The following is a 72,089-nucleotide window of genomic DNA, read 5'->3' as shown; positions in this document are numbered from 1 at the left end:
TTGTTGTTGCGGTGCTGATCACTATTGTTCCTACAGTTTTCGTCTAGAATTTCCATTGGCTTAAACTCCAACATTTTGAACAGATAAATCACTATCATATCCTTTGTAGTTGCAACAAATGTTATCTCAATGCATTTCATAATATTAATAATAATATTTATTACCATTAATTATTCTTTTCTTGTTTTCCTATTAACCATCATGTACCTTTTTCATACTTTATTTTTTTCAAGTTTTTTTTATTATGAATGAGATTCCGAAGGGGTAGTGAGAAGTATAGATAACTTTCATCTATTTGACATTGAACTCTAACGCCACTGACTTTCATGGAAAAAGATAAAAATTATCATTTAGTATTTACACAATATTTTTTTAATGAAAAAGGATTATTATTTGTTATATTGTATCATCATAAGTAATATCATGCACAAATCAATCTTGATTATTAATAATAATTATATCTTTTTGGTTAAGTATTTTTGTGGTGAATCATACCTTTTATTCTCAAATTTGTTATGTCCACAAACTTAAACTCTTCTTTATTTTTTCTTAACCTTTGTAACAATACGTGCTTATTCAATATCAAATCTTGTTTTGCTTGATTCAATAAAGATATTTTTCATACATAGCATCGTCATTTTATGCAAAAGAGGAAATACCAACGACATCGCCTAAAATTGGTAAACCCTCAAGAACATAAAACTTAGTATTCTTTCTCTGTCTATTCATCAAAATGATTTTGACATTGTAAATTTTCATAGCCCCTCACCAGAGTATTGACACCTTTTTAATCCAAAGTACCAATTAAATAAGATTTTGAACAATCTCATCTAATATATAATCTTATTATCTTCACATTCAAGACAATTTCTTTAAAGATAATCACATGATCTTTTTTTATTCATAATTAAAATTGACTTCATTTTTTCATCCAAAATTATGTTATTATTACTGTTATTATTATTATTATTAAAGTTAAATCTAAAAATAACTATTTGTATGTGTATGAACTTCAAGTATTGTCCCAAGAAATTCCTCCGACGTACCTAAGGGTGAAACCAAGAATTTATTAAAGCGGAGGTTAAAGTATTTTTTATTTTCTATTAATACAATTTTTATAATTGAGGGGGGATTGGTAAATTTCTTTATTATTTTTCATATATATATATATATATATATTATATATATATATATATATATTAATAATTAAAAGAATGGCTGGGGCCAAAGATCCTCTTGGCCCCACAAAGGTCTGCCCATGGATGCACCCAATTCAAGTTGTAAACTTTCACATGGGACGCCCCCAATACGTACCCAAACTGTACTCGTCCCGTAACTATCTCAGGGACGTATTGAGTACTTGAAACAACATTAGGTTGCCATACATGTGCAACATAGGTTTGAACAATCCCAACTAATATATTAAATTTTATTATAACAATACATGTCAGCTTACAAAGAGCCTTTATATTTCCCAGAAAACTATACCAACATACTCAAATTTGTACATTGCAAACAAGTTCTGATTATATCTCAATTGAAAATTGTTAATAGAGTCAAGAATGCATTCATCATTTGCCATAGAGTATTCACATTAAGAACCTTGAAGTTCACAATTTGAACTTGATGCTATGTAGCTAAGATTTCAGTATTTTCCCCTCATCATTTCTCTATCGAAGTATATTACTGTGCCTATAAGCATCACGTTTCACCCTTTTATCATATATTAGCTAGCAGGTTAAGAGGTTAGCAATATGTTCACCCATTTTGTGAAAAACTTTTTATCCTCCATGCATAGGAAGGTTTTTTGGTAAGCTTTTGGACGATACAATGATATTTTCTTCATGTTTATTCCAACAAAGAAGAACAGCAGAGGATTAAGGTTTGGTTTTGTGAGATTAGTTGAAGAGAAGATGATATTAGAGCTTCTAATTTGATGAACAGTTATGTTTTGCTAGGAAGTCGGGTCTCATTACCATTTGTAAGATTCAACGTAAGATTCAAGTTTTGGAGGAAGATTCCTTCTGGTGAGGGGAGTGGAAAAAAATCTAAGAATATTTGCTAGTGAGAAATAATTTACATGTTCTTGTAATTGGTAGTTTAGTGAATCAAATAAATGTGTAACACCCCAATTTGGGGGCAAAATTTTAGAATTATTAAGTGGTGAATTTAATTGGTATTTTTGGAAGAAATTGGGGATTAAATTGTAAAATCGTAAAGTTGGCATACCATTTTAAGAAGTGCAGGAAGTTCAGTGACTAAACTCATGGTTTACCCTTTTTTATTTTGGGAGAATTATAAACCCCTATTTCCCTATAAATATGAATCTAGAATTTATTCTGTATAAAGGTTCCTAAACAATTTCCTGATATACAAGAATCATAATGTGATTTTAAAGAATCAACCTTAAATGTCGGATTAGATCAGTTAACAATCGATTCCCTTCAATAAGACCTCGTTCATGGAATTCGATCAAATTTTAATTAGTTCATGTTATCCATTCTGATAACTATCAAGTCTCTCTCAGAAATACTTAGGTATCCCAGTGTGTTCCACATGTACTACCTGACGATTTTCTATGTTTTTGAATGATCTTCACTGAAATTATTGATTTACTAGTTTATGAACCATGGCAACATGTTATATGTTTTTCTGTTTACGGTTTCACCGAAAAATATGAATTATTCATGATTTATGACATCATGGAAACTACTAGTTTTATGAACGATAATTACTTGAAATATGTTATCGGGTTTCCTATTTTCACTGGAAAATATGATCTTAATAAATCACATATTGAATATTTTTATGGGATAATACCTGATGTTCTGAATACAATTTATTTTGATATATGATTTACCACATATTTCTGATATGGTTTCTGGTTACGGTATTTTTATACATGATTTCTAAATATGAAACATTTTCATATTTTAATGGATTAATTACCATTACAGCAGGATCCTTTGTTGTGTGCAAGGGTAAACCTTACAGTTTCCCCCATGTTCCTTTGCTGTGTGCGAGGGTAAGCCTTACAATTTCCCCAGCTCCCTTTGTTGTGTGCAAGGGTAAACCTTACAGTTTCCCCCAGGTACCTTTGCAGTGTACAAGGGTAAGCATTACAGTTTCCCCCAGGTCCCTTTGCTGTGTTCAAGGGTAAGCCTTACAGTTTCCTCCAGGTTCCTTTGCTGTGTGCAAGGGTAAGCCTTACAGTTTCCCAGGTTCCTTTGCTGTGTGCAAGGGTAAGCCTTACAGTTTCCCAGGTTCCTTTGTTGTGTGCAAGGGTAAGCCTTAAAACCTTATCGTTTTTGCATGCTCCTCTGCTTTGTGCACAAGATAAATATGTTTTAAACTGCTACTGTTTTAAAATATATGTATATTTTCACTGGTTTGACGGTTACACACTAGATAACCTATTCTAATTTCCTGAACCTAGACATCCGAAATATTTATCTGAACTGAAAACTCATTTTCCGTTACCACCTGAAATATCAGTAGGATCTTCGCTCAGTATAAAAATCTATAGATGTCGGAACCAATAAGGAAAGATATGTTTATATGTATTTGCACGTTCTTCAGCATCATCTGGTACTTTTGTATTACTAAGCTTTCTGAAGCTCACTCTATTACTCAATATTGGAGGTTAAAAGAATTGTACCAGTGCAGCTATTGACTTCAGTAAGGGAGTTCTTCCCGCGTTGTTGCAGAGGATGGTACATGTGATTAGGGGGCATGTAATTGTATTTTGTTTTATATATGAGTCTAAAAACTTGTTTAATTTCTGAACTCTGATAATTCATTTTAGGATTTTACATGTTTTATGAAAATTTTAAATTTTCTTCTATTTTTACAGTGGGTTACTCCAGTGGCCCTAATGTGACACTCCAGATCGGATCTGGTTATCCGTATCGGTTTGAGGGGGTTACAGTTAGAGGTATCAGAGCTATGGTTAAGTCAATTTTTTCAAGATAGACCGACCGGTCGAATTTCATAAAGATGTCTGATCAATACATGCCTTAGACTACAATTGTACTTCTCTGAGCTGGAACTCCAAGGTTGAGTCCCTGTCTGTAATGAGCACACCTAGGTTTTCATCCATTAGGACTCTATCATTTTATAAAGGAGTACCAGTAACGTCTGTCTAAATTCTATAAAGTATCACACGAGCCTTGTGAGATTTACTTATCTGAGAAATTCTGACCCGACTCCATAAATGAAATTGGGATATGCTACTGGTCTATGAGCCTATTCTCGTAACTAAGAATGAATTGATTACTCAAGGAAATTTTTGTTCGATATCTTCTATTGATATAAGGAAAAGTTCTGATAAGAATGTATACTCACCTGGTTAAGGATTAGTGGAGGATTCGTATGCCTGTAAAAGTTACATGAAGATATGAAAGAACTGTAGGAAATTTCATTTCTGTAATTCTGTGACATGAATGAATTTCGAGGACGAAATTCTTTTAAGGATGAGAGAATTGTAACACCCCAATTTAGGGGCTAATTTTTAGAATTATTAAGTGGTGAACTTAATTATTATTTTTAAGAAATTGGGGATTAAATTGTAAAATCGTAAAGTTGGCATACCATTTTAAGAAGTGGAGGAAGTTTAGTGACTAAACTCATGGTTTACCCATTTTTATTTTGGGAGGATTATAAACCCCTATTTCCCCGTAAATATGAATCTAGAATTTATTCTGTATAAAGGCTCCTAAACAATTTCCTGATATACATGAATCATAATGTGATTCTAAAGTATCAACCGTAAATATCAGATTAGATCGCTTAACAATCGATTCCCTTCTATTGGACCTCGTTCATGGAATTCGATCAAATTTTAATTAGTTCATGTTATCCATTCTGATAACTATCAAGTGTCTCTGAGAAATACTTAGGTATCCTAGTGTGTTCCACATGTACTACCTGACGATTTTATATGTTTTTAAATAAGTTTCACCGAAATTATTGATTTACTGGTTTATGAATCGTGGCAACATGTTATATGTTTTCTATTTACGGTTTACACCGAGAAATATGAATTATTCTTGATTTATGACATCATGGAAACTACTGGTTTTATGAATGATAGTTACTTGAAATATGTTATCCGGTTTCCTATTTTCACTGGAAAATATGACCTTAATAAATCACATATTGAATATTTTTATGGGACAATACCTGATGTTTTGAATACAATTTATTTTGATATCTGATTTACTACATATTTCTGATATGGTTTCTGGTTACGGTATTTTTTTACATGATTTCAAAATATGAAACATTTTCATATTTTAATGGATTAATTACCGTTACAGCAGGCTCCTTTGCTGTGTGCAAGGGTAAGCCTTACAGTTTCCCCAGCTCCCTTTGCTGTGTGCAAGGGTAAGCCTTACAGTTTTCCCCAGGTCCCTTTGCTGTGTTCAAGGGTAAGCCTTATAGTTTCCTCCAAGATCCTTTGTTGTGTGCAAGGGTAAGCCTTACAGTTTCCCCCAGGTTCCTTTGTTGTATGCAAGGGTAAGCCTTACAGTTAACCAAGTTCTTTTGTTGTGTGCAAGGATAAGCCTTACAGTTTCCCCAGGCTCTTTTGCTATGTGCAAGGATAAGACCTTATCGTTTTTGCATGCTCCTCTGCTTTGTGCACAAGATAAATATGTTTTAAACTGCTACTGTTTTAAAATATATGTATATTTTCACTGGTTTGACGGGAACACACTAGATAACCTATTCTGATTTCCTGAACCTAGACATCCGAAATATTTATCTGAACTGAAAACTCATTTTCCGTTACCACCTGAAATATCAGTAGAATCTTCGCTCAGCATAAAAATCTATAGATGTTGGAACCAATAAGGAAAGATATGTTTATATGTATTTGCACGCTATTCAGCATCATCTGGTAGTTTTGTAGTACTGAGCTTTCCGAAGCTCACTCTATTACTCAACATTGCAGGTTAAAAGAATTGTACCAGTGCAGCTATTGACTTCAGTAAGGGAGTTCTTTCGACGTTGTTGCAGAGGATGGTACATGTGATTAGGGGGCATGTAATTGTATTTTATTTTATATATGAGTCTGAAAACTTGTTTTATTTCTGAACACTGATAAGTCATTTTAGGATTTTACATGTTTTAAGAAAAGTTTTAAATTTTCTGCTATATTTACAGTGGGTTACTCCGGTGGCCCTAATGTGATACTCCAGATTGGATCGGGTTATCTGCATCGGTCTGAGGGGGTTACATTTAGTGGTGTCAGAGCTATGGTTAAGTCAAATTTTTGAAGATAGACCGGCCGGTCGAATTTAAAAAAGATGTCTGATCAGTACATGCCCCTAGACTACAATTGTACTTCTCTGAGCCGGAACTCCAAGGTTGAGTCCCTATCTGTAATGAGCAAACCTAGGTTTTCATCCGTTAGGACTCTATCGTTTTATAAAGGAATACCAGTAACATCTGTCTAAATTCTATAAAGTATCACACGAGCCATGTGAGATTTACTTATCTGAGAAATTTTGACCCGACTCCAGAAATGAAATTGGGATATGCTACTGGTCTATGAGCCTATTCTCGTAACCAAGAATGAATTGATTACTCAAGGAAATTTTTGTTCGATATCTTCTATTGAAATAAGGAAAAGTTCTGATAAGAATGTATACTCAACTGGTTAAGGATTAGTGGAGGATTCGTATACCTGTAAAAGTTACATGAAGATATGAAAAAACTGTAGGAAATTTCATTTCTGTAATTCTATGACATGAATGAATTTTGAGGACGAAATTCTTTTAAGGATGGGAGAATTGTAACACCCCAATTTGGGGGCTAAATTTTAGAATTATTAAGTGGTGGATTTAATTGGTATTTTTGGAAGAAATTGGGGATTAAATTGTAAAATCGTAAAGTTGGCATACCATTTTAAGAAGTGAAGGAAGTTTAGTGACTAAACACATGGTTACCCATTTTTATTTTGGGAGAATTATAAACCCCCATTTCCCCGTAAATATGATCTAGAATTTATTATGTATAAAGGTTCCTAAACAATTTCCTGATATACATGAATCATAATGTGATTCTAAAGTATCAACCTTAAATGTCGGATTAGATAGTTTAACAATCGGTTCCCTTCAATTGGACCTCGTTCATGGAATTCAATCAAAATTTAATTAGTTCATGTTATCCATTCTGATAACTATCAAGTGTCTCTGAGAAATACTTAGGTATCCTAGTGTGTTCCACATGTACTACCTGACGACTTTATATGTTTTTAAACGAGTTTCACTGAAATTATTGATTTACTGGTTTATGAGCCGTGGCAACATGTTATATGTTTTTCTGTTTACGGTTTCATCGAAAAATATGAATTATTCCTGATTTATGACATCATGGAAACTATTGGTTTTATGAACGATAGTTACTTGAAATATGTTATCGGGTTTCCTATTTTCACTGTAAAATATGATCTTAATAAATCACATATTGAATATTTTTATGGGACAATACCTGATGTTTTAAATACAATTTATTTTGATATCTGATTTACCACATATTTCTGATATGGTTTCTGGTTACGATATTTTTGTACATGATTTCTAAATATGAAACATTTTCATATTTTAATGGATTAATTACCGTTACAGCAGGCTCCTTTGCTGTGTGCAAGGGTAAGCCTTACAGTTTCCCCCAGGTTCATTTGTTGTGTGCAAGGGTAAGCCTTACAGTTTCCACAACTCCCTTTGTTGTGTGAAAGGGTAAACCTTACAGTTTTCCCCAAGTCCCTTTGCTGTGTACAAGGGTAAGCTTTACAGTTTCCCCCATGTCCCTTTACTGTGTTCAAGGGTAAGCCTTAAAAAGTTTCCTCCAGGTTCCTTTGATGTGTGCAAGGGTAAGCCTTACAGTTTCTCCCAGGTTCCTTTGCTGAGTGCAAGGGTAAGCCTTACAGTTTCCCAGGTTCCTTTGCTGTGTGCAAGGGTAAGCCTTACAGTTTCCCCAGGCTCTTTTGCTATGTGCAAGAATAAGACCTTATCGTTTTTGCATGCTCCTCTGCTTTGTGCACAAGATAAATATGTTTAAACTGCTATTGTTTTAAAATATATGTGTATTTTCACTGGTTTGACGGGAACACACTAGATAACCTATTCTGATTTCCTGAACCTAGACATCCGAAATATTTATCTGAAGTGAAAACTCATTTGCCGTTACCACCTGAAATATCAGTAGGATCTTCGCTTAGCATAAAAATCTATAGATGTCGGAACCAATAAGGAAAGATATGTTTATATGTAATTTCACGTTCTTCAGCATCATATGGTAGTTTTGTTTTACTGAGCTTTCCGAAGCTCACTCTATTACTCAACATTACAGGTTAAAAGAATTGTACCAGTGCTGCTATTGACTTCAGTAAGGGAGTTCTTCTGGCATTGTTGCAGAGGATGGTACATGTGATTAGGGGGCATGTAATTGTATTTTGTTTTATATATGAGTCTAAAAACTTGTTTTATTTCTGAACTCTGATAATTCATTTTAGGATTTTACATGTTTTTTGAAAATTTTAAATTTTCTTCTATTTTTACAGTGGGTTACTCCAGTGGCCCTAATGTGACACTCCAGATCGGATCTGGTTATCCGTATCGGTCTGAGGGGGTTACAGTTAGAGGTATCAGAGCTATGGTTAAGTCAATTTTTTCAAGATAGACCGACCGGTCGAATTTCATAAAGATGTCTGATCAATACATGCCTTAGACTACAATTGTACTTCTCTGAGCCGGAACTCCAAGGTTGAGTCCCTATCTGTAATGACCAAACCTAGGTTTTCATCCGTTAGGACTCTATCATTTTATAAAGGAATACCAGTAACGTCTGTCTAAATTCTATAAAGTATCACACGAGCCATGTGAGATTTACTTATCTGAGAAATTCTGACCCGACTCCAGAAATGAAATTGGGATATGCTACTGGTCTATGAGCCTATTCTCGTAACCAAAAATGAATTGATTACTTAAGGAAATTTTTGTTCGATATATTCTATTGAAATAAGGAAAAGTTCTGATAAGAATGTATACTCAACTGGTTAAGGATTAGTGGAGGATTCGTATACCTGTAAAAGTTACATGAAGATATGAAAGAACTGTAGGAAATTTCATTTCTGTAATTCTGTGACATGAATGAATTTCGAGGACGAAATTCTTTTAAGGATGGGAGAATTGTAACACCCTAATTTGGGGGCTAAATTTTAGAATTATTAAGTGGTGGATTTAATTGGTATTTTTGGAAGAAATTGGGGATTAAATTGTAAAATCATAAAGTTGGCATACCATTTTAAGAAGTGCAGGAAGTTTAGTGACTAAACACATGGTTTACCCATTTTTATTTTGGGAGAATTATAAACCCCCATTTCCCCGTAAATATGATCTAGAATTTATTATGTATAAAGGTTCCTAAACAATTTCCTGATATACATGAATCATAATGTGATTCTAAAGTATCAACCTTAAATGTCGGATTAGATATGTTAACAATCGGTTCCCTTTAATTGGACCTCGTTCATGGAATTTGATCAAATTTTAATTAGTTCATGTTATCCATTCTGATAACTATCAAGTGTCTCTGAGAAATACTTATGTATCCTAGTGTGTTCCACATGTACTACCTGACGATTTTCTGTTTACGGTTTCACCGAAAAATATGAATTATTCCTGATTTATGACATCAGGGAAACTACTGGTTTTATGAACGATAATTACGTGAAATATGTTATCGGGTTTCCTGTTTTCACTGGAAAATATGATCTTAATAAATCACATATTGAATATTTTTATGGGACAATACCTGATGTTCTGAATATAGTTTATTTTGATATCTGATTTACCACATATTTTTGAGATGGTTTCTGGTTACGGTATTTTTGTACATGATTTCTAAATATGAAACATTTTCATATTTTAATGGATTAATTATCGTTACAGTAGGCTCCTTTGCTTTGTGCAAGGGTAAGCCTTACAGTTTCCCCCGGGTTCCTTTGCTGTGTGCAATGGTAAGCCTTACAGTTTCCACATCTCCCTTTGCTGTGTGCAAGGGTAAACCTTACAGTTTCCCCAGGTCCCTATGTTGTGTGCAAGGGTAAGCTTTACAGTTTCCCCCATGTCTCTTTTCTATGTTCAAGGGTAAGCCTTACAGTTTCCTCCAGGTTCTTTTGCTGTGTGCAAGGTTAAGCCTTACAGTTTCTCCTAGGTTCCTTTGCTGTGTGCAAGGGTAAGTCTTACAGTTTCCCAGGTTCCTTTGCTGTGTGCAAGGGTAAGCCTTACAGTTTCCCCAGGCTTTTTTGCTATGTTCAAGGATAAGAGATTATCGTTTTTGCATGCTCCTTTGTTTTGTGCACAAGATAAATATGTTTTAAACTGCTACTGTTTTAAAATATATGTATATTTTCACTAGTTTGGCGGGAACACACTAGATAACCTATTATGATTTCCTGAACCTAGACATCCGAAATATTTATCTGAACTGAAAACTCATTTGTCGTTACCACCTAAAATATCAATAGGATCTTCGCTTGAACATAGCAAAGGGATATGGGGGAAACTATCTAGTGTCTCTGAGAAATACTTAGGGATCCTAGTGTGTTCCACATATACTACCTGACGATTTTATATGGTTTTAAATGAGTTTCACCGAAATTATTGATTTATTGGTTTATGAACCGTGGCAACATGTTATATGTTTTTCTGTTTACGGTTTACACCGAAAAATATGAATTATTCCTGATTTATGACATCATGGAAACTACTGGTTTTATGAACGATAGTTACTTGAAATATGTTATCAAGTTTCCTGTTTTCACTGGAAAATATGATCTTAATAAATCACATATTGAATATTTTTAAGGGACAATACCTGATGTTCTGAATACAGTTTATTTTGATATATGATTTACCACATATTTCTGATATGGTTTCTGGTTACGGTATTTTTGTACATGATTTCTAAATATAAAACATTTTCATATTTTAATGGATTAATTACCGTTACAGCAGGCTCCTTTGCTGTGTGCAAGGGTAAGCCTTACAGTTTCCCCCAGGTCCCTTTATTGTGTGCAAGGGTAAGCCTTACAGTTTCCCCCAGGTCCCTTTGCTGTGTGCAAGGGTAAGCCTTACAGTTTCCCCCAGGTCCCTTTGCTGTGTTCAAGGGTAAGCCTTACAGTTTCCTCCAGGTTCCTTTGCTGTGTGCAAGGGTAAGCCTTACAGTTTCCCCCAGGTTCCTTTGTTGTGTGCAAGGGTAAGCCTTACAGTTTCCCAGGTTCCTTTGCTGTGTGCAAGGGTAAGCCTTACAGTTTCCCCAGGCTCTTTTGCTATGTGCAAGGATAAGACCTTATCGTTTTTGCATGCTCCTATGCTTTGTGCAAAAGATAAATATGTTTTAAACTGCTACTGTTTTAAAATATATGTATATTTTCACTGGTTTGACGGGAACACACTAGATAACCTATTCTGATTTCCTGAACCTAGACATCCGGAATATTTATCTGAACTGAAAACTCATTTTCCTTTACCACCTGAAATATTAGTAGGATCTTCGCTCAGTATAAAAATCTATAGATGTCGGAACCAATAAGGAAAGATATGTTTATATGTATTTGCACGTTCTTCAGCATCATCTGATAGTTTTTTATTACTGAGCTTTCCGAAGCTCACTCTAGTACTCAACATTGCAGGTTAAAAGAATTGTACCAGTGCAGCTATTGACTTCAGTAAGGGAGTTCTTCCCGCGTTGTTGCAGAGGATGGTACATGTGATTAGGGGGCATGCAATTGTATTTTGTTTTATATATAATTCTGAAAACTTGTTTTATTTCTGAACACTGATAAGTCATTTTAGGATTTTACATGTTTTAAGAAAAGTTTTAAATTTTCTGCTATTTTTACAGTGGGTTACTCCGGTGGCCCTAATGTGACACTCCAGATCGGATCGGGTTATTCGCATCAGTCTGAGGGGGTTACAAAATGTGAAGCCAATATTTCCAGCCACACACTGGATAAAGAAATATCAGGTAAACATAGTATGAATTGCTAAAAAATATTAGATAAACATAGTATGAATAGCTCCAAAAATATCAGGTAAACATGGTTTCCATATATATAGTAAAGAAAAAAGAAAATCAACAAAAATCTTATCATTATTCCTCAGGCAAATTCACTTTCCTTTTTTAGCAGACATTTATATTATTCCATGAAAGGCTAAATTGAATACTATGTTGAAAAATAAAAATATATGAATTCTCTCAAAATAAGAAATGAGAAGAAAGATAATTAAACGACCTTTATTAAGAAAGGTTTCTCTTTTATTTTTCACACCTTTAGCTGGTGATACAATAGCTGTTTATAGCACTTATGTATATAATAACTTAAGCTCCCTCATTAATATTCATAACCCTTCAATTAATAAAGTGAGTTTATCAACTCAACGAAACTCATATGCTTAATTAATTAAACTTACTTGCATTTAATTCATTATTAAAAACTAGTTTTGTTTCAAACTTACTATATATACGATACGTACCCAAATTGTACTCGTCCTGTAGTCATCTCAGGGACGTATTGAGTACTTGAAACGATGTTGGGTTGCCATACCCGTGCAACATAGGTAAACTTGTCCATTACTAAATTCGTGTCAGTATCGAGTCGGTAGTCGAGTGATTTCTGGAATTTTCGATAAAAATATAATTTTTGGATTTTCAATTTATAAATATCATTACTAAATTGTTAAATGATTTTTGAAGTATTAAATATGATTTTTAGTAAAGTGAACAAAATAAATTATGAGTGACTAAATTGAATAATTTATAAATATTGATTTCGAGTGACTAAATTATAAAAGGATCAAAAGTCAAAATATATGAAGTTAGTTTTACCAAGGCTTGTATTTCTTCATATTCCCTCCATTTTTCAAACTCGAATCATTCTCCCTTTTTTCTTAATTCTTAGCTAGAATCATTCCTACAATATTTCACTTGTAAATCCTTTTGTCATTCTTTTCATTTCTTCATCCAAACACTAATATCTTTTCTCTCCAAATTCTCTCAAGAAACCCTCCATGGCCAAAATTCTCTTCACCATTATCATCAAAGTTTCTTGCTGATTTCTATCCATTTTCTTCTTGATTTTCTCTCCAAACGAAAGATGCTTCATCCTTCTCCTTCATTGCCGCCCATCTCCATTGTTTCTTGGAGTCACCATTGTTGATCTTCTTCTTTTTCATTTTTCCTTTCTACTTCATTTCCAGCAAGGTATTCTCTTATCCTTTTTTTTTCTTTTTTTGTGCTTTGACAATTAAAGATCCAATTGAAAGATGATCTTGATTGATCATTTGTTTTTAAGATGAGTTTCTTTATTAAAAATGATTTTCGGAGGTATTTTAAGTGTTATTTTTCTAGATCGGGTTTAAAGAGTTTTATGTGAAGATTTCAGGTGTTTATGATGAGATTATTATCATATTAAATTATTTTTTAAATAGCAAAAGATTTGGATTTCAAATTCTTTAAAACAAGCTTGATTTCGGTGTTTTTCAAAAATCTGGGAGTTGTGATGATTGATGCTGTTTTTGTGGAATTTTATTGTGTTTAGGTGCTGATTTTGAGTGTTCTTGATCATCTTTAATCAAGGTAAAGTAGTGCCAATGAGTTAGGAGGCTTAGGTTGCATCAACGACAAAATTTTCGATCTTTCATTCTGTTTTAAAAGCAGAATTTTCTGCTCTGTTTTGGAAGCCTTAATGAATCAATAATATGTTTTCTAAGTTCTTTGGTGAGTGTATGATAAGGTAAAAATAGTGTGCCAATGTTTGGTAGCGATTTAGCAAGCGTTTGGGGTCGAATCATGTGATTGCGACATAGAGGTGAATGGCTTTCCACTCACTTGTGATGAATGTGTTCAATGTTGAATGAAAGTTTAGTATGTGTGAATTCTACATATAAGGTCATAAATTGGTTTACTTGTTATTGTTAATCGATGATGCGAATTTACGCGTTTTGATTAAATATATGATCATAGTGAGCATGTATCTTATGACATGACTAAGAGGTATTGAAAGAATATGATTAATGCAAGCATGTGAATTATGATATGTTAATTATGAGTTATGATGCATTGGAAGCAAGTGATATTTGCAAGTATAAGTGTTAAAGCTTATTGATTATGAGTTATGAAGTGTTGGAAATATGGGATTATTGTAGGTGTATATGTGTATCATGACATGATGGCTATGAACTATGGTGCATTATAAGGACGTTGTTCATGGAAAGTGAATTGGAAATATTCATTTGATTTGGAATGTGATGTGGATTTTGTTATGAATCATGAATTATGGTATGTGTACTGATTATGTGTTACAAAAGGTGCATAGTGTTTTCTAAACTGTTTTTTTGAAAGTGTATATATATGAAAGTGTAAGTGGGATGAGTGAATCTTCTTCAGTATCCAAGGATGAGCGAGTAGGTTGCTGTCCAAATGTGGGTTGATCGTAACAACCATTTTCGACAAGTGTTTGAAAATGTATTTTGGAAAGTGTATATGTGATAAACTATGCATCATTGATAATTAATCTTGGAGAACATGGATTAATTGACAATTGTTGTTAATGGGACCTTTGGATATGAAAGGCATGCCTAGGAAAGAGTACTCTACGTGTTTTTCATTATGTGAGTGTGAATAAGGGTTATACGGGGTAAGGTTGGTGCGTTGAGCTATGCTCTAAGAAGATCACGGGTTAAGATTGGTTCATTGAGCTTAGTTCTGAAAGTCATGGTTTTGGACCTAAGTGAGTCCACAAATAAAAAAGTCGTATGAAGTTCGTTTATCCAATGAGCGAGTTGTATTTTGAACAAAGACCATTGCTCTTAAATTGGAAACATTTGCATGTGAAATGTGTGTGACTTGCCACAAGGTAATAGTGCATGAGTGTGTGTGATATGTAGTAATGTATGTGATGAATTAAAGCATCATATAATATGTTATTTGTGTGCATTTATGGTACATTATGTGTGCATCATTGATGATTGTTCAATTTGGTTAATACTTTATCATTAATTACTCTGTATTATCTACTTGATATTGCTAATTTGGGTCGTTTACATTAAATTATGTGCATGACTATATTTTTCAGAAAACAACACTTAAATAACGAATTCTACAAATTTTCTTTATTTTCTGGAATCAAGGCCGAACACATAGACATGAAACCAATCATGATGATTCCAACATGGCAAAATTACCTGTCTAGTCAACGAAAAATCCAAAACACGATCCAGTCAGTAAATTCGAAGTCGGAGACGAGTCGGACGAAAACACCCCAAGATTTAAGAGTTTCAATTGAGCTTGGATTTGAATTAAATATTTGAGAATTTATTTTCTATTTTTCAGCAATCTTTTAATTAGGATTCCAATTCCTATTATCTAGGAATTTCATCAAACTATTAATTAGCTTTTAGATTTTTCATGTTAACTAGGATTTTAATATTTTAATGTTCTTTTGGTTTTAGACTTTTATTTTAATTAGGATTAGCCCAAAGCTATAAATACCCATAGGGTAAATCTTTAAAACAATATTCAACTTTGGTTTTTGTTTGCTTTGGAATAAAGATTGTCTTTCTTCTTCATCTTTATTTTTCTTTCATTATTTTCTTTTTCAAGCTTTCTAAGCATGAATTCTATCATGCTTAGCTGAACCTCTTTTAGCCGATAGCTGAGCGACGACTCAATCCGTTTCGTGAGAATTGAGAACGTGCTTCACATCTTCAAAGTTCTTTCTTGATTTTCAGCAAGCAAGGTTAAGTAATCGACTTAACTTTTAAATTCTTTTCACTTTCAATTGAAAAAGTCGATGTTGGTTTGGAAGATTGTTTTGAATTAATGTTGGGGAGGAGAGTCGACTTGTATCAAATTCAAATCCCTAAGAACAAACTTAGCGGAGGTACGCTAAGGGAAATCAAGATCGGGTTTGATTCTTATTGAGACGCATAATCTGAGCATGAGTTTTTCTAGCATTAAAGAGGATATTGGTGTTAACATCGATAATCAAAGTTAAATCCAAACAAGGATTAATTTTGAAGAATTGATTCTGGTGATTAATTCACATGATAGAAAAGTAAGTTATAAGGATTGAGTCTTGTAGATTGTAATCGACAAGATTTGGAAGTAAAATCTATTTCAAGGATTAAGACGAGTCAAGTCAAAGCGAATCTATAGGCTATCTCCTATCATTATCTTTATCAATTATTAATTTTTATTGCTTTGTTATTTTTATTTAATTTTAGTTTATTCAATTAAATTCGATAAACCCCTTTTTTATTTTATTTTATTTTACATATTTTCTGGTTAGAGATCAACTCAGATTTATTTGGAAATTCATTAGTCCCTGTGGATCGACCATATTTCTCTATACTATTATATTCATCTTATTTTATTTATTTAATTGAGAATTAGGTTTATTTATTTGACTATTACGATGCTTTTCAATCATGGCATGATATATTGGTATGATCACCCAGATAAAAACATGTGAGGTTTCATGGCATTTAGGTAGCCTTTCCTTTAGCCTTGACACATGCATCATATTTGAATGTTTAGTCATTCACTGAGCTTATTAGATCACACTCGTTGTTTAACATTTTTTCGATCATTATTTTTTGATTTTGAAGCTTGAGAGGCAAGACACTTGGTGGTGACCAAAGCAAGGAAGCATTTGTAAAGTTATTTTGAATTTTGATTTGTTTTTAGGCAGTATGAGATTCTTAAATGGGGATGAATGTTGAAATGTATCTCCACTTATTTGCTACTACTCAATTGACCTATGATGACACTTTTAGATACATCAATTCTTTAGAATAAATGCTTGATTTTGATGTTTAAGGATGATTTTAATAAGTGTTCATAGTGCCTAATTTGCCTAGAATGTCCAAACGTTGCTATGTGCCTTAAGAAAGTGTTTGGTGTGCTTAGACAAATGACATTATGTGTACATAATATGTTAGGCTTATAGGTTTCATGAAATGAACCAAAATGCTTAATTTGAATAGGTGACTTGTGCTAAAGTGAGCTTATTATGAAATGTTTGACTTCTGATGTTGGATTCTTACATCTTGTGTTTATCGGTGTTATGATGCATGCTACATGTGCATTCTGATATGTATGAAGTGGTATGAGTGTGTCTAAGCAAGTATCTAGACTATAGGATCGATTGTATGGAAGTTTGGTGGCATGTTCTTGCATGTTCATATGAAATTTATGCATTTTCCAAAAAAGGATCGATCCTTTTAGAAAAAAGATTCATCTCTTGGAAAATGGATCCATCCCTTTTGGATGTTTAGCTATTGTTTTGAAAAGGATTGATCCCCACTGAAAAGGGATCGATATCTTGAGGTTTAAAACGTGAAAAATTGGTAAAATTGCATTCATTAAAGGTCCTAAGTGTTCCTAAGTCTTAGTTTGACCCCATAATGTTTGTGTATGTTCAAAATGGTCCATAAATTAAATTGTTAATTAATACTTGGTCTTAATTCAAAATTTGATGGGATTTGTTTTGCCACTCTATAGTACACTAGATTTCATAATTGGGGCGTTAATTGCATGTTTGTTGTACATCTGTAACTTTTGAATTATTTACATTTTGATCCCTAAATTTGCATGTTCAATTAGGTCCCTTTTTGATGACCGATTAAGCTGAAAATTTTCATGTCACTAATTAATTTTTAATAATGAATATTTTCAGTTTAAATTGATGTTTTAATTTCTTTTGAATGGTGATGATTGAAATGACCATTTTACCCTATAATGTTAGTGACGTTTATCTTGCAATGCATGACTGTGTAGGTGTCGTGAACTTGATTATGTGATAACTCGCTAATGTGTATTACATGATAAATGTTTAGTTTTAATCGTTTTTGCTTAGTTCGCATGATCAGAGTTTCTGTTATGTCCTACTTGTCTAGGAATCTAATGTACACTCAGGTATCTAGGTTATTCTTCGTGACCGGGTATGGGATGTTACATCTAGCTAGAGGTTCAAATATTTATAAAGGCTTCTATCAGGTTATAATATTATAATTTGTTGCTCAAATGGGTTGAGGTAATCTACGTGGAACATTATAGGGTGGGGGTTCAACTGAGAAGACCTGTTGGGTAAGAATTTGTTGTATGAATCATCGAACTGATATAGTTTTCTCAGCTGTTGGAAGAAGATATAAGAAAGTTTTAAGGTGTCAATGTCCTCGATTTCATTTTATTTTCATTTTTATACCATGGGAGGAAATGACATCCCATGGCAAGATTTAAGAAGATTTGAAGAGATGAGGTCCTTATGGGTGTTTTCGCTGTTGCAAAGGTTAGGTCAAGAATCCTTGTGTCTTATTTTTTTGGTCAAGTGCATATTCAAAATTGATTGCAGGGTTTGTTCATTCAAAGGATTATTAATCAAAAGCAAGAGTGTCAGACTTCATTGGGAAATTTTGAAGTGGAAGAGGTAATTAGGTTTCAAGGTTGGTGGCTTTGTCTGCTTTGATTATTATTTGGTCGAAACTATTGCAAATTGTTTAAATTGCATGTGTTGGAGGTATCTGCTTTCATGTAAGCAAGGTGTTGTTACCTTTAAGTATTTGTATTACTTTGGAGTCTTGCTATTTTGAAGCCACGAAGTATAAGGTTTTTTTTGGTTGCTCTCTGCTGGGTAAAAGTTGCTTTGCTCACGCTTGGTATGCGTCAATGGATCGAATTGTTTGTTGTGTTGTCAATAGCTGATGGCATGATATTTGTTGTTCCAACACTGTGATAATCCATATTCGTTGATGCAAGGAGCTTGTTGGAGTCTTGGTGAAAGCTGATGACTTTTTTTGTTCAGCAAAGTATGTTTTTATTATCATAATCACAAGTTAAGTCCAAAACAGAATTCCTCCCTACCCCAAATAGAGGAAAATAGTACATTTTACCGGCAATACAAAAAATAGGACCCACATTTTACCGGCAATACAAAAAATAGGACCCAATAGGATCGACACGAAACAAAATAGCACCCAATCGATTTGACCACTTCCATGCAATCCCTCGTAGTATAGATAAACCACCAAAGTTGCAAATCATTATCCTTACTAATAACTCTACTATCTACTGTGAATATAGGATAATACTACATGAGAACCCAACCCTTATTAACAAATATGATTATGAACTAGTAAAACTGACCACTCCCGGACTAACTATATTCCTTAACCTTACATCATCTTTGTAATTGAATACAATAATATTATTGTTTTAGATTCAAATATGGTGGCGGAGGCAAGGGGATCAATCGCTCGTGGGACTTGCGATAGTGATTTGATTTGTCAACAACATTGTCCATCTCGTTGTCTCGGCGGGTGTGCTTGTGGTGCTGATCACTATTGTTACTGTGTTTCTTCGCAACATTTCCAATTTCTTAAAATATAAACATTTTCAACTAATAATTCACTAATATCCTTTGTAATTGCAATAAATGTTATCGTTTAATACTATAGTTAATAATAACTCTTGGCATTAATTAGACTTTTCTTGTTTCCTTATTTACTGTGATGTACCCATTTTTTTCTTTTTTCTATCAAGTTATTTGTTTAATTATGGATGATATCTTAAAAAGGTAGAGAGATTAATGGTTTTTTTCAATTAATATCTTCTCATTTTTTACTGTTAATCTAAGTTGTCATTCATCCAACATTCTTAAAGTTGTGTAAAATTAAAGATTTTTTTAATTAATCAGGGGTAAGTACAAAGTTGTATTTGTTCAAAGATAAATCTCAATCATTTGACATTGAACGCTCACACCCCTAGCATTCATGGTGCTCGAGCTTGAGACCTCAAGAAATAACAATAATTTCTTTTCCACCAAGGTCGCTTTATTATACAAAATTATAGATTTTTATTTATTATATTTTTAAAACAATAAGATATGTTTTATGTATCAAAATGCATTTTATTGAAAATATTTTTTATTTTTATGTATCAAACATGTTTTTTATTTCAAAAATTGGGAATTTTTATATTTTTAAAAAAATTTAAAAAAAAAAGAAAATCAAAAATATTTTTGAAAATCAAATTGAACCTAATAATCTTATTAAAGGAAGTGTCAAGATTTATAATTAAATAAAAATGTTTTTTTTTCAAAAAAAAAAAACTTACTAAAGAAATATCATATTTGTTTTATTTAAATATTTTGAAACTTCCTTACCAAAATTTAAAATGCAATATATATTTTTATTCAACAAAGTATAAATAAATTTCTAGTTTAAATAATATAAGAACTCATTGAACAATATCCTTGATTAAAGGGAGTGTTATTTTTTTAGAGTTATTTTTTCAAAGGTATTATATTCAAGTAATTATATTTATATGGTGTGTATTATTAATAGTTAAGAAAAATTCACGATAGATAATACATTTTAATTACCTAAAGTATTAAAAACAATATAAATAATATCAACATGAACCATTTAAAAAATAATCAAATAAAAGGAATTAAAAATCCTAAAAAGGAGTTTGGTGTGCTTTGGTAGTTTGTTAGAAAACAGCATTTAAAGATTCGAAAACTAATTATGGCAATTATTTGAATTAAAGGTTTTCGTCTTTAAAAAAAATACATGAAAGACGACTTATTTTAAAATCACTGTTTAATAGTAAATGTATTTATATTAATAGCTTTAATAAATACAAATGCCCTGAACAAAACAAAAGATTTTAGTGGTTAAAATTAATATTATTATCTCTAGAGGTCCCGAATTTAAGCACCACCGATTGTAGGATTTATCTTTTTATGTTCAACACAATATCTAAATTTGTTTGCCAATAATTACTTATATTTTTTGTTAAATAGAAAGATAGTACATTTTAAGGTAAATATCAATATTCGAACCATATAAGATGAGATAATATGAACATCTCTAATCATTTGATCAATTAATGGATATCAAGTACTTATATGTTTGATATTTAAATGTGATAAATGTATCAAAGGCTCGCATCAAATGAAGATGGACTAACTCTTCCAATTGATCCGCACGTCCAAGCATTGGAAAAGATTATCAGAACAACAGTAGACTTGCAGCGACTTTTTGAATGAGATCTAGGTGTTATTTTGTCACAACCCAATTTAAATAAAAATAGAAAAAAAATCCATATTCGAACCCCTAACACCCAAAATGGCCGCCCACGCCCTTGCCATTTAGGCTAGGGTAATGTTGATGAATATAATAATGATTATATATTTTATTTGATTTAATCTAGGGATAAAAACCCAAATCCCCAAATTGAAAACAAAAATCCTCAAATCCCCAACCCAATCTGTAACCCCCAAACCGTACCCCGCTGGTCCTTCATAGAATACGCCATCGTCCGGCCTCCTTTGGAGCACGCCACTACCACCACCGTGACCACCGCATCGCTCTGACCAAAAACCCTTTGTTTCAAGTCGAGCATCATCTCCATTCGTCGTTAATTGACGTTCGACCAAATTACAAAAACCCTCAAAATCACATCGTTGTTCTCGTCGATTGCCAACGATCTAGATGCTCACTCGTATCACCGGCGCCATAGTCAAACTCGCCGTCTCCGTATGCTTGAAACCCAACTGGTGGGTCGCGCCATTGCTTTCTCCATCATCGTTAACCGTCGGGGTAAGTTTCGAATGAATTTCGGTGACTTGGGTTAAAGTTGTTGAGATTTTGGCTTGACATTGGTGTAATTGGAGTGTTTAGTAGAACTTGGGGTTAATCGACGAGTCAAAATGACCCCCATCGTTGTCGCAAGTGCAGGCAGTGAGCGTGGGGCTCCTCTGTCGATCCAAGAACCTTTTAGAATCGGTTCAGTCAGACCGAATTAGGTCGAGCTGAGTCAACTCACTGAGTCGGTTTGTCAAAAGTCAACAAGTTGACTTTGACTAACCGTTGACTTTGTCCAAAAATTCAAATTTTTTGAAAAGTCATATTTTATTTTTTTGACGTCCTAAGTACGAATTCGAAGTCTGTTTTGCCAAATTCGAACCTGAAAGCCTCCAAATTAACCATCAACCCTAAACATGCATATGTACTTAAGTGTTTTATTTAAGAATAGTTAAATTAAGGTTAAATACTAATCTAAGGTACTGTTATTTAAAGGTACACGAGACTTTCCCGATCGCTCGACAGCTCGACCCAGCTCCTCTTGATCTGTTTGACCTCATAAACCAATAGTCAGTCGTATGACCGATAAACCTTATGATTGCATATATTAAATATGTTGCTTCGATAGTAACCCAATTTTATTATGAATTAGGTTCGAGCACTGCTGCAGAGCATGGCGAGGCAGGTGCTCAGTAGACTCCCTGACTAATCATATTTTACGAGGTGTGTTCCTTATGTGTCATATAATTGTTTTACCTGTTTTAAAATATGATTATCTGAAATTATTGATTTACTAATTTACTTGACTAATGTTTATGAATTATAATTGTTTGATGTATGTTATATGGTTACTGGTTACACTGAAAATAAAATTATGTTGATTTTGTATTCATACGAATTATAGCTTACTGTGTGAACTATTTTATTGAGATATTGTTTTGGGTAGGATACTGGAGTATGGAGGTTCAGCTCTAATCAAGTTGGTAATACCTTACGGACCTAAGAAAACCCTTGGGTAGGCTCTGAGGCCTCGAGAACTTTATTGGGTAGGCTCTCAGGCCCCAAGACGCTCCCTCAGGTTGGCTCCTATACCTAATAGGTATAAGGTATGCCCTTATGGATGTAGTTCTAGGGGAACTATATTTTGGTGTACGGGAGTAGGGTATTTACGAGTTTTAAATTCAATTTATCTATGACTTTTTATGATACCTTACTGAAACTCTTTTGATTATTTTACTTACTATGTATTATTTGCACTATTGGGACACACAAAGCTCCCTAGCTCATCCTTTTCATATTGTTTTACCCTTTCAGATACTTTTGGTTAGGCACCCTGAACCAGGCACATGAAGGATTGACACACTCTTAGAGAACCTCTTGTTATAATGTTTCTATCTTCTGAACTGCTTTCATTTATGGTGGCATGTGCATTTATTTTGATATACTTATTTTTATGATTTTATTAATGCGATATGTACATTTAATGTATTATATATTACTCAGACACTAACGGTTTTATTTATTTACTCGTTTGGTTTTTATCAATATTAACTATGTGACCTTTTTGTTAAATATTGTTTATAATATGATTTTAAATTTTCAAAAATCTTTTGGAAATGTTAATGTAATCCATTTGACTTAGTAGTAATACATAGGCTAGGTCTAGGGGTTACATTTATTAGTATCAAAGCTTTTGGTTTTTAAATCCTGGACTGTGAATGAGTTCTTAATAAATAAAAACACTATTTTGAAATCGTTTTACAATTTCTTATAAGGCCATGTCACCTATTTTTACAAGTTTAATTGTGTTCGGTACTCCGAGTGCTTAATTTAACCCTAGGTTTAATTCTTGTGTAGTGAGCCTTAAGATCCTTCTTGATGAGTGCTAGATGAGGTCTTCGGCCTAGCCGTGAGTAAGGTTGAGCTACTAGGATCGCTGACCCGATCAATGATCCGATGACTGATACGTCGCTACCCCTAGTATAAATATGACGACGCATATCAGGGCAATGTCAGCCGCTGGTGCTGAGCCTACGAGAGTGGTGTTAGATAAGACTCTCGGTAGGCAGTTTCTATAGTTGATTCAAGGTGTGGTTAGAGCTAATGGTGTTGCACCTGAAGTCCCGATTATACAGACCCTGATTGTTAATGGGGCCAAGAATTTTAGAGGTCCAACTGGCAGAGCTCTTATTGAATCTAAAGACTGACTAAGTGATATAGAGAGACGTATGCATCAGTTGGGTTTGGATCAAACAAAGAGGTAGATAAGATCTATTTTGATGTTAGATGGGAATACCCACACTTGGTGGGAGTCAGTTGTGAGCAGCGTTCCCACTGATCATTTGAAGTGGAATTTCTTAAAAGAATGCTTCAGGAAGCATTTCCTTGGAGAGCGTTATTTGGCTGAGAGGCGATAGTAGTTCTAAGACTTGGTGTATGACATATCCGAGTATGAGATGGAATTTTTTAAGCTGCTGAAGTATGGTGCTAGGTTGGTTCCCACTGAGAGGGACAGATACCGTAAGTTTTCCTTAGGACTCAGATATGAGTTACGTAGGTAGGTTGTTACCCATAAGGATGAGATTTTTGATGTTTTTGTAGGTAGAGCGAAGGATGCTGAGGAGGTGAAGGCCTTGGCTTCGGTCAGAGATCGAGTGGATCGAAAGTAACCTAGGATGTCTTCTGGCCTGATCCAATTTTTGGCACGTCTTGAGAAGAAAACTCGTACTTCGGCACCCATAGGAGTAATATCGGTTCTAGGCCAACAGTACCTCAACCCTCAGCTATCAGTCGAGGTTGTTCATCGATTCTGCCCTAGGTACCCATTTTTGACTTTTGTGGAAATTGACATGGTTGAGAGTTTCATAAGAAGACGAGGGCCTACTACCATTGTGAATCTAGTGGTCATTTTCAAAGGACTGTCCACAACTAGTTTCAATATAGTGGACAATTAACCAGACTCCTGCACGTTCTAAGGCTTCAGTTCAGACCCCATCTAGAGGTCATAGCCAGGGAAAGACTCCCAAAATAGTGTCCAAGGAAGATAATAGAGCCCGATGCCAGTAGAGTAGAGGGCTAGCAGTATCAGAGGCTAGACAACCAACTCTGGTATATTCCACCAGACATCAGGATGACAAAGACGAGCCAGAGGTTACTGCAGGTATATTTACTATTTATTCTGACTCATACTTTGTATTATTAGACAATGGCTCCACCAACTCCTATGTTTTGAGTTCGGTATCCTGAGATCTTCATATTTCAATTGAGGACACTGAGAATGCAGTTACTGTTATAACTCTAGTAGGATAGTCAGTGGTGGTGAATAAGATATTTAGGCATTGTCCTTTGGAGGTTCAAGGTGAAATTTTCCTCACCGACCTTATAGAGCTTCCTTTAGAGGAGTTCGATCAAATCCTGGGAATAGAGTGGTTGAATGAGTATCAAATCAATCTATATTGCGCATACAATAGAGCTACTCTGAAGACTTTTTATGGTTGGATTATTGTGCTAGTTGGGGAGTATCGAGGTTATCTTTCTAATATAGTATCGTCTTTGGTTGTCGATCGAATGATCCAGAAGGGATTTGAGACTTTCATTACATGTATCTTAAAAATTAAAGGCTCCTTATCTAAGATTGAGGAGATTCAAACAATTAGTGAGTTTCCCAATGTCTTTCCTGAGGAGTTACCAGGGTTACCTCTGGATATGGAGGTAGAGTTCGAGATTGAGACTTATCCTATTTATGCACCTGTCTCTATGGCACCTTACAATATGGCCTCAAAGTAACTTAAGAAGTTGAAGGTCTAATTACAAGAATTACTTGATCGAGGTTTCATCAGACATAGCACCTCACCATTAAGAACTCCAGTCCTATTCGTGAAAAAAAAGATGGATCGCTTAGACTCTGTATTGATTATCGAAAGTTGAATAAGTTGACGGTTAACAATAAGTACCCAATACCAAGGATTGATGACTTATTCAATCAGTTACAATGAGCTACTATATTTTCTAAGATTGATATTCGCTTGGGGTACTATCAGTTGAAGGTTAAGGGGTTAGATGTTGCAAAGACTGCCACTAGATATGGCATTAAGAGTTCCTGGTGATGTATTTTGGTCTGTCAAATGCTACCGCTGCTTTCATGGATCTGATGAATTGAGTGTTCCGACCTTATTTAGATCAGTTTGTAGTGGTTTTATTGATGATATTTTGGTCTATTCCCGGACTGAGGTAGAGCATGATGAGAATTTGAAGATTGTTCTGCAGACTCTGAGAGAGCATCGTCTGTATGCTAAGCTGAGCAAGTGTGAATTTTGGTTCGGGAGTTGTCTTTTCTTGGGCATATAGTTTCATTGAAGGATATTTAAGTCGATCCGAGTAAAATTGAGGCTATTGTGAGTTGGAAGTGACCCAAGAATGTCTCTGAGATCCGTAGTTTCTTGGGCTTAGTCGAGTATTATCGATGTTTTGTCAAGGGCTTCTTGATCATTGCTACCCCGTTGGCAAAACTGTAGAGAAAGAATGTACCGTTTGACTAGGGTGATGCACAACATGAGAAATTTGAGAAATTGAAGGCATATTTAACTCAAACTCTAGTTTTGACTCAACCTGAGCCCGAGAATGATTTTACGGTGTATAGTGATGTTTCACACTCTGAACTTGGCTGTGTTCTGATACAGAAGAGGAAAGTAGTCGCTTATGCTTCCCGTCAGCTGAGGTCGCATAAGTGCAATTACCCGACCAATGATTTGGATTTGGAAGCTGTGATCTTTGTTTTAAAGATCTGGAGACACTATCTCTATGGGGATAAGTGTTACATTTTTAAAGATCATAAGAGTTTGAAGTATCTTCTGACCCAGAAGGAACTTAATCTGAGGCAGCGTCGTTGGCTTGAGCTTCTGAAGGATTATGATTACAAGATTGACTATCATTCATATAAAGCTAATGTTGTTGCAGATGCTTTGTGCCTGAAGGCCATAGCAGATCTGACATCCTTATTTGCCATGATGAAGTTATATGATGATGGCATTCTATTGGCAGAATTGCAGATTAAGCCGAACATGGTGAAGGAGATCAAGGCCAGGCAACCTCTTGATAGCTCCTTCCTCTCCATCTTTGAGCAAGTGGAGCAGGGGACTACATCAGATTGTGATTTTTTCTAGGATGGAGTTTTATGCTTAAACAGTCGATATTGTGTGAGTGATGATGCAGAGTTGAGACAGGCTATCCTCAGTGAGGCTCACAATAGTCCATATGTTATACACCCCAATGGAGATAAGACGTACCTGAATCTGAGAGAGAGGTTCCATTGGGCCAGTATGAAGAAGTACATCTCTGATTTTGTGGCAAGATGTTTGACTTGTCAACAAGTTAAGGCAGAGCACTATCCGTCGGGTTTATTACAGCTTATCAAGATTCCCGAATAGAAATGCAAGCGTATTACTATGGATTTTGTCACTGTTCTTCCTTTGACTCCTATGAAAAATGACTATGTCTGGGTGATTATCGATAAACTTACAAAGTTGGCTCATTTTATTCCTGTACAGGTAAATTATTCCTTAGACAAGCTGGCTAGATTATATATCTCAAAGATCTTCAGATTGCATGGTGTTCCACTATCTATTATTCCTTATTGAGATCCGATATTTACTTCGAGATTCAGGAAAGCACTACATGAGTCTCTAGATACGAGGTTAAATTTCACTACAACTTTCCACCCGCAGACTGACAGTCAATCTGAGCGAGTGATTCAGGTTCTTGAGGATATGTTGTGGGGTTGTGATAGATTTTCGAGGTAGTTGGGAGATTCTTTTGCCCTTGGCTGAGTTTACCTACAATAACAGCTATTAGGCTAACATTCGTATGGCATCGTACGAGACACTTTATGGGCATAGATGTCACACCCCGATTTATTGGACTCGATTACATGATAGAAATACTTTGGGACCTAAGTTAGTGCATGAGACTGACGACGCCGTCAGATTAATCTGTGACCGCCTGAAAGAGTAATTTGATAGAAAAAAAAGTCTTATGATGACCAGAGAAGGAAAGAAATTGAATTTAAGGTTGAAGATTAGGTTTTTTTAAGGTATCTCCATAAAAAAAAGTGTTGAGATTTGGGTGCAAAGGTAAATTGAGTCTAATATTTATTGGGCCATTCGTATCCTCAGAAGAGTAGGCCATGTTGCTTAGTTACCTCCCCAGCTCAGTCGTATTCATGATGTCTTCCATGTGTCCATACTGAGACTCTATCGTCTAGACCCTAACCATATCATTCAATTAGAGGATGTTGAGTTGAGGCCAGATCTATCCTATGAGGAGGAGCTTGTCCAAATTTTGGGTCGAGATGAGAGAGTATTGAAGAACATGAGTATCCCGATGATAAAGGTTCAGTGGATTAACTGTGGTCCTGTAGAAGCCACCTGGGAGACGGATGAATCCATAAGGACTTAGTTTCCACATATGTTTGCTTCAGGAAAATTTAGAAGACGAAAGTTCTTTTAGATAGGGAGAATACAACCCAATTTAAATAAAAATAGCAAAATTGGATTTGGCGCTGCAGGGATTTGAACCCCTGACCCCAGAATGGCCGCCCACACCCTAGCCATTTAGGCTATGGTATTGTTAATGAATACAATAAGCATTATATATTTTATTTTCTTTAAGCCTGTGATAAAAACTCAAATCCCCAAATTGAAAATAAAAATCACCAAATACCCAACTCAATCCCAAACCCCCAAACCATACCCCGCCACTCCTTTATTGAATACGCCATTATCCGACCACCTTTGGAGTACATTATCACCCCCACCGTGACTACTATAACGATCCGACCAAAACCCCTTTGGTTTTAAGTCGAGCATTATCATCGTTCGTTATTAGTCGATGTTTGATCGAATCGAGAAAAACCCCCAAAATTGCACATATGTTCTCATCGATTACCACCAATCTAGATGCTCACTCTTCTCACCACCACCATAGTTGAACTCACTGTTGTTTTGCACTTGAAACCCAACCGATGGGTCACACCATTACTGCCTCCATCACCGTTCGCCGTCGAGGTAAGTTCTGAATGAATTTCGATGACTTTGGTTAAAGTTGTTGAGATTTTGGCTTGAAATTCGTGTAATTGAACTGTTTAGCTGAAATGTGGTTAACTTTGACTAACCGTTGACATGCCCGTTGACTTTGATTTAGAGTTGATCGTTGACCATTGACTTTGACCAAAGAAGTCAAATTTTCTAATAAGTCATTTTATGTTTTTTGACGTCCTGAGTCTGAATCCGAAGTCCGTTTTGTCAAATTTGAACCTAAAAGCCTCCAAATTGACCGTCAAATTCGAACATGTATATGTACTTAAGTTTTTTATTTAAGAATAATTAAATTAAGGTTAAAGACTGATCTAAGGTACTGTTATTTGAAGGTACACGAGACTCTCCTAAACTCTCGACAGCTCAACCCAGCTCTCTCGATCCGTTCGACCTCGTGAGTCAGTAGTCACTCTTATGACCTGTAAACCTTATGATTGCATAGATTAAATATGTTACTCCTATAGTAACCCAATTTTATTATGAATTAGGTTCGAGCAATACTACAGAGCGAGACGAGGCAAGTTCTCAGTAGACTCCCTGATTGACCCTATTTTACGAGATGTGTTCCTTATGTGCCATATAATTGTTTTAACTGTTTTAAAATGTGATTATCCAAAATTATTGATTTACTGATTTAATGGACTATTGTTTATTTATCTGGTTACTAGTTTACATTGAAAATACGATTATGTTGATTTTGGATTCATAGGAATTACTGCTTACTATGTGAACTGTTTTATTGAGATATTGTTTTGGATAGTATACTGAAGTATGGAGGTTCATCTCTGATCAAGATGGTAATACCTTACGGACCTAAGGTGACCTTTGGGTAGGCTCCGAAAACTTTCTTGGGTAGGCTCTCAGGCCCTATGGTGCTCCCTTAGGCTGGCTCATATACCCAATGGTATAAGGTAGCCCTTATGGATGTAGTTCGGGGGAACTACATTTTGGTGTACGGGAGAAGGTATTTACAAGTTATAAATTTAACTTATATATGACTTTTACGATACCTTACTGAAACTCTTTTGATTGTTTTACTTACTATGTTTTATTTGCACTATTGGGATACACTGTGATAAAGGATGCGGCAGCAGATGTTGATGATGATTGATAGATAGTTGTCCTACGAACACTCCTAGCTATAATTGACTAGGCAAACTTGATAATCAGCTTTAACCAGCCCTACAAACCGGAGTGTGAAGATCTCTCTCATAAAGAACTTGAAAGATCATAATGAAAAGAATGCTTTGAAGGCACAAGGTAATCAGTACTTGTAAAAACAAACTCTCGTTGTATTATTAATCAAAGAAATATGTCTTTTCAAAGTTGAATGAAGCCTCCTTTATATATGTGAGGAGTCCTTGTTGTAACATGACTAATGAATAAAGATAATTTTTCGATTCTATCCTAATTCCTAATAAATAATAATAAACTAAATAATAATTCAATCTTAATTCTTAATAAAATAATAAATCTAATCCTAAAGATAATGCTCATCTTATATTAAATTATATACAAATAATCAATAAAAGTATTAAAAATTCGTATTTATGAAATCTCGTATAGGAATTTCTACATGCATTGTCTTCAATAAAATGGATGTATCTTGAGTTCACGATATCGGATTGATTCAATTCAAAATAATTGGAAAGATAAGAACAATCATATATTGATATACTGAATAAGATCATGATATCATTCGAAAAGTAGTCATAAGTATGATGTTCTGTTACTCTTCTTTTCCAAGGCTTGTTCGTATAGATCAATTGGAAGTGCTAGTCTATCTTCCTTTAAAGTGATCCTTGTGATGCATGTATCACATTGAGCTCCCTATCTCACACTTTTCAAATTGTTTTCCCCTTTTCAGATACTTTTGGATAAGTACCCCGATCCAGGTACTAAGAGGATCAACATACTTACATAACTTTTTGTTGTAATGTTTTTATCTTCCGAACTGCTTTCATTTACGATAACATGTGCCTTTATTTTTGAAATACTTATTTTTTATTTATTACTGCAATATGGACATTTGATGTATTGTATATTACTCAGTCACTATTGGTTTTATTTATTTACTCGTTTATTTTTATCAATATTAACTATAACCTTTTTGTTAAATATTGTTTATAATATGATTTTAAATTTTCGAAAATCTTTTGGAAATTTTAATGTAATCCGTTAGACCAAGTCGTAACGCATAGGCTAGGTCTAGAGGGTTACATATTTGGTCAACATATCTTCTAGATATATATCAGTTGTCTCTTATCTTTCTAACGATACTTGAATCGCATCAATATGATGTCGAAAACTCAAGATACATCCATTTTAGCGAAGACAACGCATGCAGAAATTTCTATAAGGGATTAATAAGATATTTTATAAACATTATGAATTTTCAATATTTTTATTGATTATTTGTATTATAATTTAATTTAGGATGATGCATTATCATTATTATAAGATTTATTTTTTTAGGAATTAAGATCGAGTTAAAACATTATGCTAGTTTACTATTATTTTTTAGGAATAAGGAAGAATCGAAACATTATCTTAGTTTATTATGTTACAACAAGGACTCCTCACCTTATATAAACGGGCTCCTCCCACCATTGCAAGTGTTGATTTCCCTGTGCCTTCGAAGCATATTTCATCATTAAGTTCTTTCAAGTTCTTCATGAGGGAGATCTTAACAAATCCGGTTTGCCTATTCATTGCGATTATGAATGTTGGTTAGAGTTGATTATCAAGCTTCCCTAGTTAATTACGATAAAGAGGGTTAATAGGATAACAATACATCTATCTTCATCACCACCATTATTATTATCATCATAAAATCGCTCACTACCACCATTATCCAAGTTCACCAACTTCATACCACAAAGAGAATTTCAATTCAAATACTTTCATATCTTTATTTATCTTTTATTCATCTTTTATATATTTATTATCTATTATTCATCATCTTTCTAATAATCATCATCTTGTTTGATTTTCTAGCAACTTCATTCAAGAACCCTAAATTGGCAACAAACTTTTTTCTCGTGTCAATCTCTTTCTTTGATCGAGTAGATCTTTAGGTTTGATTCTTCACAACGAGCAATGTTCATCCCCCTCCTGCCATCCTTGTCAAAATGATAAGTTTTTTCTTATAAAACCTAGAATCCAAAACTTCCCTTTAGAGGGAAAAAATGTGTGTTTTGCCTTTGAAGTGAGATAGGATTTTTTTCCTTTTAAAATTTCACCACAAGAAAAAATATTCAAAAATTAAAAGATATAATATTGAAAATTTAGATACTATTATTAATGTATTGAAGAAAAATTATAATTTAGAAAATAATTATAGCAATAAATATTACTTTTATTTTTGGGTCCAAAGGGTTTAGGGACCATATTGCTTTTTATTTTTTTGCAAAAATTTGAGGTTTTCATATACCATTAAATCAAAATCTATTGTTAGAATAATTTGAATGCAAGTTAAGTTAAAAATCTTGATCTCATGTTATACAACCAATTCCCAACATTTATTGGCATCTTTCATTTTATCTTTGTAGCACATGCTTTCCATATATAGTAAACAAATCAGAGAAATCAAAATAAATCTTATCATGCTTCTTCAGCCAGATTCACTTTCCATTTTTAGCAGACATTAACATTATTCCATGCAAGGCCAAATTCAATACTATATGTAAAATAGAAAGCTATATGCTATGCATTCAACCAACCTAGTTGACTAGCTATAGAGAGATGGGGAAGCTTTCATAGACTTCGATTATTTTTGTTGTCATCTTCTTCTTTGCAACTCGTTAGTTCTTTTTTTCCTATTGAACTCTTCTTTTTTTGGGTAAAGTATAGTAATGGTCACTAAATTTTTCTAAAGCTTTCATTTAGGTCCCCCAACTTTTAAAACTTGCAATGCAGTCCCCCAACATTTAGTCCGTTTCCAATATGGTCCTCGACATAACTGTTGGGGGACCATATTGCAAACAGACTAAATGTTGGGGGACTGTATTGCATGTTTTAAAAGTTGGGGGATATAAATGAAAGCTTTAGAAAAGTTCAGTGGCCATTACTATACTTTACCCCTTTTTTAATTAATGCGTTGAAAATAAAATTTTAATAGAGAAGTTGACCCAGCCAGGCCGTTAAAATATATTATTCAAATATAAAAAGTATTATATTAATAAAAAAATATAAAAAGTACGGAGTAATACATTCAATGCGTACCAATAGTGGAGTTGACGCAGTTTGTGTATTGTCCTTTACATGCTGATTATGAAGGTATATATATTACTAAATTGTTATTGTGGTGATAGTTGTGGTTGTGATTATAGTTAATGGTTGTTATAGTATGATTTAATTGTTAAAAACAATTATGTTTTTAGATTGGTCGATAAGTTCGGCCTATACTCGTTTGAAACAAGACTTTCCAGAGTCACCCGTGGCTTTCACTTACTCCTTGAGGCACCGAGCGAATTGCATGAAATTTTGGAGCTGGATGGTCCAGGCAATGTGCATGGAAGCCAACGTGTGGCTTTGTGACTGTGTCATTAATTTCGCATTCGATTGTATCCAAAAAGATGGAGAACACACACCTGTAACTCTTAAAAATTATTCGGATGCACAACATTCTAATCCTTATTCATTTGTGGACAATGTATACAACTATACATCATATATTCATTACAACGCTAATCTTCTTTCACCTTTTCAAGAAGACCGAAGAAGGGATTTGTCATTGCAGAATTTAACAAAGAACCAGCATAGTTAAGCAGCCGTATATCAACTTTATCAGAGAAAAACCAGGAACTTGTTCCCTTCACTTCTCTCGAATCCGCAAAGCTCGAGAAACTCAATCCCTCCTTCAAGATCCCAACCCTTTCCTGAATTGAATTAAAGTTCATCGTCACGAAATAAATAAGAAAAGCACAGAGAAGGTCTCGATGTGGTTCCATCGGATTAAGTCACCTTACCTGGAACTTCGGGTTACCAAGTCGGATCTTCCTGAACTTTTCCTCATCAGGACTCTTTACGACGTTTCTGACATAAATCAACAGCGTTTGGAATGCCCTTTTAACTCTGTCATTGCCATCCTGGACTCAAAATAAGCAGGGAGTCATGTTGCTTAAAGTAACATACACTCGATCCAGTACATGAAAGGGAAATGCACTTTAGGCCTGCAAATTTAGTGTCGTAATCTGGTTTATGGAGTTACATTTCAATTCACATGGTCACTCATGGAGCAAATTACAACACATATAGCCAATCGATTCTTTAGTTCGATTAGGTACGAAAACAACGAGTTAAGAAATTGGTTACCTTTTAAGCTAGCTTCAGAGATCTTAGACATTCTCTCAAGCGGTCATCCTTTTTAACAGATTAACAGGCAAGGAGTTCTGCAATTTTTAACAGGATCAAGCTCAATATGATTTCTTAGTCTTCCTTGGGTGTAGAGAGTGTTGGTTACCTGGACTGATTTACAGCTTTGTACAGAGGAGACAAGCTGTTAATATCAGGAGTTACAAGAGTTATTTGATTTAATTCCAGGGGTTAGGGGTTACATGATATAATTTCGGGAGTTATAACAGCTGAATAATGATACAATGAACCTGGACTATTTCTGAGTCAGGTTCATCTAGACGTTTCAGCTGTTACAAATAAGAGGTTTAATCCTGAAATTTTATGGACGATTTTAACCCTATTTCTAGCCTATAAATAGAGAGCTATATTCAGCTTCTCAACTCACTCCAAAACATTTTACAATTCACTTACAAAGTGTTTTTCTAAAGTTCTCTCCGTGAGTTCTCTCTGAGTGCTTTCCGATCAGAAGTACAATACCACCAGCAGTCCACTCCGGTTTCGGGTGTACGGAATTTGGAGCGACCGTGTTAACCTCGGGGGACGGTCCGCCTACTGCAGCGATTACACACATCGAGGCGAATTCGTTTCTAAGGCAGTGGTTCTTACCACGACACGGTTTACGAATCTGTTCTTCTTAATTACTGTTTATATTTTCAGTCAGTGCTAACGGTGTAGTTTTGCAGTTCATATATCCAACAGAGAGAACATTTGAAAGATATATAAACCTTTTCTTCTTCTTGTGCAATAGGTCGAGTTAGTTTCACAGCTTGGTTTTCTAGTGGCAATCCGAGTGCTCGCTTTCGTTCCAACTGGGAAGTTGCAAGAGAATCAATCAGAAGGTCTAAAATAAATTTAGGTTAACGAAATAACTAAATAAAATTTAATTGAAGAGATAATATCAAATACAAACTAAAAATTATATATGTTATAAAAGAATAAAATAATAGTCTAATTTGAAAAATATGAAGAAATTTTATTATTTTAAGTACTATTATTTCTCTCCCTAAGTGGAATCATTTCAAACCAAACATCAAAACAAGAGGTGTTATATTCCTCTAAAATAATCAACAACAACAACAACAACAAAACCCTGATTCCCATATGCAATGGGGTAAGGGGGAGGGTAGGGTAGTAGGCTGACCCCAACGCCAGGTAGAGGGCAGCTTCCGTGGAAGACCTCCGGCAGTCAGAAAATTAAAAATAAAGATAAGATGCAAATGCGTGTATAAATAAATAAATAAATACATAGATGAACAGTCTTCATATGCAGTCTTGATATGTGCGTCTGTAATGGGGAGTAATCCCTGTAAATAATTCCCTGCAAATAATTCCCTACATAGAAATCTCTGCATATAGACTGAAGATGTAAGACCCAGCTAAATTTAAAAAGAGGAAACATGAATAGAAATGATACACAGAAGTCAATAATAGCAAGCTACGAGAAGGAATAAATTCAAATGAGTTAATTCTTAAACTAAGGCAACACTACTCCGATACCCTAGTTCTAAGCCTTCATACATTTCAATGACAGAAACATGTATAAAGTAGAAGTCATGGAAAGTACTACAAAGACATTAAAAAGAAGACAGAGATGTTACACCCTATGGCTGTGAACCGCACTACTCAACTACCCTGGTCTTAAGTCTCCATACTTTCCTATCAGAGGTCATGTCCTCGGTAAGGGCTAATTCCTTCAAATCAGATCTCAAGCAGTCTTCCCACTTCCGTCTTGGTCGTCCTCATCCTTCTGACACCGTCGACTGTAATCGACTCTACCCTCCTGACCGCATCCGACGGTTGTCGCCTAAGGACATGCCCAACCACCGTGTCTTCCCTCCCTCAATTTTTCGGATACAGGCACCACCCTCAAGTACATCCTAATAACAGAGTTAGGTGTCATGTCCCACAGAGTCCTACCACAGCCATCGAACATTCTCATTTCTGCGGCCTCCATCCTCCTTACGTGATCCTTCTTGATTTCCCAACATTCTGATCCATACAGCAGCACTGGTCTTATTGCCATTCTATAAAATTTTCCCTTTAGTTTTAGAGGCACCTTCTTGTCACACAAACTCCAGTAGCAACCCTCCACTTAGCCATCCCGCCTTTATACGGTGTGTACGTCTTCATCTACACCCCCATCTTTATGTATAGACCCTAGGTACTTGAAACAATCATTTGAGGAGATAATGTGTCCTTCTATGTATACTTCTACATCTTCATCGTTTGGTTTCCACTGAAGTTGAACATACATAATTTGTCTTTTCAATATTGATCCTTAGACCTTTTTCTTCCAAAGCAGTCTTCCAGGTAGCAAGTCTATATTCAGCTCAGTTTTTGTTTCAGCAATTAGGACAATGTCGTCAGCGAAAAGCATACACCATGGAACACCGTCTGGTGTCGCACAATAGATGTCGTCCATTTTTTTGTGTAACCTTACTTCATTTTTTTAATCTAATACAATATTATGGCTTAGATTCAAATATGGTGGCGGAGGCAAGGGGACCAATCGCTCATTGGACTTGCGATAGTGATTTAACTTGTCAAACACATTGTCTATCTCGTTGTCGCGGGGGTGCTTGTGGTGCTGATCACTATTGTCACTGTGTCTTCCCAACATTTCCAATATCTTAAAATATAAACATTTTCAACTAACAAATCGTTATCATATCCTTTGTAATTGTAATTGCAATTACAATTGTAATAAATGTAGGTACTGAAATTATCCTTTGTAATTAAATGTACTATTAGTACTTATAAATTTCAATTAATTGTAATAAATGCATCACAAGCATTTGATCAATTAATGGATCTCAAGTACTTATACGTTTGATGTTTAAATGTGAAATGCATCACAAGGATAATTGTAATTGTAATTGTAATTGTAATTTTAATAAAATTATCGTTTAATAATAGGAAAAAAAACTCACGAGTAATGAAATGTAGGGAGATGATAGCGATTTCTTAGTTGTAACAATTGTACTTATACATTTCAATTAATTGTACTTATAATGAGATAGAAAATAAATCTCTATCATATCTTTGTAATTGTAATAAATGTTATCGTTTAATGCTATTATTAATAACTATTGGCATTAATTAGTCTTTTCTTGTTTCCTTATTTACCGTAATGTACCTTTTTTTCCTCTCTTTTTTTGTCTATCGAGTAATTTTTTTATTATGGATGAGATCTAGAAAAGGTAGAGAGATTAATGATTTTTTCAATTAATATTTTTACTTTTATTGTTAATCTAAGTTGTTTATTTGCATTCATCCAATAATCTTAATCTATGTAAAATTAAAGTTTTTTTTATTAATCTAGGGTAAGTACAATTTTGTATATGTTCAATGATAACTCTCAATCATTTGACATTGAACGTTCACACCACTAGCATTTATGGTGCTTTAGCTCGAGACGTCAAGAAATAACAATAATTTCTTTACATCCGAGGTCATTTGATTCATGCAAAATTTTAAATTTTTATTTATTATGTTTTTAAAACAATAACATATGATTTTATGTATCAAAATGCATTTTATTGAAAATATTTTTTACTTTTATATCAAAAACGTTTTTTTATTTCAAAAATTAGGAAATTTTTATATTTTTAAAATTAAAAAAAGCAAATCAAAAATATTTTTGAAAATCAAATAGAGCATAATAATCCTATTAAATTCAAGAAAACCTACTTACTAAAGAAATATCATATTGTTATATTTAAATATTTTAAAACGTCCTTAACAAAATTTAAAACGCAATATATTTTTTCAACGAAGTATAATAAATTCTAGTTTAAATAATATAAGAACTCATTAAATGATATCACTGATTAAAGGGTGTTATTTTTTTCAGAAGTATCATGTTCAAACCGCTATATTTCTAGTGCGTGTATTATTAATAGTTAAGAAAATTTAGAATAGATAATACATTTTAATTACCTAAATTATTAAAAATATATAATAATCAACATGAACCATTTAAAAATAATAATCAAATAAAGGAATTAAAAATTCTAAAAAGGAGTTTGGTGGCGTTGGTAGGGGTATGCAAAATTACCCGACCCGGTTGACCCGACCCGTCGACCCGCCGACCCGGATCTAAAAGAACCGGGTAATTCTTTAAAAAAATTACCCGGCCGGGTCGGGTACCCGGCCTGACATTTCCGGGTCGGGCCCGGGTCACAAAATCTAGTTTTTTAGTTTTTATTTTTTTTATTTTTTTATATATAATTATATAAATATAATGAATTATTTATATTATGGATTATTATATTTTGTATTTTGAACTTTTAAATTTTACGTTCGGATATTAGAGTATGTAATTCGAAGTTTTGAACATTTAAATTTGTGTATATTTTTTAAAATTAATAATTTGAAAATAAAAATTAAAAATCGGGTATCGGGTACCCGATTACCGGGTACTCGCAAATCCGGGTACCCGATTACCGGGTACCCGTAACATTCGAGTCAGGACACGGGCCGAGAAATCGTCGACCCAGAAATTCCGAGTACCCAAAAATCAGGTACCCGAAAATCTGGGTACCCGGATTTGCACACCCCTAGGCGTTGGTAGTTGTTAGAAAACAACATTTAAAGATTCGAAAACTAATTAAGGCAATTATTTGAATTAAAAGTAAAAAAAAACATAAAAGAGGACTTATTCTAAAATCTCTTTTTAATATTAAATGTATTTATATAATAGCTTTAATAAATACAAATGCAGTAAACGAACCAAATTATTTTAATGGTTAAAAGGAATATTATTATTATAAAAGTCCGGATTTAAGCACCACCGATTGTAGTATTTATTTTTTATGTTCAACACAATATCTAAAATATTTTTTTCAATAATTACTATATTTTTGTTAATAGAGATATACATTTTAAGGTAAATATCAATATTTGAACATATAAGATGAGATAATATGAAATCACTAATCATTTGTGTCGAAACGGTTCTTAACAAATTTAATTTTAATTAAAGAGATTTCAAAATCTCGTCTCGATTAATTTGAGGTTTCCTTTTAAAATCAATATAAAGTTCTAAGAGTGTCACCATCTTGATTAGAGTGTGATTGAGCACCCAAAAACAATTGTCATTTTAATAAAAAATAATTTTAATTTATTAAACAACATTTTAGATCTACGTTCCAAAATTAAGCAGATAAATTCAAGAATAAATGAGCTTAATTATAGGACATGAAATAAAAGACATAAATGTAAAGCATTAAAGGTTAATGACATAAAAGTAAAGCATAGAATAAAAGGAAACAGTGAAAAAAATGATAATCAAATAATCAAATACATATGTGTTGGGAGTCTAGGGATGACAACTAACCGAACTCGAGGGTTTCGATTCGACCGACTGATCGGGTCGAATTTTTTTTAAATAAAATTAGATTCGGTCGGTCGGGTTTTTTTTAATGCACTGTTCGGGTCGGGTCGGTTTTAGGGTGAAAAAACCCGACCCAAAAAATATATAATTTACCTATATTTAGGGATAAACAATATTACCCCTCTATATATAATTTTTTCAATTAAGTCATATTTTATTGAATAAAAATATTTTAAATTATTTCGGGTCGGGTTTCGGGTAGGGTTGAAACCTTAATTTCTTCAGGTCGGGTCGGGTCACGGGTGGAGGACCCTTTCTTCTCGGGTCGGGTTAGGTGACCCAAAAACCCGACCTTGCCCCTAGCTGGAGCCTGGGAATGTTTAATTCCCAAAATAAGGATGTCATCCAATTAATTCCTCATCTAGTGTATTTTCTAATACTCTTAAGTTTATAGTATATCTCGGCGTCTTTAGGCTAAAATTTTGCTTTATGGGATTACCCGGCGTCTTTAGTTAAATTTTTCTGATTACTGTGATTTTGGAGATTTTCCCGAAAAAATCACATTTTCCTTAAATATTTATGTGTCAGACACCCTTGAGATAATATCCGATCTAACACCCTTTGTATTATTTAATTTTTTTAATATTTTATTTTTTTCCTTAAATCATTATGTTAAAATCTATACGGAAGCGACAACATTCTTCTAGTACTCCAACATGAACCTTTAAATCTTCATTATCATATCCTCAAGAGTTATGTTTCTCTTGAAGGATACTTAACATAATGATTTGATATGAAAAACGTCGGTTCATCTTCCGAATTTCTCTATCATAATAAAAACAATAGCTGAAATTCGATTTATTCTTACACATAAACGTAAATAATTTAAAAATATAATTTTTTTATTATTACCGTATCAGCAAAAATATTCGACGTATGCTCTCACTTTCCAATTTTACAACCACAAAATTAATTGAAATAATTAGTACAATATTTTTTCAAATAATCATATATAATTATAAAAAATATTATATTAAAAAAATTACCTTACAATGAAAGATCGAAAGAATTTCTGAATCAAAGATAAGAGTATTACCGGGTGCTATTTAAGGAAATATTATCTCAAAGGGTGTCTAACACGTAAATATTTAAGGCAAATGTGATTTTTTGGAAAATCTCAAAAAATGCACTGTAATCATAAAGAATTTAACTAAAGAGCCGAGTAATCCATAGAAAAAAAACTAAAGATGCAGGTAATTCATGGAGAAAATTTAAGCCTAAACACACCGTGATATCTTGAGAATTTTAAGAGATACTGTATAAAATACATTAGATGATGAATTAATCGACTAACATCATTCCTGCAACATTATTTGGGCACTTTTGCCCAACAAGGGCTATAAGGGGACCGAATAAAATAGATGCATAAATCACATACCAATCAGAATTAAAGCATAACCAAGATAAGCCATGGGAAAACAAGAAGGACTGCATTGAAAATTTACTCTTTGACCATTAAAAACGCGGGCCCTTAATGGGCATTTTAGGGAAGTATAAAACACACTCTTTAAGAAACAAAATTCATTTGGTCACTTTAATTTATTTATCAAAATTTGTTTTTAAAATTCTTCTGAAGAAAACAAAAATGTTCGTGTTTTTACTTTCTTCGTCGGCTGCCATGAGAGGCAGCGTGGACCACCGTTTCCGACCGTGGAAATGAAGAGACTTCCTCTTTTTGATCCTCTCGAACCCCTAAACACCCTTCTTTGTTCAGTTTCATCAAAAACCCTCGAGAATGGAGTAGATCTAGGATTTTCCATCCGAAATACCACTCTCCGATCATGGGTCTCTCCACCGATCTGTTTTCTCTTTTTTATTCTAAGAAAACTACCCTAAAAAAACGCATGCAAGCACATAACGCAGTAAAACAATACCTTGAAGAATGAAATGATGAGTTGTATTTATCTTCAAAAAGAAATACAAAGCCTTTTTTTCTTTCTCTTTTGATTTTCCCTCTGTAATTTTGTTGCCCGAAAACCAAAAGGGTTCCCTTTCTTTGTATATTGCTGTGTATATGGTCGATAATGGAGGATTTCTCCTCATTTTGCTACTCTGTTCGATCTTTGTGAGGGAGACCATCTTTCCTCTATCGTGCTATGTTGGCTGCTGATGATGTATATATCCCCGAAAAATGCTTTTTCCTTGATTCTTGCTGTTTCGATTTACCGAGGGGACAAGATCCCTTTTTGTTTTCTTTTGTTGCTAGATATCTTTTCTTACCCGAAAAATGCTTCTTTTTTTCTGATTCTTGTTGTGGTCTCTGTTTTGCATGCGATGGAGGGGAAAGGTTGTGCCTTTCCCGTTGATTTCGATGGCGCGTGAGGCATTTGGAGGGGTACGCGTGCAACCACGCGCGAATCCGATCGGCTCGTATCCATTGGCTGCGGAGTTCAAGAGATGACGTGATTGGGCTTGAATCAGTTTGGGCCTCTGTCACCGTGCTATTGCTTTAGTTTTGTAATTTGCGCTTCATGTAGTTACCTTGGGCCTGTAAATAATATATATATATATATATATATTCATTTTTTTTATTATTTTATATATAAATATGTTTGATTTATATATATTTATATAATAAACACACGCATGATAATAATAATAACCAATAATTAAACTATATAACTAATGATATAACCATAATAATAGGCACAATTATGATTAATATATATATAATAATAATAATAATAATAATATATCCAAAAAACTAATAGTATTAACAACCGGTACTTAACTCTATATATAAACACATGCATACACATAACTAATAATAGTATAATATGCACGTACTATATATACGATTAACCTAATAAACTCTTTTTTTAAATTTTTTAATTTTTTTTTTTATTTTTATTTTTTAATTTTTAATTTTTTTTAAACTAACTAAGTACATATACATAAAAACATCAAATGAAACTTGAATGAAGCCCCGAACAAAATGAACATCTACAATTTGATTGAATGAAGCCTCGAACAAAATAAACATCTATAATTTGATCAATTAATGGATCTCAAGTACTTATACGTTTGATATTTAAATATAATAAATGCATCACAAGGCTTAAGTCAAATGAAGATTGACTAACCCTTTCAATTGATCCTCACGTCCAAGCATTGGAAAAGATGATCAAACAACAATAGACTTGCAATGACATTTTGAATGGGATCTAGGTGTTATTTGGTCAACATGTCTTCTGGAGATACTATCAGTTGTCTTTAATCTTTCTAACGATACTTGAATCGCATCAATCTGATGTTTGAACCTTAAGATACATCCATTTTAGTGAAGACATCGCATGCAGAAATTTGTATACGATTTTATAATAATACGAATTTCAATATTTTATTGATTATTTGTATAGTTTAATAGTAGATGCATTATCTTTTATAATAAGATTTATCATTTTTAGGAATTAAGATCGAGTTAAAACATTATTCTTAGTTTACTATTAGTTTTTCAGGAATTAGGATAGAATCGAAACATTATCTTTAGTTTATTATGTTACAACAAGGACTCCTCACCCTTTATAAACGGGTTCCTCCCACCATTGCAGGTGTTGATTTCCTTGTGCCTTCGAAGCAATTTTCATCATTAAGTTCTTTCAAGTTCTTCGCGAGGGAGATCTTAACACTCCAGTTTGCGTATTCATTGTGATTAGGAATGCTGGTTTGAGTCGATTATCGAGTTTACCTAGTTAATTGTGATTAGGAGGGTTCGTAGGACAACTATCCATTTATCTTCATCACCACCATTATCATCATCATCATCATCATCAAATCGCTCACTACCACCATTATCCAAGTTCACGGTAACTTCATACATACCAGGGAGAATTTTAATTCAAATACTTTCATATCCTTATTTATCTTTTATATATATATATATTATCTATTATTCATCATCTTTCTAATATTCATCATCTTGTTTGATTTTTCAACAACCCTAAATTAGCATCAAACCTTTTCTCATATCAATCTCTTTCTTTGATTGAGTCTAGATCTTTAGGTTTGATTCTTCACAACGAGCAACGTTCATCCTTTCCCTGCCATCCCCTGTCAAAATGATAAGTTTTTTTCTTATAAAACCTAGAATCCAAAACTACCATTTGGAGAAAAAAGGGGTGTGTTTTGCCTTTGAAGTGAGATATGATTTTTTTTTTAATTTTCACCACAAGAAAAATTATTCAAAAAAATTAAGAGATATAATATTCAAAATTTAGATACTATTATAATATTGAAGAAAAAAGTATAATTTAGAAAATAATTATAGCAAAAAATGTTGCTTTTATTTTTTGGTCATAACAAAGGGTTTAGGGGCCATATTGCCTTTTCTTTTTCTTTTTGGAAAAAGTTTGAGGTTTTCATATACCATTAAATCAAAATTATATTGTTAGAATAATTTGAACCGGTGTAATAAAAATCTAGATCTCATGTTTCTTATTTTTCAAATTTCCAAAATAATTTTAATGAAAATATTGAAAACATAACAAAATTTCCATTAAACCATGTTTTATACAACCAATTCCCAACATTTATTAGCATCTTTCATTTTATCACATGCTTTCCATATATATAGTAAACAAAATCAGAGAAATCAAAATAAATCTTATCATGCTTCTTCAGCCAGATTCACTTCCATTTTTAGCAGACACAACATTATTCCATGCGAGGCCAAATTCAATAATATATATACACAATAGAAAGCTATATCCTAAGTATTCAACCAACCTAGTTGACTTGCTATAGAGAGATGGGGAAGCTTTCATTCACTTTGATTATTTTTGTTGTCATCTTCTTCTTTGCAACTCGTTAGTTCTTGTTTTCCTATTAAACTCTTTTTTTTGTGTAACCTTACTTCGTTTTTGTAATCTAATACAATAATATTATGGTTGTAGATTCAAATATGGTGTCAGAGGCAAGGGGACCAATCTCATTGGACTTGCGATAGTGATTTGATTTGTCAACAACATTGTCCATCTCGTTGTCTCGGCGGGTGTGCTTGTGGTGTTGATCACTATTGTCACTGTGTTTCTTCCCCGACATTTCCAATATCTTAAAATATAAACATTTTCAAGTAATAAATCATAATCACCATTTTTGCCATATCCTATTATTATTTTTACCTATTATTATTATTATTTATTGTTATTATTTTACTATTACCTTATTATTATTACAATTATCATTTATTATGTTGTTATTATTATTTTATTAGTATTTTTATATTATATTATTATTATTTATTTATTTATTACTATTTCAATATAAATATATTTTTAAACTCAATATCCATTCAAATAAGCCCAAAAAATACCCAAATATACAAAATAGCCATTACATTCTAACTAAAACCCAAATTCGGTATCCCAATACAATTGAAATTTGGCTAAACCTAAAACCATAATTTTCACAAAGGGTTCCCGCCGCCAGCTATACCTAGAGCTGGGTATATGGGCTAAGTCCTGCGGGCTACCCGTATAACCCGAGGCCCGTGCGGGCTTCGGGCCTAAAAAAATAAAGCTCGTTTAAATTGTGGGCTTATTAGCCCGGACCGTTAAACTCGTGGGTTTAATGGGTATACCCGCGGGCTCCACGGGTAGCCCGCTTAATTTATTTTTTTTTCAATTTATTTTATGTTTTACGGAAGACAATTCACGTTTAGCCCAATTCACGTTTTATGTGCACTGAAATCTGAAGTCCAATTCACGTTTTAATTTGATGATATCCAATTTTGAAGTTCGAACGTATTAATTATACATATGGTAACATAATATGATAACATAAGCAAAAAGGTTTCCATATTTTTATATATGTATTTACCATTTATAATTAATACCATCAATATATATATAAATAAGCCATAAATGTTTATTATACTCCAATAATTAATCATAAGAAAAACTATATACATATACGTTAAAAAAAAAAAACAAATCAAAGTATTAAACCATGTATAAATATAATAATTAAATTAAAAAGATAAAGTAACATAATATGCAAATAATATATAAAACTTGAGGCAGTGATAAAAAACATACATAAAATTAGAGTGTAAAATTAAAATAATAAACTATATTTGATGATTATATTGCATTAATTCAAAAGTGGGTGGAACCCTTACACAATTAACACATTAAAACCCGCACCGTCAAAACCCGCGGGCTAAACGGGCGGGTAGTTCGTATACCCAGCTCTAGCTATGCCCATGCTCCACACCAGCAATCGGCTGCCAGCAAGCACTTTTTAATTCAGTTTTGATTTTGTAAAAGGGTTGGATATAAAACCCAAAGAAACAGAATATAAAACTCTCTCTCTCTCGCCGATTCTTGTCTGGAAAAAAAAGAGAGGCATTTGTAACAGAGATTTTTTTCTCTATTTTTTTACCCCTGGAAGAACACAACAGATTGTAATTTCCTTCCCCCCATTCTTTTCGAAATCAATACAACAACAAAAAGAACATTTCAAAGGTATCAACTTTCATATTTCATTCCAGCAATCGTATCTTTATTTCGAGCCATAGAGCAAAATAGGAAGAGAAAGAGGGCAAAACTCGTACCCTTTCTTAGTTGTCATCGCTGGAGTCAAAATGTCGGTTTAAGAAGTTGAGGATCCAAGTCCTCTTAGACGTCGACAGTGGCTTGTGTTGGGTTTGAGGGCTCTTTTTTTGGGTTTAGATGGAAAAAGAAGTTAGGGGAAGAGAAGGAGAGAGTTGCTAGCATTTTGGGGTTTGCTTGGGTCTCCTCGACTGCTTCAAGTGGTGGTTAAGGAGTAAACTGTCGCTAAGGTCCAGTGGCGAGCGTGGCGGCCATGGCTTCTTTGGGGTAGCGAAGGCAGCTGCAAACTGTCTTGGGTATGATTCGCGTTATTCATGGTCTAGGTAAAATTTTAATTTTAACCGCTAACCCGTTAATTTTCTAACTTCTAACATCTGACTTTTATAAATATTCGAATCATTTTACGACCTCGTGATGACCCGCCCTGGGGTTGATTCACGTTATTTATGATTCGCGTTATTTATGTTTTACTCTGTTGATTTATTTGTCGTTATTTATTTTTTCATTTAAATTTGGTTATTTTAATTTTCGTGTTTAAATTAGTAACAATTGCATTTTAATCCTTTAATTTCCAGCTCTTATTATTACTATTTGGACTTTATATTTGTTTTATTTTAATTTGGTCACTATATTTATTCTTTGATTTTGACTATGTATTTTTTGATTATTTTAATTTTGTCATTTTGTGTTTATTAATTGCCTTTAATTTATTTGACTTGCCTTTTTAGTTTAGTTTAATTTAGTCCTTGATAGTCTATTTAGATCTTTAGATAAAATCCTTAGATTTAGACTTTTAACATTTTGGTCCTAGTTTAGGTTACCATTTCCTTAATTTATGCTTTAAATTTAGATTCCTTTTGATTTAGTCGCTAGAGCTTCTAATTTAGATTTGAATAAATAATTGATTAAAATTAATTAGGATCAATATTAGAGCCTTCATCTTAGGCCTAATTTCACATTTATCTTTAAATTAGGTGAATTCTTAATTTGGTCCACGCTTTTGCTCGAGGATCCAATTTAATTATTCGAATCGCATAATTGATTAAAATTAATTAGGATTAATATTAGAGCCTCCATCTTAGGCCTAATTATAAATTTAGCTTTAAATTAGGTGAATTCTTAATTTGGTCTTCGTTTTTGCTCGATGTTCGTTTTAACTATTCGACTCAATAATTCATTAAAAATGATTTAAGTTAATATTAGAGCCTACATTTTTAGGTTTAATCCTTATGTTTTTTAAATTTAATAATTTGACACTTTAAGTTAGAGGGAATCCTTAACTAATTTATTTAGTATAACTAGGTTCCATAATTGATTGGTTGACTGCATTTTGATTTTTAAATAAGACAATGTTTATTTATTAGTGGTTAGTAGCATATCTCTCACTTTTGCTTGGGAGTGGCCGCTATTGATTCTCGAAGTAAATCAACATCCTTTTCAAAACCCCACATCATGATTTCTAAATTATTAAGGCAATGTTCATTTATTGCGATTGATAACGAAGCTTCTGCTTTTGCTTGGGGTGGTCGTATTTAGTCTTGGTAAATCGACATCCTTTTTAAAATATACATACATTGTGGATTTTAAATTAAATAAAATTTTGAACTCAAAACTTCTAATTTTTAAAATTTAGGTTAATCGACTAGGTACCAATTTTTGGCGTTGTGGGGGTGCTAATCATTCCCCATGCGTAACTGGCTTCTGACCCGATTTTTGATTTCGCAGACCAAAACTTGGTATTTTTAGTAAAATAAAATGTTTTATTAAAATTACTTGATTCACCTTAAAAATGATTGGTGGCGACTCCCATCTTTTCATAAAATACTATTTATTTTCCAAAAGTTGTATCAGTTTTCTTGTTGAAAATTAGTTACGACAACTTGGTGACTCCGCTGAGGAATTTTCTTTTTAAAACAAAAAAAGAGTTGAACCACAAAATCGATTACCCTATATTTTAAAACTCTGAAATTCTGAGTTCGAGTTTATTTAATTCATGATTCACTATGTTCTTAGAAAACCGAAAAAAGATCTTCTCTCTGGTTAACATTTTCACTTGTTTGAATATATATAAGACTGTTGCATATCATAACTCTATACCTGAGCTTTGTTCCGTATCACCTAAGTATTGGGAAACACCATACCACCAAAGAATATTGTTTTTCATTGTGCAGGTCTGGTAGAGTACCTCTGGAAAGCATTCTTTATGTCTTTCAGGATATTGTTTTCCTTGATAGTCATCTAGTTATGTGATCCCCTAGACCAAATTCGATCCGAAAAGTCCGTAATGGGCCAGGATTGAAGTCCTTACTTACCTTACCTTAATAGGTTGTAAGGACAGTTTAAGAACCTTTTTAGAATCGATCTTCATGTAGATAATATAGTAAGTTTACCCTTCTAGAGGCATGCGAATACCCTAATAGAATTAGAATACATGCGGTTAGGACTTTAAATTTTTCTTGTATGTTTTATTCATTGTTAAGCGTTTATTTACCAATTAAATTTTAATTATCTTTCTTAATTATTATTTTAACTTTACTAACTTGTTTACATTGTTTGTGTCTTGATTTGCATGTTTTTATTTTCTTTGCATAAACATCACATGACAATAGAAGACACTGATGCTCGAATTGGCTGATTACAATAGAAGGTTTTTGAAACGATAATGTCTTCCGAAGGGTTTGATAGAGTCTCAGAGGTTATCCCATGGTCCGAGTGGAAGCATCTTCAGGGTGGAGATAGTTTAATTGCCGGTGAAGGATCCAACCTCACTGATAAGGTTTCTTTAAGTGTCAAGTAAAATAACTGATCAGAGCTGGTAAAAATTTGGGAATGATGGGATGAGAGTGAGAATAAGCTATTCCAATTAGCCTATGGGGATATAATCGAACTGCTAAAGGTCCCAATTGATGTCGTAATTATCCGAGATATGGTGGAGTGTTGGAATGTTTCTTACCGTTGTTTTACTTTTGGCAAAGTATATATGACTCCAACAATCGAAGAATATACCACTCTTCTGAATATACCTAACCTTGAGAAGTGCAAGGTATATGTCAAGGCAGTCAGGCCTAAAGGGTTTGTTACAAAAGTCATGTTGCTCACAGGAAAGACCAAGAAGTGGGTAGCCAAGCACACTCAAAATGAGGGCATTTCTTGGGTGGTTTTGAAAAGTGTAATCCATGAGTAACCACCATCAAAGGGAAAGAGAGATTTATTCACTTTGGCAGTTTATGGGTTGGTTACTTTCCCCAAAGTTCTTCGTCAGATTGACGTAGCTGTGATAGATATGTTTGAAGTCTTAGAGAAGAAGGTAAACCATTCTACAGCTTCATGGCTGAGATGTTTTGATCCTTAAATGAATGTAGACAATCTAGTAGGGGTTGTTCTTGGGATGTGTACCTTTACTTACAGTTTAGTGGTTAAGCCACTCTTGGGTAGTGAAGAACAGATGCGCGTGAAGCTTCATGGCAAATTATTCTCCAATGAAGGATTTTTTTAGCATTATGAATTTCCCGAGCAACGAATGAAAAAGGATTGGATCGAGGCCCTGAGGAATTTAACTGATTATGAGGTTGTCTTGAGGGTTTATTAGCTACCGAAAAAAGATGTAATATATAGATGTGGGGATTTCAACTTTGTCATATTACATGGAGTCTGGGGTACAATTGGGTATGCTCCTCTGATGGTGCTGAGACAGTTCAGTACTCGACAGTTCATCCCTACCACCCGTGGTCTGAATACTTCTGAATTTGCCTTCTTTACGCCAAATTATCGATACCAATCCTCCAAGATTTGTGTTGCTTGGAAAACCCCTCATCGAATAAACTTTAAATTGATCAAACCCTCGTTCACTACAGAGTATGATTCATGGAGAAGTAGCCGAGTGAAAGATAACATCCCAGAGCCTAGCCAGAAGAATCATGCAACTTTGCCTGAGCAGTTAATAAATGTCCCAACTGAAGAGGAGTTGCTCAGAGAAGAGCTAAGTAAAATGAGTACTGAGAGGGGCAATGAGCGGAGGAAGTTTGAAGATGAAAGATGCATGATGAAACTTAAAGTGAAAAAACATGAGGGGCTATAAAGTAATTAACGAAGGAAAAGCAAAATGTTCAAGAAAGCTTTGAGGCTATGGACAGTGATTATTGAGAGCTAAACAAGAATTTGAAAGCCTGAGCCTTACACCACACAGCTAAGAATTTGAAAATCAAACTAGATAGAGCTGAAAGGCATGCCAAGAGAAGTAACGAAGAAAAAAAGCGAGCAAGCACCCGAATCAAAGAGTTTACTGAGCAATGTGATGGAGCTAGACATGAGTAAGGTTAAAGGAAAGCGCAAGTAGAAGAGCTTGAAGCACAAGTCACTCATTTAGAGGAGGCTTTCTGAGGGCAATATAATGAGAATGGTCTAAGCCTTTGAGAGGAGAACGTAACCCTTAAAAAAGAATATATAAACTAGAGAAGTCTGAGTTGATCCATTCGTAAGCTAGAAAAATGGTTCAAAATGAGAATGAAGCTTAGGATTATCGATTTAGAGAGCAATCTTGAAGGATGTAATGAGCGAATTCACTACCTTGAAGAGAATACACTTTGATTGATAAGGAAGCAAGAGATATGCTTCGTCACATTGAGGAAACAATTTGAGTTCAACAAGAATCAATGGAAAGGGCAGTTAAAAGAGTTCGCCAGATCACTCGACAAGTCTATGCCATGGGACAAGAAGTCGAAGCTCTAAGATTTTTTGTGGTGCCAGAGTATGAGGAAGAACAATAATTTATTCAGTTTCTCATGACAGTTTAAGAATTAGGAGATATAGTTAGATTTTATTTGTAATCTTTGATGCTCACTTTTCCAATGTACTAAGATATTATGTGTTCTTCAAGAATTGTTTTATGAAACAGTTATTTTGGGATCAATGCCTTTTACATACATGCATTTTTCATTACATATGTATTGCTTTTATTGTTTTAAAATCATATTCATTCATTTAAATAAAACATTAAATAATAAAGCGAGATTTCCAATCGTAGTGACACTGGCCCTGGTAGTAACACGCATACTCCACACCCGTACGACACTAGGAAAAGATAGCTCGTCTGAAAAATAAGCAAAAAGAAATGCATGATGAAGTGAGAAGCAAATTAGCTAAGATAGAGATGAGTATGACTAGTTCCCAACTAAATTTATTGCAAAAGATGGAGGAAATGTTCCTGAAACATGCTAGAAAAAGTCACGCTGAATAGCCCATGTTTTCTCTGGGTTTCACACCTATTCACATTTCAGTGCGTACTATAGTGCATCAGGAACCTTGAGCTCAAACCTTCTTTACTGCAGAAAACCCACCTCAACATCTGGCTGAGTCCTCATTCCATATTAATTACCCTGCCATATCTGAGGTAAAATATAAAGATTTTCAAGCTGATAATGAGGCCTCTGATCTCAATAAAATATCTGAAAGAGAAAAATCAAATGACGAATTCACTCAACAATTGAAAAATCATGAGGAAATAGTGAAGTTTGTTGAAATAGTTGAGTTATTTTATGGATTTGATGCCAAAGAGCTAAGCTCATTCCCCGATCTGATTCTGTCACCAAAGTTCAAGGCGTCAGACTTCGAGAAATATGATGGGACCACTTATCCCTCATCCCACATAACTATGCCACTTGTCCCTTATCCCACATAACTATGTTCTATTGAATGATGGCATATAACATTGATAACGAGAAGCTGTTAATCCACTGTTTCCAGGACAGTTTATCTGGGTCGACCACCAAGTGGTATAATCAACTGAAAAGGTCTCACATTAAGTCTTGGAGAGATCTTGCAAAAGCGATTTTAGAACAATATCGTCATGTTACTGATTTGGTTCCTGATAGGTGGACTTTCCAAAATATGGAGAAGAAACACAACGAGACCTTTCGTCAATATGCATAAAAGTGGCTAGATATGGCCGCCTAGGTGTAGCCTCCACTCCTAGAGAAAGAAGCAACTCTAATATTTGTAAACACATTAAAAGCCCCATATTTTGGGCAATTGCTTGGGAATGCCACTAAAAACTTTGCATATCTTGTTATTTCCGATGAACTAATCGAAAATGCCATTAGAAGTGGTATAATTAAGGGAGGCAATGGATCCAGCTTAAAAAACTCTTTGTCTAAGAAGAAAGAGAATAAGGTAAACAACACAAGCACCTACAATAAAACTACTCCTAAAAGCGTTACAATTACCCAACCGAGGGTGGAAAAATCTGAGGCGAACATGAATGAGAACAGGGGACCGAGAAGGGAAACCGAGAGGATGTCCTTCACCTCTTTGACAGTTTCATACTCTGAGATATATGCATCACTGCTAAAAACAGACGTGGTCCGTCTTTATCATTTTACCCCTCTACAACCCCCTTATCCTCGTTGGTATGATGCCAATACACGCTGTGATTACTATGTTGGTATCGTTGTACATTCCATATTGCTTGGCTTTTAAAAAGGTAGCGCATAATCTCATCAATATTGGGAATTTAGAAATCAACTCTCCATGACCCGCAGCTCATCCACTACCAAACCATGGAGGACAGGGAGTAAATGTAATTCATGAGGATAATGGTAAAAAGGTTAATATGGATATTGACAAAGTGAAGTCTCCCCTTAGTTGGGTGTTCATACAATTATCTGAAGCTGGCCTCATCGACCTTAACTCAAAAGCAAAACATAGCAAGATTGGAGTCTATTGTGAATATCATCAAGATTATGGCCATGAGATTCAATTTTGCCTTGAATTTAATAAATTAGTCCAGGCCATGATGCACAACAAAGAAATTGATTTCTTTGACACAAATGAAAGGAGGAAGGAGGTCGATGTATGTACGTCTGAGAGCTCCAAACCCATATATAGAGTAAACAGTCCTGTAATCATTACAGTAAGGTAACAAGAAGTAAACCCTATAGTAATAACACCAAAGAGAGTGATAAACTCCCCACCATTTTTGTTCAAGGATACTCTAAGTGTCCCATGGAGATATGATGTTAATGTATCGATACTAGATGATCAAGATCAACTAAAAGAATAAATCCAAAAGATGAGCTTAAAATAAAAAAAGAAGAGAAACCAAACAATGAGATAATAAACAAAGTAGGTCACTTCACGAGAAGTGGGAGATATTACTCTCCCGAAACGTCAAAAAGAGAGGATAAGATGAAAGAAAAAACAAAGGCATCAATAGTGCCGAAGAAATTCAATGATGACCCTCCACCAATAATTAATGAGCCAGTAATTGAAGCTCAAGCATAAGAGTTCCTAAAGTTCTTGAAGCACAGTGAATATAGTGTTGTTGAACAGTTACATAAGTAGAAAACAAAGATTTTAATACTAGATTTATTGATGAACTCTGAAGTACATCGAAATATGTTGCTTAAGGTGCTCAATCAAACCTTTATCCCTGAAGATATCTCTATGAACAAACTTGATAGAATCGTGGGCACACAAAGCAGCAAATAAATATATCACTTTCATTGATAACAAGATCCCCGAGGGTGGAATGGGATCTGTGAAAGCTTTAAATATTACCACACATTGCCATGGTCATGTCTTACCAAGGGTCTTGATTAATAATGGATTTACTCTCAATGATGCCATTGGACACACTTCAAATAATACCTATGGAAACTTCACACATGAAGGATTATCATAATGTGGTGAGGGAATTTGATGGAACTAAAAAAGATGTACTGGTAAAATAGAGATTCCACTATTGATAGGACCAGTGTTGTACAACATTGACTTCGTGGTAATGATTATTCACCCTACATACAATTGTCTATTAGGGAGGCCATGGATCCATTCCGAAAGAGTTGTTCCTTCTTCATTACTTAAAAAATGAAGTTTGTTATTGACAGCCGATTGATCTGCTTGGGAGCTGAGGAATAAATCATCGTTTCTGTGACAAGTGATGCTCCCTACATCGAGAAAAATAGGGATGCCATTGAGTGTTCTTTCTGAGCCTTGGAGTTCATCAATGCAACCTTCATCATTAAAAGAAATTCCATCCAGCTCAGTTGGTAGAGCACAAGGTTCTTAACCTTGAGGTCGTGGGATCGAGTCCTATGGAGGGCATTTCATAATTTGGAGGTCTCCTACGGAAGCTGCTCTCAACCTAGTGTTGGGGGCAGCCTACTATCTTACCTCCCCCTTACCCCATTACATATGGGAACAAGGGACAACAATATAGTACCCCACCCTAGGCTACCTAATTGCACCAAGATGTTTATACGACAGACTTTGGGTAGAGGAGCCAAAACTAGAAAAGGCCTTGGCAAACGTCTTCAAGGAATTCTATGTCCCATAGCTATGAGGATGGAAAGAGACCATTTTGCTCTTGGATTCAAGCCCAACTTCCAGTAAAGAAGTAAAGAATTAAAAAAAAGGTGAATCTAGAAGAGAAAGACTAAGAGGATAGGAATTCCCATGGGAATGTATGTCATTTCCTCATCTAAAGCGCACCTTCAAATCTGGAGGATTGGTTAATGTGGAACAATATCTGGTCAATATTATTGAAGAATAAGAGTTGATAAAAGATCAAAGCATATTTGATGAATCTATAGAAGGATTGCTCATCAATATGATCACAGATGACCACAAGTGTAACACCCCAACCCGTATCCGACCCGGATACGAATCCGAGGTGTCACATTGACCTTTTTAAAACATGTACTTGTATAAAATAGTGAGTAATTTAAAACTTTTATAACATATAAATGACTAATTTACATAAAAGACATTTCATTATTACAAAACCAATCAGAGCATGTATTTCACTTATTTATTATACTACTCGAAACATTTATAAAACTGCTCATAGCTTAAACAATATATTCTTTTGAAAACATGCCAACTAGAACTTTATATACTAAAATACATATTATTCACATCTTTTCTGATCTGACCTTTAGTAAGGAGAACTGACCTGTCTTGCTCCACATTGCTCTTTACTCTTCTCGAAACCTACGTGTAAATCACTTACACGCTAAGTCAAAGACTTAGTGAGACATATAAACATATAAGGTAAACGGTAACTAATAATCATACCTCAACAATTACTACTATCATTTCATACCACTCATACTTTTACATGTAACAAATATATGCATACATATATGTCATTATCATTCATATCTCTTATCTCATGTTCCTATGATCTCTTATGTCCATATCATATAACATATATCATAACCAATTGCACATATACATATCATGTCATGTAAACCATATATATATACTATCATAAAACACGTACACCCAAGCAACTATATTATCATCTTCATTTCTTTCTTATTTTATCACTATCCTTGATTCCTTTCATCATATGGTCTTATAAGTTACCATTTGTACAATCAATATCACACATGAAATTCCACAAGGAAACAAACATATTATCATATCACGTTATTAATATTATCTATTTAATAGCCCATGATACACATGTGAGAACTAAAGATATACGAGTACATAGAGGTTATGCACTAATGCTCTCACCACAGCTCATATAATTGCACCGAAGTGCCATATATAATTGCACCGGAGTGCCGCGTAGAATTGCACCGTAGTGCCATATAATAATGTCCTTAAGGACCACATATCATTCCTTAAGAATCATATACATATACTAGGGATCAAGTATGTGTCTCACTAGACTTCACACATGTTCCAAAGAATACATATATGTCCCAAAGGACCACATATCATTCCTTAAGAATCATATACATATGCCTAGGATCAAGTATGTGTCTCACCAGACTTCACACATGTTCCAAAGAATACATATATGTCCCGAAGGACCACATATCATTCCTTAAGAATCATATACATATGCCAATGATCAAGTATGTGTCTCACCAGACTTCACACATGTTCCAAAGAATACATATATGTCCCGAAGGACCACATAGACCCTCGACTCTTGGCATGCCCAACTATACCCCTAGCTCTCATGAAACATAACATGGGCATTATCTTTTATATCCTTTTACATATTCATGTAACCATATCATATATTCATATAAACTCATGGTTTCATTCACATATACATGTAATCACGTAGTTCATGTCAATTCTCATATGAGTTCATATTCATATAAACATAGGATTCACCCTCATGTATCACATATACTTCCTCTTTCATATGGCTCATAACATTTCTCATGTGTTCATATGACATGTAAATCATTATCATCTTATCATGTTATCACATAAACATATCATCTTACAATACATACAAAACACATCAATACCTATATTCACATATACCTATCATTTCATTATCCTTATTATTATTCTTATCATCACCATTAATCCCTTTTACTTACCATATTCATATCAATAACACATATACTCATGCACACATATAAATCATAACAAATACATACTTCTATGAATTCATGTTTTTCACTATTGGAAATAGACTTATCACAAGTCTTATTTTCCCTTGAACCTCATATACTAGAGAATGTGCACTCACCTTAGCTTTGCTTTGATTTGATTATAATCCTTCAATTGATCCAGAACGGGATCACGTTCTATATCTACATCATCATACATAGATCTATATTAGTATTATAACTAATATACTCTAATGGTTCACTCTTTAGACTAAGAGAAAAGGCAATTTCATCTTTTAATGAAGGTATGCATCGATGCACTACTGATGCATCGGTGCATAAAATGCATTCGATATTGTATTATTACTGGGATGCATCGATGCACTACTTATGCATCGATGCACGAATTGCATTCGATGAATTTATTTTAAAAGAGTGCATCGATGCACTTCTTGTGCATCGATACACCTTCAAACGATTTCTGGGTTTTAACCTTGATGCATCGATGCACTCTCCCCAGAACCTCTTTTTGAACCCGAAAATTCATTATTTTTGGATTAAATCCTTCCTATTTCAACCCCTTTCATATTCCTAACTTTCATATACATACTTAAACTCATTAATATTCATTTATCTTATCTTTAACCTTAATATCCTCTCCTCTTTAGGAATTTCAAGAATCATACCCTATTTTCCACATGTTTCAAATCCAATTCTAACACTTAATACTTCTTAATTAAGCTGATGACAAGTCAAATTTAGCTTCAAGTTCAACTTATCAACTCCATTCTGGAAATTCACTCAAGAACTCCAAATCTTTAATCTTCCTTAACTCATTTATCTTTTGATTTTAAGATAACTTAAGCTTTCCTTAAGCTTAATTATCACCTAAGAATCATAACCCAACTTTTAATTCAACAAATAACCAACTAATTAAGAAACTCACCTTTGAGCTGGAGCTTCACGCACAAAGAAGAAAGGAGGAGAAGAGAATTCTGGAAACATTGTTTCCCTCATTTCCCACGTGTAAAATATATATATATCCCCACTATCACATTTTTTAATTCCTTAAATGATCAAATGACCATTTTACCCTTTAGTTCCTTTAATAATTACTAACAACTGTTAGGAAATACTTCCAAATAAATCTCCCCTCCTTTTAAAAATTCGTCCTCGAATTTTCACTGCACATCCTGAGAAGAACATATCTTCTAATGTTCTCATGTTGCTTTCTGAACTTAATCTATTGTATCATCTTTAATAACTTGGTTCTTATCTTTTCAATTATTCGACTACCTTTTTACTTTATATCTCCTATCATGTCACTTATCAGATAGACAATAACATTAATTCTTATTACTCAAACTCATAAATCAATCAAATTCCTTGTCAATATTCAATTGTCTTTCAAGAATCACCAAACTTTTATTTCATCCTTACTTGACTGACTCGAAAACTTTCTTAATACATATAAATCTTTATTCATTTCTCTGACTACATCCACTTGACCAAGAAATATAACCTTAAATCTTCATCATAACTGATTAAACATACACTTTGCATAACTAAACAAATTCTCATATTACCTGACATACCTTTCTTACTTCTGGATAAACTTATAATCTATATCTCAACATAACCTTTATCACATCTGATTCTTTAAACTTCATCCTTTCATTTCCTTCATAAATCAAAATCTTCTTATACACCAATCATATCTATATGATCAAAATACACAACCACATCCAGATTCGTATCTCATTTGATTAACTTACTTTATGTTTCCTTTAAATCTGATAATTCTAACATCCATGCCATTACAGCTAATTAATAACAACTTTTCAATCTAGGGCGTAAGCCCTGATCAAATTAATCATACACATCATTTTAGTTAAAATCAACCCAGTGTAATTCAATTATTGAACCCATACTCTCATTCATATACAATATTATGCCTTGTCTCCTTTATTACCTTTCATTTCAATGATTAAAATACATAACCACATCTCAATCCACACCCATACATAATTAGCTTACCCTGAAATCATCTTCTAATCCTTTAACTTTAATACACTACTATCTTATAACTCTGTTAGTCAACATCGATTCTTCCAATCTAAAACATAAACCTTCATCGAACCATTCATATACATTCTTTGCAGTCGGAATTATTTCAACAATAGTTTACTCAACTAATCAAATAAACATTCAATCTCATACACCATGTCACTTCCATTATTCAAACTTAACATTCTAACTTCCTTTATTTATAAACTGATCATTGATGTACCCATACTTAAACTCTTCTTATCAATCCTTAGTTTTACTCAAACATTTGAATCCTCACTTCCTTCACTCTATCACTTTACTATAATCACAGTATACAACTGTATCCAGATTCACTTCATATTTGGTTATCATAACCTACCATATCTTGAAATCTTGTAATTTCAATACATTCCGTCCCATAATCTTGTTAGCCAATGCTAACTCTTTCCATCTTAAATAAAAAAAATAGTATCTACCTCACTTGATACATTTAAAATACTTCTTATCCTTCACATTATTTAATTTCTAGCAAAACACTTAATCCATTCCTTGATCTTTATCCATTTATCCTTTTATAATCCGCATTGTCTTATACATAACTAAACCATATCATGTTCTTCATACTCCCATGCTCTTTTATATCACATATATTTATCCTTAACTATCACTCCTTATCACATTTTCATTACTTTGATAGTCAACTTTACTTGCACAAAACCTTATTCTTTACCATTCTTATACTTATGTTTTCTCCACTTGTTTCAAAAAAAAATCACCAGATTTCAATACTCATCTAATCCATTTAAAATAATTTTTCTGCTTCGATTTACATAACTTCTGAAAGAGCTTTTAACCCAATTCACAAGGGTTGTCTTTAACCCTGACTTATCCTCAATTAACTCTTTGTTTAATCTTTCAAGATTAAACCTACTTTTTGGAGTCTGTCGAACTCTCATCTGATTTGATTCTCTGAAGGAGAATACAACTAATTCATGTCTGGTTTAAAATTGAACCAGAATCTATATCTTTCTTTGATGGTGCTAAAATTCTATGAAGCACTAATTCTCTTAATCATCTGAGATTTTATTTCTCCAAACTTTTCGTTATGAGCTTTTTCTATTTAAAGCTTTAACACAATTAACCATTTCTTGAAACGATAACAAATTCACATGTATCATTTTCAGTCAGAATTAACTCAGCAGCAATTCTGCTTAGCTTAATAAACTTATAATCATACTCATACAAGGTGTAATTCCCTTGTTTCAAGCTCGTGTATTCCAGTTTCATATGTCTTATAAACTGGTCATCAATGCACTTATTCTTGAACTCTTATACAATTCTAATCACATCATTTAATCTTTTAACGTTATTATGGTGACAATTGTCCACCATACTCTAACTTACCAAAGTAGTAACAAAACTACTCAATTCAACATATCCACTTTGAAGAAATGAAAACCTTTTATCATATCATTCAACCAAAGGTCTATAACAATAGAACCTTCCTCAAATCCACCCTTGAACTTGGGTGCTCGCAACTTTATCAACTAATTTGATACATTCATTCTATGAGTTAAAGAAGTATAAATTGAAAACACATCAGAACATTCTTCAACATGAAGAATAATTTTCCAAATTTTATACAGGCACTTCCTAAGGTGTTCGCTCTTCTCCCTTCCTGACCAGGGTAGGTGAATGCTATTACCTTCAGGTTTATTACCTTTCACTTCTTTCGAATCTCTTATTATCATACTTCTATTATCACATAATAATCTATTTTTATTAGCAAGACAGCATACTCCTTACACTATCATATCAGAATTTTTCACTTTGAGTTGGCATGTACACTTTTTAAAACACTTCTGACTTCGATTTAAGCCTAGAATCGGCTAAATCGTAGCTCTGATACCATTAAATGTAACACCCAAACATGTATCCGACTCGGATATGAATCAGAGGTGTCACATTGACCTTATAAAACATGTACTTGTATAAAATAGTGAGTAATTTAAAACTTTTATAACATATAAATGACTAATTTACATAAAAGACATTTTCATTATTACAAAACCAATCAGAGTATGTATATTTCACTTATTTATTTACATATAACTATTCGAAACATTTATAAAACCGCTCATAGCTTAAACAATATATTCTTTTGAAAACATGCCAACTAGAACTTTATATGCTAAAATACATATTATTCACATCTTTTCTGATCTGACCTTTAGTAAGGAGAACTGACCTGTCTTGCTCCACATTGCTCTTTACTCTTCTCGAAACCTACGTGTAAATCACTTACACGCTAAGTCAAAGACTTAGTGAGACATATAAACATATAAGGTAAACGGTAACTAATAATCATACCTCAACAATTACTACTATCATTTCATACCACTCATACTTTTACATGTAACAAATATATGCATACATATATGTCATTATCATTCATATCTCTTATCTCATGTTCCTATAATCTCTTATGTCCATATCATATAACATATATCATAACCAATTGCACATATACATATCATGTCATGTAAACCATATATATATACTATCATAAAACACGTACACCCAAGCAACTATATTATCATCTTCATTTCTTTCTTATTTTATCACTATCATTGATTCCTTTCATCATATGGTCTTATAAGTTACCATTTGTACAATCAATATCACACATGAAATTCCACAAGGAAACAAACATATTATCATATCACGTTATTAATATTATCTATTTAATAGCCCATGATACATATGTGAGAACTAAAGATATGCGAGTACATAGAGGTTGTGCACTAATGATGTCACCACAGCTCATATAATTGCACCGAAGTGCCACATATAATTGCACCGGAGTACCGCGTAGAATTGCACCGTAGTGCCATATAATAATGTCCATAAGGACCACATATCATTCCTTAAGAATCATATACATATACTAGGGATCAAGTATGTGTCTCACCAGACTTCACACATGTTCCAAAGAATACATATATGTCCCGAAGGACCACGTATCATTCCTTAAGCATCATATACATATGCCAAGGATCAAGTATGTGTCTTACCAGACTTCACACATGTTCCAAAGAATACATATATGTCCCGATGGACCACATATCATTCCTTAAGAATCATATACATATGCCAAGGATCAAGTATGTGTCTCACCAGACTTCACACATGTTCCAAAGAATACATATATATCCCGAAAGACCACATAGACCCTCGACTCTTGGCATGCCAACTATACCCCTAGCTCTCATGAAACATAACATGGGCATTATCTTTTATATCCTTTTACATATTCATGTAACCATATCATATATTCATATAAGCTCATAGTTTCATTCACATATACATGTAATCACGTAGTTCATGTCAATTCTCATATGAGTTCTTATTCATATAAACATAGGATTCACCCTCATGTATCACATATACTTCCTCTTTCATATGGCTCATAACATTTCTCATGTGTTCATATGACATGTAAATCATTATCATCTTATCATGTTATCATATAAACATATCATCTTACAATACATACAAAACACATCAATACCTATATTCGCATATACCTATCATTTCATTATCCTTATTATTATTCTTATCATCACCATTAATCCCTTTTACTTACCATATTCATATCAATAACACATATACTCATGCACACATATAAATCATAACAAATACATACTTCTATGAATTCATGTTTTTCACTATTGGAAATAGACTTATCACAAGTCTTATTTTCCCTTGAACCTCATATACTAGAGAATGTGCACTCACCTTAGCTTTGCTTTGATTCGATTATAATCCTTCAATTGATCCGGAACAGGATCACGTTCTATATCTACATCATCATACATAGATCTATATTAGTATTATAACTAATATACTCTAATGGTTCACTCTTTAGACTAAGAGAAAAGGCAATTTCATCTTTTAATGAAGGTATGCATCGATGCACTACTGATGCATCGGTGCATAAAATGCATTCGATATTGTATTATTATTGGGATGCATCGATGCACTACTTATGCATCGATGCACGAATTGCATTCGATGTATTTATTAAAAGAGTGCATCGATGCACTTCCTGTGCATCGATACACCTTCAAACGATTTCTGGGTTTTAACCTTGATGCATCGATGCACTATGAATGTGCATCGATGCACTCTGCCTAGAACCTCTTTTTGAACCCGAAAATTCATTATTTTTGGATTAAATCCTTCCTATTTCAACCCCTTTCATATTCCAAACTTTCATATACAAACTTAAACTCATTAATATTCATTTATCTCATCTTTAACCTTAATATCCTCTACTCTTTAGGAATTTCAAGAATCATACCCTATTTTCCACATGTTTCAAATCCAATTCTAACACTTAATACTTCTTAATTAAGCTGATGACAAGTCAAATTTAGCTTCAAGTTCAACTTATCAACTTCATTCTGGAAATTCACTCAAGAACTCCAAATCTTTAATCTTCCCTAACTCATTTATCTTTTGATTTTAAGATAACTTAAGCTTTCCTTAAGCTTAAGTATCACCTAAGAATCATAACCCAACTTTTAATTCAACAAATAACCAACTAATTAAGAAACTCACCTTTGAGCTGGAGCTTCAAGCACAAAGAAGAAAGGAGGAGAAGAGAATTCTGGAAATATTGTTTCCCTCATTTCCCACGTGTAAAATATATATATATATCCCTACTATCACATTTTTAATTCCTTAAATGATCAAATGACCATTTTACCCTTTAGTTCCTTTAATAATTACTAATAACTGTTAGGAAATACTTCCAAATAAATCACTGAACTAATCCATTCTTCTACTTTAGTCACCAAATTCTGAAACTTTACAATTTGGTCACTAACCCATAGTTTGGGATGTTACAACAAGGTTGGAAAATATTTGGCTGGAATTCGCCCTTGTCTCCCTAGGGAAACACTTAACAACTGGACTACAGAGGATCTCAATGTAGTTTTTAGGATTAACTCAGAGTAATACCCAGAACCAACCTTTATGTTTTTGCCCGATAGCATTAAAGGATTTTTTGTAAGGGCAGTTATGCTAAGTTTACTTAATTTCTAATAAAAGATGTTTTCTTCAAATTCTCAAATGGCAATCATTCTTTATATTTTTCACATTTTTTACATTCGTTTCATTCTTTACATTCATTTCATAAATTTAGTATGTCCACCTGAAAATATGTTTGATTTAAATTTCCTTTGCATGTGTCACAATGTTAATATCATGATTGTTCCTGAAACCAATCATGAGATAAATTTCAAGCAGCCCATATGTCTTGAAGAAGTTAATGAGTGCAAGGATGAGGTGGAATATGACATTTCTATCAGACTATTAAGGTTGGTAGAAAAAAAAAAAGATAAGCAAATCTTACCTCACAAGGAAAAGATTAAGATGTAAATCTGGGAACCGATGAAATGAGAGAGGTGAAGATTGGCACTACCCTGTCAACCCAGATAAAACAAAAATTGATAGATATACTCCAAGAGTTCAAAAACATCTTCGTCTGGTCCAACCAAGACATGCCTGGGTTGAGTACATATATAGTGGTGTACAAACTTTCGATTAGGCCCAGCAAAAGCTCAGACGAATGAGGACAAAAATGTTGTTAAAGATCAAAGAGGAGATGATGAAGTAAATTGATGCAGGATTTCTCTAAGTATCCAAATATCCAGAATGTGTAGCCAACATAGTACCGGTACCAAATAAGGATGGGAAAGTTTGAATGTGTGTAGATTACAGAGATCTCAATAGAGCTAGCCCCAAAGATAATTTTCCACTACCTCATATAGACACATTAGTGGATAATACCACTGGGCATGCGTGGTTCTCTTTCATGGATGGCTTCTTAGGGTATAATCAAATAAAAATGGACCCTGAAGACATGAATAAAATGATATTTATAACCATCTGGGACACTTTCTTCTACAAAGTAATATCGTTTGGATTGAAAAATGTAGGGGAACATATCAGAGAAAAATGGTAACTCTATTCCATGACACGATGCAAAAGGAGATCGAAGTTTATATGGATGACATAATTTCCAAATATCGAACTAAAGAAGAACACATTCAAAACTTAAAAAAGCTTTTCCAGAGATTGAGAAAGTATAAATTAAAGCTTAACCCTCTAACTGCACCTTTGGGGTAACATCAAGGAAGCTCTTAGGATTTGTAGTTATCCAAAGAAGAATCAAGATTGATCCTGATAAAGTAAAAGCAATTCAAAACTTTCCACCACCCGAACATAAAAAGAAGTTCGAGGTTTTCTAGGGAGACTAAACTATATATCTTGGTTTATTTCTCAATTGACTGATAAATGTGATCCAGTGTTCAAGTTAATTTGAAAGAATAATCCTAAAGTCTGGAATGATGAGTGTCAAGAAACTTTGGATATTATTAAGAAATATTTATACAATGCCCCTATTTTAGTAGCACCAGTTCCCGATAGTCCGTTAATTCTCTATCTGATGGCCTTTGAAAATTCAATGGGGTGTGTGATGGGGCAGCATGATGAGTCTGGAAGGAAGAAAAAAGCCATTTATTATCTGAGGAAGAAGTTTACTGATTGCGAACTCTATTACCCTTCAATCAAAAAGTTATGTTGCGCTTTGGTGTGGGCTACCCAAAGGCTTGGGCAATACATGTTATACCATACCACTTGGTTGATATCCATACTTGATCCTTTAAAATTCTTAATGGAGTCACCAGCTTTGACAAGCAGACTGGCTCGATAGTAGATGTTGTTATCCGAGTTTGGCATCATATATGTGAGCTAGAAAGCAATAAAAGGAAGTTTCATAACAGATTTTCTGGCTAGTCGTGCGTTAGATGGTTATCAGTCCCTGGGTTTAATTTTCCATATGAGGATTTGTTGTGTATCTTCACTGAAGAATAAGTTGAGTTAGGGCACAAGTCCTGGAAGCTTTATTTTGATGGGGCATCCAATGCTTTGGGACAAAGAATTGGGGCAGTGCTAATTTCTCCATATATCATCTATTATCCTTTTACAAGTAGATTGGAGTTCTTTTGCACCAATAATATGGCAGAATATGAAGCTTGTGTCATGGGATTGAGAGCAACTATGAAGAGAAAAGTTAAAATACTAAAGGTGTACGAGATTCCTCGTTAGTGGTGTATCAACTACGAGGAGAATGGGAGATAAAAGATCCAACACTAGGAATACCAAAATTTAATCCTCGAACTAGTGAAGAAATTTGATGGGGTCACTTTTACTTATCTCCCTTAAGAAGACAATCAAATGGCAGATGCTTTGGCTACATTGGTTGCAATATTTAAAACAAACAAGAAAGTTGATATGATGCCAATCAGAATGTAAGTATATGAAATCCCAGCACATTGCTACAGCATAGAAGAAGAGGAATATGGTAATCCATGGTATTATGATATCTTGCAATAAATCAAGTATCAAGCTTATCCCCAACACGCATCCGATTTTGATAATAGAACACTAAGAAGAATGGTTGTCGGATATGTTCTCGATGGAGAGACTTTGTATAGAAGGGGCAGTGATAAAATGTTGTTGAGATGTGTGAATGCTAGAGAAGCGAGAAGTATTATCGAAGAGGTGCATAGCATAATATATTAAACACATGCAAATGGTCTATCTATGGCTAGAAAGATCATATGATATGGGTATTATTGGGCTACCATGCATACAAATTCGAAGAGATAGGATCTCAACTTCAATAGGTAAAACTGTTTCCATTCCATAGACCAAAGAGAAAGGTATTGCCCCAGCAGATGTTCGCACTGTAGTTTAGTAAGCATACAAGGAAAAGGGTAATTTATCGTATCAATCCCTGTAAGTTTCAATGGTCTTTGTGATGACCCTCTTAATATTCTTATTTGCTGCTTCGACTGCCTCATTCATCATTGGGCGATAGATCACTGAGTTAGCATGCTTTATCTTGAACTGCGTACAAAGTTCAATCATCATTTTGTTGTTCAAGTTTGTAGCATTATATGAGATTATCCTTTCTGGCAATCCACACCGACAAAGTATCTCTGTTTTTATGAACTTACAGACTGTAGACCTTGTAATGTTGGAATAAGAAATAACTTTCACCTACTTGGTGAAATAATAAATTGCCACTATGATGAAACGATGTCCATTTGATGCTTTCGGTTTGATTGCCCCAATGACGTCCATTCCCCACATAGAAAATAGCCAAGGTGCTGTCATCACATGTAAATGTGACAGAGGTGCATGAATCTTATCTGCATATATTTGGCATTTATGACATCTTGCATAATCAATGCAATCTTTAGACATAAAAAGGAGTTGGGGTATAGACAGAAAAAGAATAGAAGATGGAGGAGAGAGTTGTTAGTGTTTTAGGGTTTATTTGGGTCTCCTCGACTGCTTCAAGTGTTGGTTAGGGAGTAGACTGCCGCTAATGTTCGGTGGTGAGCGTGGCAGCCATGGATTCTTTGGGGAACGACGACAGCAGCATGGAGAGGGACAGAGTAGAGAGAAAAGGGGTGTGGGGGATTAGTTTAGGTTTTTAGATTAACAAATTAGGTTATATTAAAGTTTTTTTCCCTTTAGTCCTCCAATTTAGTCTTGTTCTCCCATTTTAGTCACCAAATGCCTTGTTTTTCTATTTTCTCTGATTTTGATACTCTGCTTTTACTTTGCTTCAATTTAATCACTATATTGCTATGTTATTTTTCTGAAATTAGCCACTGATCTTTAGATTACTTCATTTTAACCACTGTTTGGGTCCTGTTTCCTTATTTGATTATGATTGGGATTTGATAATTGCAATTTATACATTTTAGTTACTGATTAATCCCGATCTGGCTTCTATTTTTATTTTATTACATTTTGGTCCCTAACATTAAAACACAAATATTAAACGCAGATGCGACCTCGCGATGACCCATCCTGGGGTATGATTCGCGTTATTCATGGTCTGGGTAAAATTTTAATTTTAATCGCTAACCGTTAATTTTCTAACTTCTAACATCTGACTTTTATAAAATATATTCGAATCATTTTACGACCTCGCGATGACCCGCCCTGGGGTATGATTCGTGTTATTTATGTTTTACTCTATTGATTTATTTGTCATTATTTATTTTTTTTCATTTAAATTTGGTTATTTTAATTTTCACCTTTAAATTAGTAATATTTTCATTTTAATCCTTTAATTTCCAGCTCTTATTTATTGTTGTTTGGATTTTATATTATGTTTTATTTTAATTTGGTCACTATATTTATTCTTTGATTTTGACTATGTATTTTTTTATTATTTTTATTATTTTAATTTTGTGTTTATCAATTGCCTTTAATTTATTTGACTTGCCTTTTTAGTTTAGTTTAATTTAGTCCTTGATAGTCTATTTAGATCTTTAGGTAAAATCCTTAGATTTAGACTTTTAACATTTTGGTCCTAGTTTAGGTTACTATTTCCTTAATTTATGCTTTAAATTTAGATTCCTTTTGATTTAGTCCCTAGAGCTTCTAATTTAGTTTTGAATCAATTATTGATTAAAATTAATTAGGATCAATATTAGAGTCTCCATCTTAGGCCTAAATTCACATTTATCTTTAAATTAGGTGAATTCTTAATTTGGTCCACGCTTTTGCTCGAGGTTCCAATTTAATTATTCAAATCGCATAATTGATTAAAATTAATTAGGATTAATATTAGAGCCTCCATCTTAGGCCTAATTACAAATTTAGTCTTTAAATTAGGTGAATTCTTAATTTGATCTTCGTTTTTGCTCGATGTTCCATTTTAACTATTCGACTCAATAATTCATTCTTTAACTAATTTATTTAGTATAACTAGGTTCCATAACCGATTGGTTGACTGCATTTTGATTTTTTAAATAAGGTAATGTTCATTTATTAGGGGTTAGTAGTTTATCTCCCGCTTTTGCCCGAGTTGACCTGCTATTGATTCTCGAAGTAAATCAACATCCTTTTCAAAACCCCACATCACGATTTCTAAATTATTAAGGCAATGTCCATTTATTGCGATTGATAACGAAGCTTCCGCTTTTGCTTGGGGGTGGTCATATTTAGTTTTGGTAAATCGTCATCCTTTTTTAAAATATGCATACATAGTGAATTTTAAATTAAATAAAATTTTGAACTCAAAATTTCTAATATTTAAAATATAGGGTAATCGACTAGGTACCAATTTTAGGTGTTATGGATGTGCTAATCCTTCCCCACGTGTAATTGATTTCAGAACCCTATTTCTGATTTCGAATACCAAAATTTTTATTTTTAGTAAAATAAAATGTTTTATTAAAATTACCTTATTTTAGGTGTTCCAATCTTACCGTAAAAATGATTGGTGGTGACTCTCATCTTTTCATAAAATACTATTTATTTTCCAAAAATTCGTATCGATCTTCCCGCTGAAAATTAGTTACGAAAAATTGCAATAAATGTATTTTAAAACAATATTTTTTTAAATTTAAAAAAAAATATTTATAATTTAATAATGTATTTTTTTCCAAAGAAAAACCTGCTTACTAAAGAAATATCATATTTGTTATATTTAAATATTTTAAAACGTACTTAACAAAATCTAAAACGCAATGTATATTCCTTCAACACAGTATAAATAAATTTCTAGTTTAAATAATATAAGAACTCATTTAATGATATTACTAATTAAATGGAGTGTTATTTTTCTAAGGTATCATAGTTAAGAAAAATTCAGAATAGATAATACATTTTAATTACCTAAAGTATTAAAAACAATATAAACAATATCAATATGAACCATTTAAAAAAATCAAATAAAAGGAATTAAAAATCCTAAAAAGTTCGGTGGGCGTTGGTAATTTGTTAGAAAACAACATTTAACGATTCGAAAACTAATTAAGGCAATTATTTGAATTAAAAGTTTTTTTTAAAAATACATAAAAGATTACTTATTCTAAAATCTCTGTTTAATATTAAATGCATTTATATTAATAGCTTTAATAAATACAAATGCCCTGAACGAACCAAAACGATCTTAGTGATTAAATGGAAGATTTTTATCCCTAGAAGTCCTGGATTTAAGAACCACCTATTATAGGATTTATCTTTTTATGTTTAACACAATATCTAAATTTTTTTGCCAATAATTACTTATATTTTTTGTTAAATAGAGAGATATTATATTTTAAGGTAAATATCAATATTTGAATCATATAAGATGAGATACTATGAACATCTCTAATCATTTGATCAATTAATGGATCTCAAGTACTTATACGCTTGATATTTAAATGTGATAAATGCATCACAAGGCTCACATCAAATGAAGATGAACTAACTCTTCCAATTGATTCGCACATCCAACCATTGGAAGAACATCAATCCGATATTGGGAACTCAAGATACATTTTTATTAGCAAAGACAGCCCATGCAGGGACTAAAATATTATAAATCTAAATCTAGATTTAATTTAAAATATAAAATTCTAAGGCTAAATTTAAAAGTATTGAAATTAAAGTCAAAATTAAAAGCAATTAACACATGTAAAATGGACTAAATTGAAATAAATTTAAAATGCAAAGATGAAATTAAAATTCATTAAATAAAGGACCAAAATAATAGAAAACATAAATCAGAGATTAAATTAAGAAAATGCAAAAGATAATTAGAATTTAAGGGACTAAAATGAAATAAATAGAAAATAAAGTACAATACTTAAAGGATTGAAATGAAATTACTAAAAAGTAAAGGGCATGAGTAAAAAGATAGAAAATTAAAGTAAATGGAATTTATGGGCTAAAATAAAATAAAGGAAAATAAAGGAAACAAATTTAAAGTGCATAAAAATTAAATAACAAAAATAAAAAAGAGCAATGAAAATAAAATGTTAGTGGTAATTTTAATATTTAACTCATACCGTAAATAATACGAGTCATACCCAGGGGCAGGTCGTCGCAAAGTCGTACGATGATTCGGACATAAAATTAAAAATTAGCAGTTAGTTGTTAGAAGTTAGTGTTTCGAAGTTAGAAAAGCTAGTTGCTAGGAATTAGTAAAGTTCGGATCGTTATAATGCAGATCATATCCCGGATCGTGTCACTACTAGATCGAATCGAATATTAGTATAATAATAAATAAATAAAATAAACGAACAGTGACTAAAATGTGTCATGACGACTTTATTTTATTGAAAAGTGTGTATATGGAATAAATTGAAAAATTGGAATTAAAAATCAAAATTTTAGAAAAGATTGAATGTTTGGAGTCGCCATTAACCTTTGAGATTAGGAAGGTTGAAAATCCGGAATACACCCTTTTAAATAAAAATTTAAAAAGACGTGATTTGGCCTGCGTTTTAGAGATTATGGGTTTGGGAGTCGATTACGATCGGGGAAGGATTATCACCCCCACAACACCAAAAAATTAGTACCTTCAATTACGAATTTGTCCCTATATTGAAAATTAAGAAATTAGAACATTTATTTTGATTAATGATCATTTATTCCCTAAAATAAGAATCCTGATTAAAGAATTTTAGAGAGACACACAATATTTGTCTATTTCTAATTAAAGAAGAAACTAACCCCCTAATCAAAATTAAGGCGATTATTTCTTATGTTTTAATAGAAATAATGAAATGTTTTCATCTTTGAAAAATTAAACCCTAAAAGAAAATTAAAGGTGTCAAGCTAGTCAAATTATTATCATTAAAAGAATAAGGATGTTCCTTGATTTAAAGAACGAAAGTCAAGCCTTTGACGCTAATCAAACAACGTCTCCTTAGCAATTTAAATGTACGAACAAACCTCTATTCTTTTGTTTTAATTAATGAGCCTATTTAATTTTTAAAGTGACCACTAGTAGAATATTTATTTATTTAAAAATATTGAAAAAGAAATGTCTAGTTATTTTAAGATCATTCCTTTAAATATTTCAAAATAAGTAGATATTCTATTTTAATTAAATTATGACTTTTTTTATTGATTTCTAATTAATATTATTAAAGAAACTAATCCTAAAAAATAATTCTAAACTTAATTAATTTCTATTTGAAGAACTAAAACTAAAACTAAAACTATAGAACTTAAAGTCTAAAGCTTTAATTAAAAAGCTAAAACTTATTTTAATATTAGTGATTAAATTAAAAGATCTAAGAATCTAAAATTTTTATTCTATGTATAAACACATGACCATTTTAAAAGATTCAAGAATTAACAACCAATATTACTAATTAAACACATTCGAGCAAAAAATTAAAACAATTGGAATAAAATTGATGACTAAATTGAATTCAATTAAAATTTGGGGAATGAATTATAAGAATTTGGTGACTAAAATAAAATACAATAAAAGTTACATCCCGAAAGCAAAACACGTAGACAATGGGGGATTTTAATGAAGCAATTAGCCCAAAAATTGCACATTTTAAAAGTAAAAATTTAGAGGAAGCTTCATTTTAAACACTTCAAAATTTCCTCCACCCCAAAATGCTCTCCCTTAGCCGAAATTTAACCAAAAAGAACCCCCAAATTCTTCAAATGTTTATCATGTGTTCATCCATAGTTCATCCCAAAACACAAGTCTATATAAAAAAACATCCAAAAACATT

At 33.3% G+C, this 72,089-nt stretch overlaps 1 protein-coding gene across 1 annotated transcript; it reads right to left on the bottom strand.

Moving 5' to 3' along the window:
• Positions 1-33,438: 33,438 nt before the first annotated feature.
• Positions 33,439-36,062, bottom strand: LOC120178355. The gene is made up of 4 exons (XM_039184216.1): positions 35,964-36,062; positions 34,834-34,917; positions 33,721-33,840; positions 33,439-33,630 (listed from the first exon to the last, which is right to left on the bottom strand). The coding sequence occupies exons 1-4, from the start codon at positions 36,060-36,062 to the stop codon at positions 33,439-33,441; spliced, it is 495 nt and encodes a 164-aa protein (XP_039040147.1).
• Positions 36,063-72,089: the final 36,027 nt, after the last annotated feature.

This window comes from Hibiscus syriacus, unplaced genomic scaffold (assembly GCF_006381635.1).
Source record: "Hibiscus syriacus cultivar Baekdansim isolate YM2019G1 unplaced genomic scaffold, ASM638163v2 tig00112347_pilon, whole genome shotgun sequence".
In the NCBI taxonomy this organism is placed as follows: domain Eukaryota; kingdom Viridiplantae; phylum Streptophyta; class Magnoliopsida; order Malvales; family Malvaceae; genus Hibiscus; species Hibiscus syriacus.
This window is presented reverse-complemented; position numbering and strand designations above follow the sequence as displayed.

What these genes read in the sequence shown, in the direction of transcription:
- LOC120178355 (XM_039184216.1), bottom strand. Translation starts at nt 36,062, where the DNA reads ATGGAGGCCGCAGAAATGAGAATGTTCGATGGCTGTGGTAGGACTCTG. An exon ending in TTGCACAAGAAGAAGAAAAG is followed by an intron (nt 33,841 to 34,833) that starts GTTTATATATCT and finishes TTTTGAGTCCAG; the next exon opens with GATGGCAATGACAGAGTTAA. An exon ending in TTGGTAACCCGAAGTTCCAG is followed by an intron (nt 33,631 to 33,720) that starts GTAAGGTGACTT and finishes AATTCAATTCAG; the next exon opens with GAAAGGGTTGGGATCTTGAA.